We start from the raw sequence: 72,089 nt of genomic DNA, 5'->3' as shown, positions 1-72,089 counted from the left end.
ATTTTTGAAAAGTCCTTGATAAACCTTCTGTAAAATCCGGCATGCCCCAAGAAACTTCTAACAGATTTCACATTAATTGGTGGAGGGAGTTTTTCTATGATCTCAACCTTTGCCTTATCAACCTCTATCCCTTTTCTTGAAACTTTATGGCCAAGAACAATCCCTTCGGGTACCATGAAATGGCATTTCTCCCAGTTTAAAACCAAATTAGTTTCTTGGCACCGTTTCAAGACAAGAGTTAAATGGTTTAGGCAAGCATTGAAATTATCACCAAAAACAGAGAAGTCATCCATGAAGACTTCTAAAAATTTTTCGACCATATCAGAAAAAATGGAGAGCATACACCTTTGAAATGTGGCAGGGGCGTTGCAAAGCCCAAAAGGCATCCTCCTATAGGCAAAAACTCCAAATGGACATGTAAAGGCGGTTTTCTCTTGGTCCTTGGGATCCACCACGATTTGATTATACCCAGAATATCCGTCCAAAAAGCAGTAATAGGCATGGCCGGCTAACCTTTCCAGCATCTGATCAATGAATGGGAGAGGGAAATGATCCTTCCTGGTGGCATCATTCAATCTTCTATAGTCTATGCACATCCTCCACCCAGTCACTGTTCTAGTAGGGATCAACTCATTCTTCTCATTAGTGATGACCGTCATCCCTCCCTTCTTTGGTACAACTTGAACCGGGCTTACCCATGGGCTGTCAGATATTGGGAAGATTATCCCTGCATTCCACAACTTCATTACTTCCTTCTGGACAACTTCCTTCATTGTAGGATTTAGCCTTCTTTGCGGTTGAACCACTGGTTTGGAATTATCTTCCAAGAGGATCTTATGCATACATACTGCAGGGCTGATTCCCTTCAGGTCATCAATGGTCCATCCTAAAGCATCTTTATGAGCTTTGAGTACGTCAAGAAGTTCTCCTTCTTCCTTCTTTGTCAGGGATGAATTAATGATTACTGGGAAGCTCTCCGATGTGCCAAGGAATGCATATTTGAGATGGGTGGGTAAAGGTTTCAGTTCTTGTTTTCGCACATCTTCATTGCTATCTTGTCTTTCATCTTGCTCAGTGAAGGTCTCAGCCACTTGTTCCTCTGTTGCCCCTTGATTTCCTTCTTGCTCTTGAAAATTTTCTTCCATTGTTTCTTCCACCAAACTGTCTATCATATCCACTCTTACGTAATCCTCTTGCTCAGGAGCGTTTTGCATTGATTTGAACACATTTATGATCATTTGTTCATTATGGACCCTGAAGGTCATTTCTCCTTTTTCTACATCAATGATGGCCCTTGCTGTGTGTAGAAATGGCCTTCCCAGAATGATTGAGTCGTTTCCTTCTTCTTCAGTGTCCAAAATTACAAAGTCTGCTGGGAAAATAAACTCCCCAACCTTCACCAACAGATTCTCCACAATTCCATTGGGTGTCTTGATTGATCTGTCAGCCATGACTAGTGACATCCTAGTGGGTTTAAGTTCTTCTATGGCAAGTTTTCTCATCATTGAGAGAGGCATTAAATTGATGCTGGCACCCAGGTCGCAGAGAGCCTTGTTGAGAATTATCTTGCCAATAGTGCATGAGACTACAAAGCTTCCCGGATCCTTAAGTTTTGGTGGAATACCCCGTTGAATCACAGCACTGCATTCCTCGGTGAGTAATATGGTTTCCCTTTCAAGCCAACTTCTTTTCTTGTTGATAAGATCCTTCAGAAACTTGGAATATAGAGGCATTTGCTCAAGTGCTTCAGCCAAGGGAATATTGATTTCCAGCTTCTTAAAAATCTCAAGGAATTTGTGAAAATGCTGGTCTTTAACCTCTTTGTTAAACCTCTGGGGATATGGCAGTGGAGGTGTGATGCTTTTTCCTATTTGCTGCTGCCCCTGAGCTACTTCCTTTGAGCTATGTGGCTGGTTGTCTTTCTCTTTGAGTTTCTCAGTGCCTTTGTTTGGCATCACAACTTGCTTCTTAGCCTCATCTGCCTTTGTTTGATTCTCATCCTCCATTGGTTCTTTGGTGTTCTCTGCTTGCTTCCTTGTAGTGTCATTGTTGCTTGTCAATGTTCTCCCACTCCTTAATTGTATTGCCTTGCATTCTTCCTTGAGATTTGGAATTGTGTCACTGGGCAGTGAGTTTGAAGGTCTCTCAACAGATACTTGCTTGGAGAGTTGCCCCATCTGTCTCTCTAGGCTCTTCAGGGAAGCTTCCTGATTCTTGGCTACCATTTCCTGGTGTTTCAACATTTTGTCTATCATGGTCTCCAAGTGAGTGATTCTTTGGGCTTCAGGTGATATTTGAGGTGGGTTATGAGATGTGGGTGGTGGATGGTAGGCATTTTGGTTGGTGAGTTGGTTATTAGATTGGTATTAGTTGAGGTTGGGGTAGTTGTTTTGAGGTTTTCTGTAGGGGTTTTGGTTAGTCTGCTGCTGGTTGTGATTTTGGTTGCTTCTTGGGTTGTGTTGGTTTGAGTTCCTCTGCCATGGTTGTTGGTTTTGGGTATGGTTATCTCCCCATCTGAGATTTGGGTGGTTTTTCCAGGATGGATTGTATGTATCACCATACACTTCATTTGGTCCTTGGTTGTGCATATACTGTACTTGCTCTTGTTGTTGTTCTTCTTGAGTTTCTTCACTCTGTCCCCATGTGGTTGATGGTTGGCTGGTGTTAACTGCTGCAACTTGGAGACTATCAATCCTCTTGGCCATTTGCTCAAATTGTTGTTGAATTTGCTGCTGCATCATCTTGTTTTGAGCTAGGATTGAATCCACTCCTTCTAGCTCCATTACTCCTCTCCTTTGTGATGGTTGGCGGCCTCTTTGATGAGCAAAGAAATATTGGTTGTTGGACACCATTTCAATGAGTTCTTGAGCCTCTTCTGCAGTTTTCATGAGTTGCAAGGAACCTCCAGCTGAATGATCCAAAGCTTCCTGGGATTTCAGTGTTAAGCCTTCGTAGAAGTTTTGAAGCTTCTCCCACTCATTAAACATGGCAGGGGGACATTTCCTTATAAGAGCCTTGTACCTCTCCCATGCCTCATAGATGGGTTCGGCCTCCATTTGTGTAAATGTTTGAACCTTAGCCTTTAACCTTATAATCCTCTGAGGTGGATAAAATTTTGCAAGGAACTTAGTTACCAAATCATCCCAGTTGTTGATGCTGTCTCTTGGAAAAGATTCTAACCATTGAGTGGCCTTGTCCCTGAGAGAAAATGGGAATAGCATCAGCTTGTAGCTGTCAGGGGGCACTCCATTAGTTTTGACAGTGTTGCATATCCTCAAGAAAGTGGATAAATGTTGGTGTGGGTCCTCAAGTGGTCCTCCACCAAAAGAGCAATTGTTCTGAACCAAAGTGATGAGTTGTGGCTTGAGTTCAAAATTGTTAGCATTGACATTTGGAGCCAAGATGCTGCTCCCACAATGTCTAGGATTTGCAAAGGTATAGGAAGCCAAAACTCTCCTCTGGGGTGGGTTACCATTGTTGTTGTCTTCTCCACCTGGTGGATTGGTTAAATGTTCCTCCATCTCTTGGAATTCTTCGTCTGATTCCTCTTCTCCAACAATATTTTCCCCTCTTTCAACTCTTCTTAACCTCCTGAGAGTTCTTTCGTCTTGTTCATGAAAATTGGGTATGGTTCTTATTGTGCCTGACATACAAGCAGAGCATGAGAAATGCACAAAACCAGTGACACTTCAATTTACTGCCAGATTGAAGTGTTAGTTAGTTTAAGCAAAAAATCAAACAGTTAGTGGGTTAATCAAAATTAAAGAAAAAGTACTTGATCTAGATTACCACCTCACTTAATCATTGTCAATCTAATCAATCCCCGGCAACGGCGCCAAAAACTTGATGAGATATTTTGGAGGAAAAATAAATCTCTCCCAAAACACACAAATCTAACCGGCAAGTGTACCGGGTCGTATCAAGTAATAAAAACTCACGGGAGTGAGGTCGATCCCACAGGGATTGAAGGATTGAGCAATTTTAGCTTAGTGGTTGATTTAGTCAAGCGAATCAAGATTTGGTTGATGGTTTTGTGACTTGCAGAATTAAATTGCATTGAAGTAAAGAGAACAAGAAATAAATTGCTGAAACGTAAAGGACAAGAAATTAAATGGCAGAAACTTAAAGTGCAAGAAATGTAAATTACGGAATCTTAAAGTGCAAGAAATGTAAACAGCTGGAATTGTAAAGGGAATTGGGGAATGGATTTGCAGAATTTAAACAAGGAAAAGTTGAATTGCATTAAACAGAAGAGGGAAAGGGAATTGAGATTGAATCGGATATGAAGCAGAAAAGTAAATGAACATAGAAAGCAGTAAACAGAGAAGTGAAATGGAAAATTCAGATCTCAGGACCCAGAGACTAGAAAACCAAGTCTAGATCTCAATGCCTTCCTAGATCCAACAAGAACAATTGCCAGGGAATTGTAAATTGCAAAGAGAATAGATGAAGAGCAATTAACCGGAAATGAAATTTAATTAACAGTAAAGAAACAGAGAGATCCAAGATTGAGATTGAAACAGAATTTCTTCAATTCTCCAATCCAAGATCCAAGACAAATGTAAAATGAAATTGAAAGCAATGGAAACAAAGAATTTAAAGTTCACTCAATAACAAAAGCTCTCCGAAAACTATTGTGAAAATTCCAAAAGGAAAGCTCCCTGAAGAACTTGAATTCTATCCTATTTATACACTTTCTTCAAATGATCTTCAAGCCTTGAGTTGGGCCTTTGCTCTTGGTGGAATTGGGTTGAAAGAGGCCTTGGTTGATTGCTCTTGAAGTTTGGAGAAGAACCAAAGTGAACCAATTGAACCGGTTTTGAGGTTAGCAAAAGTTGGACCAAAAGTTTGAGCCAAAGTTAGGGGTCTAACTTTGGCTCCAACTTTTCATAGCAGCCAGCACAATTTGCTGGTATGAACGTTGGTGCCAACGTTAGGGGTCTAACTTTGACCCTAACGTTGGCCTTGCCTTGTGTGCTAGTGGCACCAACGTTAGCCACCAAGTTAGGGGGCTAACGTTGGCGCAAACTTTTGCTCCTTCCTCATTGAATTTTCATGTGCCAACGTTAGCCTCCAAGTTAGGGGCTAACGTTGGCGCAAACGTTGGATGGCCAGGGAGGAATTCATGTGCCAACGTTAGCCTCCAAGTTAGGGGGCTAACGTTGGCGCAAACTTTTGGTGCCCAGGGGATAAATTCATGTGCCAACGTTAGCCTCAAAGTTAGGAGGCTAACGTTGGCGCAAACTTTTGGAGCCCAGGGGAGAATTTTCAAGTTCCAACGTTAGCCTCCAAGTTAGGGGGCTAACGTTGGAGCTAACTTTTCAACCAAAAGTTTGTGCAAAAGTTTGATGCTAACTTTAGGTCCAGCTTCTTGCTTCCTGGTTCAATTTCACTTATTCCATTGTCCTCTCTTCACTCCTAGCCATTCCTTCTTGCTTCAACCTTTCTCCAAGCTTTCTTCACCTATCATTAATCAACCAAACTCATCAAAGCTATGCTCAAAACCATGAGATATTCATTCTTTCATAATATGCAACAAATATAGCATAAAACCTCATGAAATGGCATGAATTCATATATGGTTGGTTCAATCAAGAGAAACATGAAAATCTACTCAATTAGCTTGCTTGTAGCTCAAGAAAGTGCATAATTCTAATGAAAACAAAAGAAAAAGACTAGCTAAAATAGGCTAGGATGACTTGTCATCACAACACCAAACTTAAAGCTTGCTTGTCCCCAAGCATGAAAAGATTTATTGAGAAGAAAAATGAAATGGAAGAGGATGTTCATGCTAGCAGAGTATTATTGATATTTCATGGTGTTTTGTGTGGATATGCAAATACTCACTTCTTATTGACTCCTAGGCCTAGAAAGTCTCCTTCAAGCTTCAAGTGACATACTGCTATGACCTCTCATTATTCCTTTATCCTTGGCTATTACTTGTGCATAAGCTTTATTTGAGTGTCATGTGTAGCAAGTTCATTTTCTTTTCTTTATACTTGACACATTATTCACCATAGACACTTGGCTCACATTCCTTCTTAGAACATTGATGCCCAGCACCTCTTTGGGTTACTAAATGCCTTGTAGTTAAGTTGCTTTTGATAGTGGACTTTCAGCTGATGATCCTGGGTTAGTTAACCCAAGTCACCAAGTGTTGATGCACTCCAAAGAGCTTAATAATCCAAGCAGATCCTAATACAAAGACACCACAGGCATATATTCTAAGGTTCAAGCTATTGGTGTCCAGCTTTGTTTCTTTTTGTTTTTCTTTTGTTCTGCCACTTTTTGGCTATCTTTTTTTTCTTTCCTTCTTTTTGTTTTTCTTTCTAACCAAGGAATTTAATTCAATTGAGATTCATAGACAGTGGGCCACTCTTTACTTAGAAGAAGATATCCTGGCTCTTTATTCATTCAAAGTGAGCTATTATACAATCACACACATACCACCACTTACTTTTATTCCACTTCTATCTAACAGAAACCATTTTACTTCACATTCAAACTGTTCTTTTATTGAATTTAAAGATGCAGGAGACAACACATGCTTCTTGTCAAGTGAAAATAAACACACAAGCACACACATAAACTAGCCTACTTATTTAAGGGAAGTTTGAATCTGTTTGAACTAAATGAACACTTTATCAAGACATCAATCAAAAATATTTCTCAACAGTAAAGGTTGAGTATAGATACAACCTATTGGTGTGCATTTCTTTTGTTCTTCTTTCTGTTGTGCCCCTTTTTGAGTCTTTAAGCATGGGACCTTCAATTGGTGGTTAACTCCCACTCAATTCCTTGCTGCTTCTTCTGATTCAACAGGTTAACTCTGGGCAAACTTTTGTGTCCTTGCTAAAGGTCATGATATTGGGACTAAACAAAAATAGTTAAGTTGTTGAATAATCTGTTTGATTGCTTGGAACTAGCAATGTGCAGGAAGTTAGAATGAAGTTTTGGTGGAACACCAAACTTAGCATCTTGCATTCTCCCTTCGATTGTTTTTGGTGTGCAACACCAAACTTAGCTTCTTGCAATACATAGCAGTTATCCAACACTCTTATTGAAAAAGTTATGAAAAGAAAACTACCTCCGGTTGGGTTGCCTCCCAACAAGCGCTCTTTTATTGTCACTAGCTTGACATCTTTCAATTCTTTTTAAGAGGGCTGTAGGTGTTGAACCTCTTTTTCCTTATCCAATTGTCCTCCCAAATACAGCTTTGCTCTGTGACCATTTGTTGTGAATTGATTCTTTGTTGCCTCATCTAGCAGTTCAATACTCCCATAGGGGAAAACCTTTGTCACCAAGTATGGGCCAGTCCATTTAGACTTCAGTTTGCCAGGAAAAATTTTAAGCCTCGAATTATACAGGAGTACTTGCTGTCCTGGCTTGAATTCCTTCTTTGTAATCTTCTTGTCATGCCACTTCTTAGCTTTCTCCTTGTATATCTTCGCACTTTCATAAGCCTCTAGTCTAAATTCATCCAACTCATTTAGTTGTAACAACCTTTTTTCTCCTGCAGCTTGGGGATCAAGGTTGAGGAGTTTAGTGGCCCAAAAAGCTCTGTGTTCAAGCTCTACAGGGAGGTGGCAGGATTTGCCATACAATAGCTGAAAGGGTGACTTGCCAATAGGAGTTTTAAAAGCTGTCCTATACGCCCACAATGCATCCTCTAGCTTTCTAGCCCAATCTTTTCTTGTGATTCCCACTGTTTTCTCTAGGATCTTCTTTAATTCTCTATTTGCAAGTTCAGCTTGGCCGTTAGTCTGAGGATGGTAAGGTGTGGCTACTTTGTGAATTACTCCATATTTGTGAAGGAGTTTCTCCATTTGTTTGTTGCAAAAGTGACTACCACCATCACTAATAAGACCCTTGGGCACTCCATACCTAGTGAAGATGTGCTTTTTAAGGAATTGGAGGACGATTTGTGCATCACAGGTGGTTGTGGCTATGGCTTCCACCCACTTTGAGACATACTCCACTGCTACCAGGATGTATCTAAAAGAATAGGAAGGAGGAAAAGGCCCCATGAAATCAATCCCCCATAGATCGAACAATTCTAATTCTAAGATAAAGTTTTGAGGCATCTCATTCCTTCTTGTTAATCCTCCTGCTTTCTGGCATTCATTACATTGGTGTACATATTCTCTGGCATCCTTGAAAATAGTTGGCCAATAGAAGCCACTCTGCAGTATTTTTGCGGCTATTTTTTCTGGGCCAAAGTGTCCACCATAAGCTGAACCATGACAATGCCACAAGATGTCCCTCACTTCACTTTCAGGAATACACCTTCTGATCACTCCATCAGAGCATCTCTTGAATAAGAAGGGTTCATCCCATGAAAATTTCCTTGCTTCGTTGATCAACTTCTTCACTTGTTGCTTAGAGAATTCTTGCGGTATCTTCCTTCTCACTTTGTAATTTGCTATGTCAGCAAATCCAGGTGCTTGCTGGATCTGCAGAAGGTGCTCATCTGGGAAGCTTTCATTTATGGGCTGGGATGCTTTTTGACTTGTTTCATGTGGTAGCCTTGACAGATGATCAGCGACCTGATTTTTCGTGCCCTTCCTATCTCTTATCTCAATGTCAAATTCTTGTAGGAGCAGTATCCACCTGATGAGTCTTGGTTTAGCATCCTGCTTTGACATCAAATACTTAAGTGCAGCATGATCAGTGTAAACCACAACTTTGGATCCTATCAGATATGATCTAAACTTATCAAATGCATAGACTACAGCTAGCAACTCTTTTTCTGTTGTAGTGTAATTTCTTTGGGCCTCATTCAACACTTTACTTGCATAATATATGACATGATGCAAATTTCCCTTCTTTTGCCCAAGTACAGCACCAATTGCAATGTCACTTGCATCACACATGAGTTCAAAAGGTAATTCCCAATCTGGAGGTGTGATGATTGGTGCTGTTGTGAGTCTATTTTTTAAAGTTTCAAATGCATGCTGGCAGTTTTCATCAAAAACAAAAGGGTTATCAAGCATTAACAGATTACTTAAAGGTTTGGCTATTTTTGAAAAGTCCTTGATAAACCTTCTGTAAAATCCGGCATGCCCCAAGAAACTTCTAACAGATTTCACATTAATTGGTGGAGGGAGTTTTTCTATGATCTCAACCTTTGCCTTATCAACCTCTATCCCTTTTCTTGAAACTTTATGGCCAAGAACAATCCCTTCGGGTACCATGAAATGGCATTTCTCCCAGTTTAAAACCAAATTAGTTTCTTGACACCGTTTCAAGATAAGAGTTAAATGGTTTAGGCAAGCATTGAAATTATCACCAAAAACAGAGAAGTCATCCATGAAGACTTCTAAAAATTTTTCGACCATATCAGAAAAAATGGAGAGCATACACCTTTGAAATGTGGCAGGGGCGTTGCAAAGCCCAAAAGGCATCCTCCTATATGCAAAAACTCCAAATGGACATGTAAAGGCGGTTTTCTCTTGGTCCTTGGGATCCACCACGATTTGATTATACCCAGAATATCCGTCCAAAAAGCAGTAATAGGCATGGCCGGCTAACCTTTCCAACATCTGATCAATGAATGGGAGAGGGAAATGATCCTTCCTGGTGGCATCATTCAATCTTCTATAGTCTATGCACATCCTCCACCCAGTTACTGTTCTAGTAGGGATCAACTCATTCTTCTCATTAGTGATGACCGTCATCCCTCCCTTCTTTGGTACAACTTGAACCGGGCTTACCCATGGGCTGTCAGATATTGGGAAGATTATCCCTGCATTCCACAACTTCATTACTTCCTTCTGGACAACTTCCTTCATTGTAGGATTTAGCCTTCTTTGCGGTTGAACCACTGGTTTGGAATTATCTTCCAAGAGGATCTTATGCATACATACTGCAGGGCTGATTCCCTTCAGGTCATCAATGGTCCATCCTAAAGCATCTTTATGAGCTTTGAGTACGTCAAGAAGTTCTCCTTCTTCCTTCTTTGTCAGGGATGAATTAATGATTACTGGGAAGCTCTCCGATGTGCCAAGGAATGCATATTTGAGATGGGTGGGTAAAGGTTTCAGTTCTTGTTTTCGCACATCTTCATTGCTATCTTGTCTTTCATCTTGCTCAGTGAAGGTCTCAGCCACTTGTTCTTCTGTTGCCCCTTGATTTCCTTCTTGCTCTTGAAAATTTTCTTCCATTGTTTCTTCCACCAAACTGTCTATCATATCCACTCTTACGTAATCCTCTTGCTCAGGAGCGTTTTGCATTGATTTGAACACATTTATGATCATTTGTTCATTATGGACCCTGAAGGTCATTTCTCCTTTTTCTACATCAATGATGGCCCTTGCTGTGTGTAGAAATGGCCTTCCCAGAATGATTGAGTCGTTTCCTTCTTCTTCAGTGTCCAAAATTACAAAGTCTGCTGGGAAAATAAACTCCCCAACCTTCACCAACAGATTCTCCACAATTCCATTGGGTGTCTTGATTGATCTGTCAGCCATGACTAGTGACATCCTAGTGGGTTTAAGTTCTTCTATGGCAAGTTTTCTCATCATTGAGAGAGGCATTAAATTGATGCTGGCACCCAGGTCGTAGAGAGCCTTGTTGAGAATTATCTTGCCAATAGTGCATGAGACTACAAAGCTTCCCGGATCCTTAAGTTTTGGTGGAATACCCCGTTGAATCACAGCACTGCATTCCTCGGTGAGTAATATGGTTTCCCTTTCAAGCCAACTTCTTTTCTTGTTGATAAGATCCTTCAGAAACTTGGAATATAGAGGCATTTGCTCAAGTGCTTCAGCCAAGGGAATATTGATTTCCAGCTTCTTAAAAATCTCAAGGAATTTATGAAAATGCTGGTCTTTAACCTCTTTGTTAAACCTCTGGGGATATGGCAGTGGAGGTGTGATGCTTTTTCCTATTTGCTGCTGCCCCTGAGCTACTTCCTTTGAGCTATGTGGCTGGTTGTCTTTCTCTTTGAGTTTCTCAGTGCCTTTGTTTGGCATCACAACTTGCTTCTTAGCCTCATCTGCCTTTGTTTGATTCTCATCCTCCATTGGTTCTTTGGTGTTCTCTGCTTGCTTCCTTGTAGTGTCATTGTTGCTTGTCAATGTTCTCCCACTCCTTAATTGTATTGCCTTGCATTCTTCCTTGAGATTTGGAATTGTGTCACTGGGCAGTGAGTTTGAAGGTCTCTCAACAGATACTTGCTTGGAGAGTTGCCCCATCTGTCTCTCTAGGCTCTTCAGGGAAGCTTCCTGATTCTTGGCTACCATTTCCTGGTGTTTCAACATTTTGTCTATCATGGTCTCCAAGTGAGTGATTCTTTGGGCTTCAGGTGATATTTGAGGTGGGTTATGAGATGTGGGTGGTGGATGGTAGGCATTTTGGTTGGTGAGTTGGTTATTAGATTGGTATTAGTTGAGGTTGGGGTAGTTGTTTTGAGGTTTTCTGTAGAGGTTTTGGTTAGTCTGCTGCTGGTTGTGATTTTGGTTGCTTCTTGGGTTGTGTTGGTTTGAGTTCCTCTGCCATGGTTGTTGGTTTTGGGTATGGTTATCTCCCCATCTGAGATTTGGGTGGTTTTTCCAGGATGGATTGTATGTATCACCATACACTTCATTTGGTCCTTGGTTGTGCATATACTGTACTTGCTCTTGTTGTTGTTCTTCTTGAGTTTCTTCACTCTGTCCCCATGTGGTTGATGGTTGGCTGGTGTTAACTGCTGCAACTTGGAGACTATCAATCCTCTTGGCCATTTGCTCAAATTGTTGTTGAATTTGCTGCTGCATCATCTTGTTTTGAGCTAGGATTGAATCCACTCCTTCTAGCTCCATTACTCCTCTCCTTTGTGATGGTTGGCGGCCTCTTTGATGAGCAAAGAAATATTGGTTGTTGGACACCATTTCAATGAGTTCTTGAGCCTCTTCTGCAGTTTTCATGAGTTGCAAGGAACCTCCAGCTGAATGATCCAAAGCTTCCTGGGATTTCAGTGTTAAGCCTTCGTAGAAGTTTTGAAGCTTCTCCCACTCATTAAACATGGCAGGGGGACATTTCCTTATAAGAGCCTTGTACCTCTCCCATGCCTCATAGATGGGTTCGGCCTCCATTTGTGTAAATGTTTGAACCTCAGCCTTTAACCTTATAATCCTCTGAGGTGGATAAAATTTTGCAAGGAACTTAGTTACCAAATCATCCCAGTTGTTGATGCTGTCTCTTGGAAAAGATTCTAACCATTGAGTGGCCTTGTCCCTGAGAGAAAATGGGAATAGCATCAGCTTGTAGCTGTCAGGGGGCACTCCATTAGTTTTGACAGTGTTGCATATCCTCAAGAAAGTGGATAAATGTTGGTGTGGGTCCTCAAGTGGTCCTCCACCAAAAGAGCAATTGTTCTGAACCAAAGTGATGAGTTGTGGCTTGAGTTCAAAATTGTTAGCATTGACATTTGGAGCCAAGATGCTGCTCCCACAATGTCTAGGATTTGCAAAGGTATAGGAAGCCAAAACTCTCCTCTGGGGTGGGTTACCATTGTTGTTGTCTTCTCCACCTGGTGGATTGGTTAAATGTTCCTCCATCTCTTGGAATTCTTCGTCTGATTCCTCTTCTCCAACAATATTTTTCCCTCTTTCAACTCTTCTTAACCTCCTGAGAGTTCTTTCGTCTTGTTCATGAAAATTGGGTATGGTTCTTATTGTGCCTGACATACAAGCAGAGCATGAGAAATGCACAAAACCAGTGACACTTCAATTTACTGCCAGATTGAAGTGTTAGTTAGTTTAAGCAAAAAATCAAACAGTTAGTGGGTTAATCAAAATTAAAGAAAAAGTACTTGATCTAGATTACCACCTCACTTAATCATTGTCAATCTAATCAATCCCCGGCAACGGCGCCAAAAACTTGATGAGATATTTTGGAGGAAAAATAAATCTCTCCCAAAACACACAAATCTAACCGGCAAGTGTACCAGGTCGTATCAAGTAATAAAAACTCACGGGAGTGAGGTCGATCCCACAGGGATTGAAGGATTGAGCAATTTTAGCTTAGTGGTTGATTTAGTCAAGCGAATCAAGATTTGGTTGATGGTTTTGTGACTTGCAGAATTAAATTGCATTGAAGTAAAGAGAACAAGAAATAAATTGCTGAAACGTAAAGGACAAGAAATTAAATGGCAGAAACTTAAAGTGTAAGAAATGTAAATTACGAAATCTTAAAGTGCAAGAAATGTAAACAGCTGGAATTGTAAAGGGAATTAGGGAATGGATTTGCAGAATTTAAACAAGGAAAAGTTGAATTGCATTAAACAGAAGAGGGAAAGGGAATTGAGATTGAACCGGATATGAAGCAGAAAAGTAAATGAACATAGAAAGCAGTAAACAGAGAAGTGAAATGGGAAATTCAGATCTCAGGACCCAGAGACTAGAAAACCAAGTCTAGATCTCAATGCCTTCCTAGATCCAACAAGAACAATTGCCAGGGAATTGTAAATTGCAAAGAGAATAGATGAAGAGCAATTAACCGGAAATGAAATTTAATTAACAGTAAAGAAACAGAGAGATCCAAGATTGAGATTGAAACAGAATTTCTTCAATTCTCCAATCCAAGATCCAAGACAAATGTAAAATGAAATTGAAAGCAATGGAAACAAAGAAATTAAAGTTCACTCAATAACAAAAGCTCTCCGAAAACTATTATGAAAATTCCAAAAGGAAAGCTCCCTGAAGAACTTGAATTCTATCCTATTTATACACTTTCTTCAAATGATCTTCAAGCCTTGAGTTGGGCCTTTGCTCTTGGTGAAATTGGGTTGAAAGAGGCCTTGGTTGATTGCTCTTGAAGTTTGGAGAAGAACCAAAGTGAACCAATTGAACCGGTTTTGAGGTTAGCAAAAGTTGGACCAAAAGTTTGAGCCAAAGTTAGGGGTCTAACTTTGGCTCCAACTTTTCATAGCAGCCAGCACAATTTGCTGGTATGAACGTTGGTGCCAACGTTAGGGGTCTAACTTTGACCCTGACGTTGGCCTTGCCTTGTGTGCTAGTGGCGCCAACGTTAGCCACCAAGTTAGGGGGCTAACGTTGGCGCAAACTTTTGCTCCTTCCTCATTGAATTTTCATGTGCCAACGTTAGCCTCCAAGTTAGGGGGCTAACGTTGGCGCAAACTTTTGGTGCCCAGGGGATAAATTCATGTGCCAACGTTAGCCTCAAAGTTAGGGGGCTAACGTTGGCGCAAACTTTTGGAGCCCAGGGGAGAATTTTCAAGTTCCAACGTTAGCCTCCAAGTTAGGGGGCTAACGTTGGAGCTAACTTTTCAACCAAAAGTTTGTGCAAAAGTTTGATGCTAACTTTAGGTCCAGCTTCTTGCTTCCTGGTTCAATTTCACTTATTCCATTGTCCTCTCTTCACTCCTAGCCATTCCTTCTTGCTTCAACCTTTCTCCAAGCTTTCTTCACCTATCATTAATCAACTAAACTCATCAAAGCTATGCTCAAAACCATGAGATATTCATTCTTTCATAATATGCAACAAATATAGCATAAAACCTCATGAAATGACATGAATTCATATATGGTTGGTTCAATCAAGAGAAACATGAAAATCTACTCAATTAGCTTGCTTGTAGCTCAAGAAAGTGCATAATTCTAATGAAAACAAAAGAAAAAGACTAGCTAAAATAGGCTAGGATGACTTGTCATCACATCTCTTAAGCACTGATAGCCATCAAAGTTTAATTTTAATACACTGATAGTGTAAAATATTTTGTATAGTCGTTCAATTGCATTCTTACATTTACATGACTATTCATACTATTAATAAAAAATATAACTTAAAGCATCTTCAATTATTATCTTTATCCTCTTGTAGATCAATAACATCATATAAATTTGTAAAAAAATGGCTCTAACAAAAAAAGCCTGTTCTGCCAGGGAACCCGCCACGCCCAGCCAAAGTCTGTCAAAACCCACGGATTAGTCGGGTCAGGCAGAATTTTTAAGTTTGGTGGTGTTAGATTTCAACTCAGACCGTCTTTTTTTGGCGGATTACGCAGGCCAGCTCAACGAATTTCGGCCCATTTGCCACCGCTAACCACAAAATTTACAATTACATACTTATGTATTATCATATGAAATATATTTATTGTCTTAAAATATTTTAATTTGCAAACACAAACCTCAAATCTGATTCAATTTAGTAATAAACCTAAGGACTATAATAAATGTTATTTTTTTCAACCAAAATATTTGTTTTAATACAATGATTAATATTTTGTCTTCTTTTATGGAATATAGGACTTTTACTCTAAATTTAATTATGACTATTCATTTATCTTTTAAATATTTTTAATTATTTTATAGTTTATTATAGTAATTAATTAATATGAAAAAAGAATCATTCCTTTTTTTATAGTATATATAAAATTTCTCTATTTTCTATTAACTTATAGCATAATATTTAAATATTTTTTGAAAAAATTATTATAAAGAACTGTTAGGGAGATTTTAATTATTAAAAGAATCGTTAATAAAAAATATTAAAAAAATAAAATTTTCTAATATTTAGAGAAAATGACTAATTCTTTTTAAAGAGACAAATATATTTTTAGGTGATTTTTTTATTTATTTCTTTCTTATATAATCATACCATTTTTTTTGGTTTTCCACGACATCCCCCAATTCGACAGGCTAAGGACTAATAACCATACCTTTTTTTTACTTTACCCAAAATCATACATAACTGAAATGTATTAAAACATCATTAACAGGCAACATCATTAACAGGCCCACCCCTATTTGTTCAATGGCCCATTGATTTAAATCCAAATGGCCATTCACTAGTTAAAACGGAGCCCAAACATCAGAACCCATTACACCTTCTCAGCGTGCTCACCTCAGCTGTGCATGCATCAACTTCAAGATGTTAGACAACCTGCAGTAAGCTCTACAAGCTGCTCCCTCGCGCACAGCGTAGTTCCACGTGTCATCATTACATTCAAGAAGAGCAGACATCTTTATCTCTATATCTACTAGTTTTAAGACCCGTGCCAAGCACGGGAATATAAAAGCAACAGCTTCTAAGCATAAATAACGAAATCCCGTTGTGGCAATATTCAACAATAGCATATTCGCAAGCAGTAACTACAGTCTTAAGGAGACGGAATGCAAACAACACCTTAAAAAGATGACCAAAGAGCCAAATAACAAACGTACCATTCAAGGCAGAATGGAATGTAGTAAGTTGACAAAAACCTCTCTGTAGACAACATTCATAGTATGATTTGAGACTGTGCCATTAGAGCTAACAACTAATATCTTCAAACTAGAATAACTGTTGACCCGAGAGAGTACAACATAAAGCTGACCATCAGTGAAAATAGGTCTTGGAAGATACATGCCAACAGTTGACAGTGTTTGTCCCTGGGACTTGTTTATGGTCATTGCAAAGCAAAGCATAATCGGAAACTGTCTCTAGGTAAACCTAATCGGTAATGTTTCATTATTAGGGACCATATTCATCTTGGGAATAAAGACAACTTCACCAATATTACGACCTGCTAATATGACGCACTCAATGACATGATCACCAAGTCGCCTAACTTGCATTCGCGTACTGTTGCATAGTCCATTAGATTGGTCAATATTGCAAAGAAGCATGACAGGAACACCAATTTTAAGAACTAACCTGTGTTGAGGAATTACAGAACAATTCAACGCATTCAACGACTCTGTGCTCATTGTGTATAATTCAGATTCTAAGTGACCATCTTCATTAAGCAGTGTGTCAAAGCTCAGGTAAATCCTTTCATTGCCAGGGATCAAAGACATCACATGATTATTAACTTTAGTAACAACATCAAGTGTTGGTGCCAATATACTCCTGTCCTTAAAATAATCCACGCTAGAAGTACGTAGTAAAATATCGGGATACACAAACAACACCAAATCGTGGAAACCCGGAGACTCAATATCCAATAGCAAGTTGTTTGGTATTCTACTCACCGATTTGCCATCAGTACTGTCTCCGAATAACCTGTCACCTATTTGAAGCAGCCACTCAGCAAATTCCTCTAACTGTACATTGTGGATATCTTGCAGACCATGACCTAGCCTCATGTTTTCGGTCAATTATAACACCTAGCAAGATTGCCACAGGTACGAAGCATTAATACACGCATAAACAATATCCTCCCGGGAACCACGAGGAATCACAGAAAATATTTGACGAAAATCACCTCCCAGAACAACAACTTTTCTACCAAATAGAGCATCAGGATTATATCCATGATCAAAATGAAGAACATCTTTAAGGCACTTGTCGAGTGCTTCAAAGCAAAATTTGTTTAGCATAGGTACCTCATCCTATATAATTAATTTTGCAGATGAAATAAGATGTGCAAGAGATGTGCCTTGCCTTATATTACAAATGGAATCTTGGTTAACATTGAGTGGAACCTTAAACCGTGAATGAGCAGTTCGCCCATTAGGCAACAATAGCACTGCAATGCCACTAGATGCCAAATTTAGAACAATATGACCTTTTGACCTTATTGAAGCGGAAAGCGCATTCCATAGAAAAGTCTTCCCAATTCCACCATATCCATAAACAAAGAAAAAACCACCTATGCCACGACTGACTGCATTGAATATTGTGTCGTACATGACACGCTTCAAGTGGAAAACAAAATCGACAGAAATACTTGCCAACTTAGTCTTATTGAAATTGAGCTCATCAAAGAAGACTGTGTCTGGAGGTTCAATGGAATCCACCAAATTCGGAAACGACATGTCTGACGTGGCGAAAATTGGCGAGTCAAGAATTGTTATAAGATATGCGTTGCAAGTATAGTTCTTAACCAACCAGAATTCCGCTTATCAATTTAGAAGGTTGTCACAAGAATTAAAATTAAAATACTGGGAGTATGAATCCCAGGTCGTCTCCCAACGAGTTGCAGAAAGGTGTGCTATTTTATTAATCAGATGTTTTCAAAAAGGGTTTGAGTTGAATAAACAGGAAATTAAATTGGAGAAATTAAGTAATTTAAATAAAAGCCTTGACTGGGAGTAGATTAGTTGGAAGCCCTATTCTTGTTGAGGTACTCTCAAGATTAATTCATAATTGAAGGTTGTTTTGTTTATTTATCCCTTACTAGGTAAGGGAAAGTCAAACAAGTTGGAATGCTGTTTCTATTCACAAGTTCCAACCCGCTCAATTGAAAAGGATTAGTGTCAGTGACTAGAGAGCATTCCAACAATAAACCCAATTACAATTTTCTTTTAAGCATCCCAACTCAAGGGTTCCTTTCAATCAACTCCCCATCAAGTTAGGGAACTACTCGCTCATTGTGAATGTAGAACTCATAACATAGGAAAGGGAATTAAAGAAAGACATGATAAATAAAACTCAAAGGAATCAATTAAAAATAAAAGTAATTCTTGTATTAATAAATTCTAAAATAATCCAATAGTAAAATTGAGTAAATTAAAGGACATGGAAGAGTAAAGCCAAGTAAAGAAAACGAACTAGAATGACGAAGTCTTGGTGAGGTAATAACTCTTCTCAATATCCCAATGCAAAGAGCAATAGAAATAAAAATCCTAAGAACTATGAATGTGTAGAGAGAAAACCTAGAGGAGGAGTAAAACTAGATCTAAAAACTAAAATTGTGTAGAATGAATGTTGTCCTTGGTTTCTCCATATTCTCTGGCTCTAGTCTACTTTTCTGGGCCGAAAACTGGGTCAAAACAGGGCCCAAAATCGCCCCCAGCGAATTCTGCAGATTATGCAGATCGCGCACGTCATGCGATTGCGTCATTCATGCGGACGCGTCATTCGGCGTTTTGCTTTGCCACGCGGGTGCGTCGTCCACGCCTCCGCATCACTTGTGCTATTTCAATCCGCGCGGTAGCGTGAGCCATGCGGCCGCGTCACTGTGATTTCCTCTCTTTCGCGCGGTCGCGTGAGCCATGCGGCCGCGTCACTTCTCGCTGGTCATCTCCTCAACTTCTTGTGTTCCTTCCATTTTTGCAAGCTTCCTTTCCAATCTCCAACTCATTCATGCCCTATAAAGCCTGAAATATTTAACACACAGATCACAGCATCGAATGGAATAAAGGAGAATTAAAATACATAATTAAAAGTCTCTTTGGAAGCAAGTTTTTAATCATGTAATAATTTTAGGAAGGAAATATAAATGCATGCTAATCATATGAATAAGTGGGTAAGGATCATGATAAAATCACACAATTAAACACATTATAAACCATAGAATAGTGGTTTATCAACCTCCCCACACTTAAGCATTAGCATGTCCTCATGCTTAGTTGAAGGAGATAAAATAAATGAGTAGGAACATGTAAAACTCATGCAAAGCAATGCAACCTATATATGTAAGTGCAACTATATGATTCTTGTCCACTTGATCAATAGTAAATAAGCTCTTCAAAACAATTACAAATCAAATTCCACTAATTCAATTCTCATACAGTAAGAACAGATAAAAATGCAAGAAGGTAGCTCATGAAAGCAGGGAACATAGAATTTTAAGCATTGAACCCTCACTGATGATGTATGTACGCTCTAATGCAATCACTCTATCCTTCTCTAATCATGCTCTCTAATTTTTGTTCTTCTCCTAATCAATCAACAACATTTAATATACCAATGCAAACATCATGAGGTCTTTTCAAGGTTGTAATGGGGCCAAGGTAATGGTAAGGATACATATATGGCTAAGTGAGCTTATAAACTGAATCTTTATTTAACCCAAGCTTTAACATAACCTATATATATTCTATATAACTTTAGAATTCATACCTAGCTACCCAGAATTTCCCTTTCACGTTCCATACTCATGTATCAACTTTTTATCTTAATTTTATCATACATGCATTGATCTTTGAATTCTTAACTTAGTATTGGGGTAATTTTATCCCCTTATTTATTTATTGAATATTTTTTTTAAACATAAACATAAAAATAAACATAGCTTATCAATGCACATAGATTTTTAATTCTTATAGTTTCACATGAGTAGGTACCCAAATTCCCATTATATTATCATGACACATTCCCTTATTATCTTTTGTTCCCACAATTTCCCATACTTAATTAGCACATACAATTCTATCTTAAGCTAACCAAAGATCCAGTTTGGGATATATAATTATTTTTCTGCTTAAGGCTAGTAATGTGGTAAAATATAGAACAGATGGGATTTAAAGGCTCAAAGTGGCTAGCAAAGGTAATTGAAAGCGTAGGTTTAATTTGGATAAGTGAGTTTAAACAAATAATGGCCTCAATCATATGCAAGCATACAAATATAATAAACATTAGACATCTAGGATGAAACAAAATATAGATTACAATCATAGAGAAGTAAACACACAAGAATAAAATAATTATGGTTAAATAATGTAACCATGCATAAAGGCTCAATTCTCATAGGTTGTGTGTTCTTTAGCTAAAAAATCATGTTCCAAATACAACTTCAAGCAAATTTAACATAAAAGTTTTAATTAAAATTAGTGAAATTTTGTTCCAAAAATAGAGTCTTAGAAGAAACTTATTGTCTTTTCAATCAAGTAGAACATGCATGCAACTAATCTATTACTATGCAATTTATCCTATTCTACAAAAGAAAACTAACTAAATATCCAAATTTATTGGTGTTTAGGGAAGAGAAATTACCTCCGGAAGTGAGGTACTGACCGACCTCCCCACACTTAAGGCTTTGCACCGTCCTCGGTGCCATTTGTCAGAAACAAAGGTGGGCTGGTAGCAGTATCTTCACAGTCGGGGCCATCATGGCTTCCTGTGCTGGTAAAGGAGGTGGAGTCCAGGGTGTCTGAGTTCTTGAATTTTCCCATAATCAGCTCCTTGAGGTATGTGAATCGGTGCTTGTTACGGTGCTCTCTCATCTTAGCTTTGTGTTCCTGCCGATCCAACCTTTCGAGTATCTGATGGAGCAGTTGGTCTGTTGTAGGTGCTTGTGGTGTTGAAGAAGGAATATTTTCAACCGATTCAGTAGGATGGCTTGTGGCGGCTGGTGGAGGTCTGATGTATTTCCCGTTAGGGACATACTGATCATGCCGTGGGAGCATGGATTTGGTGTCCCCAGCTCTGTAAGAGACCCCGGCTGCTGAGACAAGATCTGAGACCAAGGCGGAAAAAGATAAGTTGCCCGCAATTTGTACGTGTCCCATGGCATTCCGGATGTGTCTCGGTAGATTCAGAGGTTGGTCTGTAAGGATGCACCATAGTAGGACGGCCATGTCCGCAGTGAAGGAGGACTCGTGAGTGCTCGAAAAGACGTAATGGGACATGATCTGTGCCCAAACGCGAGCCTCCAAGGTAAGTGCTGAAGCCGATATTCCCTTAGGGCGGGTACGATGGTATCCGTAGATCTAACGGCTGCCAGGTAGTGCGATAACACTGAGAACGGCGTCCCAGTCAAATTGGTACATCTGGCGCTTGAGTGCGGCTTCTTGAAAGGTGTCCAATCCTTCTGGAACAGGGGGAAGACCTAGAGCTCTTTGAATGGCCTCTTCTGTAATGGGGACTTGCTTCTGACGGACAAAGACAAACTGCAGGGTTGGTAGGTGGAAGTTGGAGTAGAACTCGACTACCCAAGAAAGATTGACCTGCCTCGGCTGTCTTTGTAGGAAACCCCATTGTCTTTGTGCAATTTGCGGCTCAACAAAGGTAGCAATATGGTTTGGGAGGAGAAGAAGGTATTCGTTGTTGTAACTCCTTTCTGCCAGGATGGGGAACATCTGCTCACAGTAGCGATTGAAAAATCGCGCAGTATCCTTTGCTGGGAAGGCTTTTTCTTTATCATCAACCTTTATAATCCTCTTAGTTCTTTTTGTTGAGGGTTTAACCGCAGTTGAAGAGGGATCTGCCACTAATGCTCTTTTTGTTCCTCTTCTTGCTGGTGGTTTGGGAGTAGCTTTCTCTTTTCCTTTCTTGGTGGCCATCCTGAAAGGGAGAAAAGAGGAAGTATGTCAAAATGTTAAGGGGTAAAGCAAGGAATATGATGGTATGAGTGGCAATCAATGCATATTAAAGATGAATGAAGTGAACACATGGTCATGACTACATGTGAAAAGTTCATTAAAGGGAAAAAGCAAGTGCATGTTTAGGAATTAGATGCAAGATATTTATTGGCATGCTGGCAAAGGCATGAGTAGCGTAGATCAAGCATCACTTGTAACAAACCATCACATTTGTATTGACAATTATTTACGACGAATAAAATATGAAAGGGTTTTTGTGAAAAATAAGCATTTAAGAGTGGAATAGAGTAACGTAGAAAAATGCATAATGCCATATTGGCTTTTTTACAAACACATAGCATGCATGGTAAAGAAGGTATAGAAAGTATTAAAGTGAACATGCAAGCAACCCTTTAAAAAGGTAGATAATTGCCAAACAAATTTACAACAATCCACAAGTATATAATGAGAAACAATGACTCAAATAAATTTCCAACACCAAGTAAAAAGGAAAAAGAAAGAAAAAGAAAAAATGGATAATGAAAGTAAAAAGAAAAGAAAAGAAGGTAACATATAAAAATAAGAAGAATAATAGAAAAGTAAGGAGGGGAAGAGGAAAAGAAAACCTTGTTAATGGGGTGAGAGAGAGAGAGAGAGTGTGTAGAAAGTGAGAAAGAAGGAAGAAGGGAGAAAGAAGAAATAAGGGGGGAAAAGAGAAAGTAGGATTTGGGAAAAAGAAAGATAAGATAATTGGCAAATCAGGAAAGCTGTACGGCGCAAGCGACGCGGCTGCGTGGGGCACGCGGTCGCGTGACCCGTTTCGTGCTACTGGCGCGAGGGCAGCCTCGCGCTCGCATAACTCTCTGTTCAAATTCTTATTTTGCCAAATTTTTGGGTGACGCGATCGCGTGGGGCATGCGATCGCGTGAGTGGCCATTAGAGGGATATGACGCGGTCGCGTCGGTCACGCGGCCGCATGGGAAGAATTGTGCGTTCAGCACCAATCCAGCACCACTCTAGCACAACTTTCGGTCGTGCACCCTTTTTACGTCGAATTCCAAGGCACGCAGTCGCGTGGGTCACGCGGTCGCGTGGGAGGCCAATGTTCCCATGTGACGTGGACGCGTCGGCGACGCGGTCGCGTGGGGCGATTTGTGCCACTGGCACGCCTCCAGCCACGCTCTTGCGTGACTCTCTGTTCGTTTTATTATTTCTTCCCATCTCCTGCGATGCGGACGCGTTAATGAGGCGGTCGTGTCGCGTGAAATTTTTTTTTTAAATAAAAGTATGTAAATGCAGATGCACGAAATATAATAATAAAGAGAAGAGTTATTGAATAGGAAAACTAAAAATAAAGAAAAGAACGATCATACCATGGTGGGTTGTCTCCCACCTAGCACTTTGCTTTAACGTCTGTAAATTGGACGCTCCACTAGCTCAGGCTTCGGCTATGTGGGGATCTTCCAAGAGGAAGATCTCGAGCTCCTTATTTTTCTTCAGCTTCTCGTCATGGTACAGCTTTAAACGATGTCCATTAACTTTGATAAGTTCAGAGCTTGAAGGATGGCTTAGGTGATAAACTCTGTATGGTTCGGCCTTCTCTACTCTGTATGGACCTTCCCATCTTGATCTCAACTTGCCTGGCATGAGCCTTAGTCGAGATTTGTAAAGGAGGACTAAGTCCCCAGGTTGGAACTCTTTTCTCTTGATGTGCTGATCATGTACAGCCTTCATCTTCTCCTTGTATAGTTTTGAGTTCTCATAAGCTTCTAGGCGAAGGTTTTCCAGTTCTTGCAGTTGCAACTTCCTTTCAGCTCCGGCTTTCTCAATTCCCATGTTGCACCCCTTTACTGCCCAAAAGGCTTTGTGCTCTACTTCAACAGGGAGATGATAAGCCTTTTCATAAACTAAGCGGAAAGGGCTCATCCCAATGGGTGTTTTGTATGCTGTTCTATATGCCCAGAGTGCATCTTGTAGCCTGGTGCTCCAATCTCTTCTATGAGGTTTGACTATCTTCTGCAAGATACGCTTTATCTCTTTGTTTGACACCTCGGCTTGCCCATTAGTTTGAGGATGGTAGGCTGTTACAAACTTATGAATTATCCCATGCTTCTTCATTAATCCTGTTAGTCTCCTGTTACAAAAATGGGTGCCTTGATCGCTCACGATTGCTCGTGGTGATCCAAAGCGACAAATAATGTGGTTTCTCACAAAGGAAACAACAGTGTTAGCATCATCAGTGCGGGTAGGAATTGCTTCCACCCATTTGGAAACGTAATCCACAGCTAACAATATATAAAAATAACCATTAGAATTTGGAAATGGACCCATGAAGTCAATGCCCCAAACATAAAAAATTTCATAGAAAAGCATAATTTGTTGAGGCATCTCATCCCTTTTGGATATATTACCAAATTTTTGGCATGGGAAACAAGATCTACAAAATTCAGCAGCGTCTCTAAAAAGTGTAGGCCACCAGAATCCACAGTCTAAGATTTTCTGAGCTGTTCTTTGAGGGCCAAAATGTCCTCCACTCTCAGATGAGTGACAGGCCTCTAAGATGGAATGGAATTCTGATTGAGGCACACACCGTCTAATTACCTGGTCAGCGCCACATCTCCATAAATATGGGTCATCCCATATAGAATATTTAGACTCGCTTTTCAGCTTGTCTCTTTGATGCTTCGAAAAGTTTGGAGGAAAGATGCGGCTAACTAGATAACAGGTGCATACCAAGGGACTACCTCAGATACTGCTTGCAGGTTATCAAATGGGAAATTATCAACTATAGGAGTGGGGTCATCTGTAATGTGCTCAAGGTGACTCAAATGGTCTGCCACTAGATTCTGGTTACCACTCCTATCCTTAATTTCTAAATCAAATTCTTGTAATAGCAGTATCCAACGTATAAGCCTCGGTTTGGACCCCTTTTTAGCTAATAGATACTTTAGAGCTGCGTGGTCCGAGTACATTACTACCTTCGTACCAAGTAAATAGACTCTGAATTTATCCAGAGCAAAAACAATAGCAAGAAGCTCTTTCTCAGTAGTAGTGTAATTGGACTGAGCGGCATCTAAAGTTTTAGACGCATAAGCAATAACAAAGGGGTCCTTACCTTCACGCTGAGCCAGTGCTGCTCCTACTGCATGGTTGGAGGCGTCGCATATTATTTCGAATGGCTGGCTCCAGTCTGGTCCTCTCACAATTGGAGCTTGAGTCAGGGCGGTCTTCAGCTTATCAAACGCTTGTTTGCAATCCTCACTGAACTCGAACTCAATATCTTTCTGCAGTAGCCTGGATAAGGGAAGTGCTACCTTACTGAAGTCCTTAATAAATCTCCTGTAAAAATCTGCATGGCCAAGGAACGAACGGACTTCCCTCACAGAAGAGGGGTAAGGTAAACTAGAAATAACATCCACCTTTGTTGGATCTACAGAAATGCCAGTATCAGACACAACATGTCCTAGTATAATACCTTGTTTTACCATAAAGTGACATTTTTCAAAATTTAATACAAGGTTTGTGCTGACACATCTATCTAATACTCTAGATAATCCATCTAAGCAAAGGCTAAAGGAATCGCCATATACACTAAAATCATCCGTAAAAACTTCCATACAGTCCTCAATAAGATCAGAGAAAAGACTCATCATGCACCTTTGGAAGGTAGCTGGTGCATTGCACAAGCCAAAGGGCATTCTCTTGTAAGCATAAGTCCCAAAAGAACATGTAAAAGTGGTCTTTTTCTGATCCTCAGGAGCTATATGAATCTGGAAATAACCTGTGTAACCATCTAGAAAACAATAATGTGATTTACCTGACAGGCGATCCAGTATTTGATCAATGAATGGAAGAGGATAGTGATCCTTACGAGTGGCCTGGTTGAGGCGTCTGTAGTCAATACAGACCCTCCAGGCGTTCTGAACTCTGGTTGCAATGAGATCTCCATGCTCATTCTTCACTGTAGTGACTCCAGATTTCTTAGGCACCACTTGTATTGGGCTTACCCATTCGCTGTCTGAAACGGGGTAGATGATATCTGCCTCTAGTAGTCTGGTCACTTCCTTCTTGACAACCTCGAAGATAGTGGGGTTCAGTCTTCTCTGGGGTTGACGGGCAGGTCTTGCTCCCTCTTTTAAAAATATCCTATGCTTATAGACTTGAGGGTTGATGCCTACTATGTCTGCCAAACTCCAACCAATTGCCTTCTTGTGCCTCCTCAGCACACTAAGTAACTGCTCTTCCTGTTGAGAAGTGAGTTCCCTTGCAATGAAAACTGAAAACTTCTGCTCGTCTTCAAGGTAAGCATATTTAAGGTGTGGAGGAAGGGGTTTTAATTCTAACTTCTGATCATGGTCAGGCTCTGGGTTGTCTGGAGCTGGTAACAATGGTAAAGCACTGTCATTGTCCTCTAAGAATGTCCCCACACTTAGACCTTGTCCGATGTACTTCTCTTCAAATTTCTCCTGGTGAACTTTAGCCACAGTTTCATCTATAATGTCACACTGGAGGATAGAATGATCCTCCGGAGGATGCTTCATAACTCCATTCAAATTGAAGATTACTACTCGGCCATCTATTTCAAAAGAGTATGTTCCTGAGAAAGCATCTAATTTGAACTTCGAGGTCTTCAGGAATGGTCTTCCGAGTAGGATTGATGATGGCTTCTCTCAGTCATTTTGGGGCATCTCCAGGATATAAAAATCAATGGGAAATGTGAGCCCCTTAATGCCCACTAATACATCTTCAGCAACTCCAGCCACTGTAATAATGCTTTTATCTGCTAACACAAAATGAGCTGCCGACCTTTTTAAGGGAGGAAGCCTCAAGATATCATATATAGACAAAGGTATTATACTCACACATGCTCCTAAATCACACATGCAGTCAGAAAATATTACACCACCAATAGTGCAATTAACCATACATGGACCTAGGTCACTACACTTTTCAGGTAAACCTCCCATTAAAGCAGATATGGAACTACCTAAAGGAATAGTTTCTAATTCATTTATTTTGTCTTTATGTATACATAAATCTTTTAAAAACTTTGCATATTTAGGTACCTGTTGAATAACATCAAAAAGAGGAACATTTACCTCAACCTTTTTGAATATTTCTACCATTTTGGGGTCAGGTTCCAGCTGCTTCCTGGGCTTCCTTGCAAGTTGTGGAAATGGAATGGGAGTGGTGTCTTCTGCAGTGTCTGCACCCTTTGGTGCTTCCTCCTGTGGTTGAACTTCTTCTTTTTCATCTATGTCCTATATGTCTTCTTCCTCTTCAACATCTTCTATTTCCACTACTTCTTCAGTTGAGGCGTGTGTTCTGGTGGGCTTGGCTCCTCCTGATTCCTCTCCTGCAGTGTGGTTCCAGACCTTAGGGTGATGGCATTAATGCCACCCTTTGGATTGGATAATGGTTGAGAGAGAATTCCACTGGAGCTCAAAGGCTGGTTATTGGAGTTATTCATTGATCCAATCTGTGAGACAAGAGCTTGCAAAGTAGAGTTTAGACCATTTAGCGTAGCATAAAGGTTATTTTCCATGGTCTGTTGTCTCCGATCAATAGATTGTAGTAAGTCATCATTAGCAGATGAAGAAGAATATGTAATTTGAGAGGTCTGCTGTTGGGTATTCTGTGGTCCTTGGGATTGTCTCAGGTGAGGTGCTCTGTAAGGCTGGTTCTGGTTCTGCTGCCTATTGTTGTTGTTATTCCACCTCTGATTTCCCTGATTGTCTCTGCCTCCTCTGTTGTTGTTGTTCCTCCAATTTTGGTTAGAATTATCCTACCATTCATGGCTGTAATTGCCACCTTGATTGTACCATTGGTTGGGGCGGTCATAGAAGTTATGAGTGGCTGCCACGGTGTTGTCTTCCTGCTGGAGCTGTGGACATTCGTCAGTATAATGGCTATAATCAGCACAGATTCCGCAAACTCTCTGTGGGACTAACTATTGGCTTTGCTGTGGTGGAGAAGGTTGAGCTTGCTGAACTTGTTGTTGATTCAATTGCATCTGCTTCAGCAAGTTGGTCATTTCACAGATACTCTGAGTTAGAGCAGCAGTCTCTCTGCTAGAGGATACTTCTGCAACAGCTTTTGAATGGCCTTGTTTCTGCCTGTGATTCCGAGTAGATTCAGCTAAGTCGCTGATTAATTGCCATGCCTCATCAGTGGTCTTGTACTTTTTCATAGACCCATTGCTAGCACTTTCCAATGTGGTCTTATCTTGGGGCCTCATGCCCTGTGTGACGTAACCGAGTAACACTATCTTGTCAATCATATGGTGGGGGCAAGCTTCCAGAAGATTATTGAAGTGCTCCCAGTATTCATAGAGAGTCTAAGATTCATCCTGAATAATCATGGAAATGTCTTTCCTCAGTTTATCAGTAACTTCAACTGGAAAGAACTTTTCCAAAAAATTCTCTTCTAAGTGTATTCCAGTTGGATACAGTTGCTACAGGTTGAGTGTAGTACCACTCTCTTGCCTTTCCCTCAAGAGAAAATGGGAAAGTTTTCAACAAAATTGAAGTTTCATCTGCACCATCACGCCTGACAGTAGAACAGGCTGCTTGAAAATCTCTCAGGTGCTTGATAGGCTCTTGAGCAGGTAAGCCATGAAACTTGGGCATCAAATTGAGCAGTGCGGTCTTTATTTCAAAGTCTATAGCCACCGCTGGGTGATGCGCTTGAAACGGTTGCATTGTAAAATCAGGGGCTCCAGCCTCCTGGATAGTAACTCTCCTAGGTTCTGCCATGTCACCTACACGTAAATCAACCGAATAAATAGAACGGGGGCTGGTTTCTTCCTCAAATGACGTTTCAGATCCGCCCTCAGAGAGGACTAACCGACGCCGAGCTTGCCTTATTCGTGAAATAGTTCTTTCAATCTCAGGATCGAATACTGGCAAGCTTGGATCAGGAAGTGAACGCGTCATCTAGCGAAAGAAACAAGCAGCTCATAGTAGCAAGATAAAATAAAATTCAAATAAATAAATTCTGATTAATAACTTTAGCACTTTATTGCAACTCCCCGGCAACGGCGCCAAAAATTGACGTGGCGGAAATTGGCGAGTCAAGAATTGTTATAAGATATGCGTTGCAAGTATAGTTCTTAACCAACCAGAATTCCGCTTATCAATTTAGAAGGTTGTCACAAGAATTAAAATTAAAATACTGGGAGTATGAATCCCAGGTCGTCTCCCAACGAGTTGTAGAAAGGTGTGCTATTTTATTAATCAGATATTTTCAAAAAGGGTTTGAGTTGAATAAACAGGAAATTAAATTGGAGAAATTAAGTAATTTAAATAAAAGCCTTGACTGGGAGTAGATTAGTTGGAAGCCCTATTCTTGTTGAGGTACTCTCAAGATTAATTCATAATTGAAGGTTGTTTTGTTTATTTATCCCTTACTAGGTAAGGGAAAGTCAAACAAGTTGGAATGCTGTTTCTATTCACAAGTTCCAACCCGCTCAATTGAAAAGGATTAGTGTCAGTGACTAGAGAGCATTCCAACAATAAACCCAATTACAATTTTCTTTTAAGCATCCCAACTCAAGGGTTCCTTTCAATCAACTCCCCATCAAGTTAGGGAACTACTCGCTCATTGTGAATGTAGAACTCATAACATAGGAAAGGGAATTAAAGAAAGACATGATAAATAAAACTCAAAGGAATCAATTAAAAATAAAAGTAATTCTTGTATTAATAAATTCTAAAATAATCCAATAGTAAAATTGAGTAAATTAAAGGACATGGAAGAGTAAAGCCAAGTAAAGAAAACGAACTAGAATGACGAAGTCTTGGTGAGGTAATAACTCTTCTCAATATCCCAATGCAAAGAGCAATAGAAATAAAAATCCTAAGAACTATGAATGTGTAGAGAGAAAACCTAGAGGAGGAGTAAAACTAGATCTAAAAACTAAAATTGTGTAGAATGAATGTTGTCCTTGGTTTCTCCATATTCTCTGGCTCTAGTCTACTTTTCTGGGCCGAAAACTGGGTCAAAACAGGGCCCAAAATCGCCCCCAGCGAATTCTGCAGATTATGCAGATCGCGCACGTCATGCGATTGCGTCATTCATGCGGACGCGTCATTCGGCGTTTTGCTTTGCCACGCGGGTGCGTCGTCCACGCCTCCGTGTCACTTATGCTATTCCAATCCGCGCGGTCGCGTGAGCCATGCGGCCGCGTCACTGTGATTTCCTCTCTTTCGCGCGGTCGCGTGAGCCATGCGGCCGCGTCACTTCTCGCTGGTCATCTCCTCAATTTCTTATGTTCCTTCCATTTTTGTAAGCTTCCTTTCTAATCTCCAACTCATTCATGCCCTATAAAGCCTGAAACATTTAACACACAGATCACGATATCGAATGGAATAAAGGAGAATTAAAATACATAATTAAAAGTCTCTTAGGAAGCAAGTTTTTAATCATGTAATAATTTTAGGAAGGAAATATAAATACATGCTAATCATATGAATAAGTGGGTAAGGATCATGATAAAACCACACAATTAAATACATTATAAACCATAAAATAGTGGTTTATCAATGTCAATAAATTCTTTGAGTGTCCTACCATTTGGCTACAAAAATTTTTCAATTTTGGCGAGAGTGGTGGACTTGATCTCATCAGCGGAACGCTCGAAACCTAAACCCATAATAGAAGAGGTTAACATCACAAACTACTTCGCCATAGTGCTAAAGAATAAATCCATAAAACATAGTAGTATAATGAAAAATAAAAAGGGTAGTTTTTAAATAGCTAGATGTGAATTTGGTGAAATAGCAAAATAATTGTGCAAAAAAAAAAATGCAAACTTCACCTAAATTATGTCTCCTATCAAACATCATGTCATCTGCACAATGTTGCCAACATTGTTCCCAGACCATGTCAGGGCGGACCATGTTATTTGACATCAAAAGCATTGCAAACAACCTCCTGATATAATTCGGTGAAGCCCACGAACTGGCTTCATTAATTGTATCAATAAATCCCTTGTCATCTTGTAACTGCCCGAGAGCATAACAGGCTTCTTTGAATGTGTCGTACACAACGCCACCAACAGAACGAATATCAACAAAACTCTGGCACCCTTTTTGATAGTTCAATAACAAACGAAGATAGTACTCCTCTCCATGCGAGTGAGGAATATGTGTGAGACGACCAATCACATGACCTTGCTTCTGCGGCTTCCATATGTGCCCTTGCTTATCCCAAACAAAATACGATGGCATTTCTGCATAGGTAAGGGTACGAGCAGCATCAAAATCCTTGTTAGCCTTCAACCATCCAATAAACACACTATCCTTTGAAATTGCAATCTCGATTACATTTTCAATAAGCTGATGATCTTCATACAAAACATTCTGTTCATTCGGCAAGTGGAATGGAAGGCGTATGACGTTACGCTCTTTGAACTGAATCTCAAACCTGAATAGCCTCCAGGATGCCTCGCAGGCAGATATATATCGATAATCATAGTAATTTTGGATTTCATCCACACTGACAAGAATCATCTGAATCATGTGATCGGAAAAACGAAGCTGTGACACAATCATTACCTTTGTGCATGTACTTAAACAAATACTTTATAGCTGACGTCTGGCAAGTGTACTCAACATTTATGTGACAACCATACTTAAGAAGCAATGTTGCATTATAGGGAACAATGAACTGATTGTCAACGTCAACATTTTTCTTGCTCGTTGTATGGCTATTATCCGAACGTTAATACTTTGGGAAACCTGCACTGTCTATGGTTGTTTTCTCACGGAAGACCATCAGATAGAACTTGGAACACTTTCCGTTAACCATACATGGGCTGCTCATATTTAAAACCCCACAGGGTCCATGAACCATGAACTTCTGGACTAATCTGTGTAGCTTAGGTTGCATGTGTTCGTCAGGTATCTCAGTTGAGATATGATGGTCAATATCATCGGAGGATCTAGGCTTCTCATTTGGCTGAGTAAACAACAAAATGTGACAGTGGGGAAGGCCACGCTTCTGGAATTCAATTGTGTAGACAACTAAATCAAAGGAAGGGAAAAAAAGAATACGCTATGTTAGGAGACAAATAACATATGATAAAAAAAAGACTAATCTGCTAGTGTGAACTTGAAAGAGACTAAATGAAGAATGCTCACTTGCTTTTGGCTTTCCAAATATAGACCCATTCTTTAAGTCTTTTAGTAATTCGTCGAACTTTATCTTAAACACTCTAGATATGATATCCGGCCTGTCACTTGGTTTTAATGAATATTTGGCAACACATTCTTTAACCTCATTCCACTATGGGTTACATATTATAGTAATAAAAAAAGCTAGGATAACCGGCATATAGCAAATGCATCTTTGCAATTGTTATATATGTATCGGGGACCACCGACAAAGGACGACGGCAAGATAACTTGTTTGCCAGTTCTGGCAGCTTGTGTTTCCCCATGAATTAGGCACTCATGAAGCCCCTGCAGTTGATGGGTGCGAAACTTGTTCTGGTGGTGCCTGTGATATTGAACTCTTTCAGCCTCTACCATAGTGTAACTATCCACCAAAAATTATTGAAACAAACGTCTTGATTTTAGTAGTACTTGTGACTCATGTGCCCTCATTTGAAGTCAGAAAAAAAATCCCTCATGCTAATGGTTTCTCGCTTATGTATATTTTGCTTAGATCTTTCTTCGGATATTAAAATGTCACTCCTAAAACCATCTTCTCTGTATGAAAATAGCAAGGGATACTGTAGAGCAAGATACTGAGGATGATTAACATCAATTCATTTCAACTGATTTGAGCGTGTCTGAATGATAACATCCCTCGCAAGGTTTTATGTATCAAAATCACCTACAATAAGAACTGCAACTTCGTATGCTGATGGTAGATTACATCTTCTTCCATCCGTATTCCTCTTCTTAATAAGACGAAGTTGTAGCGGAGTGGTTGAATCTTTAGCAAACCTTTGCCTAGCATACCGAAAAGACTTAGCAAGAGAGTTATGGGAATCAAGCATGTCACTGAGGTCGGCCACAATTGTCTGATCAATGGAATTATGATGATAAGAGTGGCTACACAAAAAAAAAAAGACAAAAGGATAAATCAAGGTAACAACCCAAGAAAGCATATGATACGTAGTTAAAATATAAAGGGTTGAGAAATTCGGGAGAATGACTAACAAAACCAACTCACCCAATTGCATCAATCCTGTTTTGAACTTCATTTTCTATATCATAAAAATAGAGTTGTGCAAACTTTGGCTTGCTAGAATGTTGTGGCATCAAACTCCCAATGGAATGATAATTTTGACCACTAATAACAAACATCGGAGGAGCGGTTCCCTTGTTAAGTGTGTACTGAATCTTTCCAGCCATGGATATGAACGAAAACATACCATTGAAGGCCCTGATATGTTTCTGATAATGCACAGCTCGTTCATCAACACCATCCAACAACAACACCAACAATGGAGGCGGAACCAGCAACAAAGGCAGCGTGACCTTCCCACTCATGCAACAAATGCCAAATAATACAGTGTTATTAGTTTCAGCTTTCGCAAGGAACTCGTGCTTCCACATGTTCACACCACAAAAAACACAACTTTGCATGGGTAGCCCAATTGACCAAACATCTAGTGGACAAAAAAAATCAAGAGAAATTAAGTGATCTAGTTGTGCATGAATCAGAGACTTGAACTTGGACACCGTTGGCCTCAGGCAAATAAGGATTTGTCGGCTGGGATAAAGGGGAATGGGCAACATGCCTGCGTATTTGATCAGCACCAGTTAGCAATTGTCGGAGAAGAATTCGAGACAAATAAAAGAAGTGGAGTTGGTGTACGGAACAATCCGCTGCAAGAGCACTACATAACCGTGGCTGCGGTTATTGGGGAAATAGCTTCCATGCTCATGATGAGCAACACCGAACCAACTAATGGGAAAATTTGTTGTAGTGCGACCTAATTGGTCGCATCAAAGGTTCAAGGAAAAGATATTACTCAGCCATTACTTACGTCCTATGTGTTATGGCATGCTTCAGATTGCCCCTGATCTTAGAAAGGTTGCATGGAGACGACCCTGCAAGGGAAACAGGGTGTTAGATGCGATGGGAGAAGTTAACTTGGTGTTGTCGGACAGGAAAAAAAATAACACCAAAACTAATTAAACAACTGGAATGATCACATCAACTAAGAGTGATAAGCGGTAATCCATGCATGTGTGGGGAATACCCTAACGTTCGATCGAAAGTCAATGAACCAAAGAAAGAATTTACAAACAGAACCATGTTCAAATAACGAAGTAAAGCCAACCTTGCACTGCAACAACCGTGGCGGGTAATTGGTCCGGCACACCCATAGTGCTGTGGGGCGGCACATATATCTGTATGTTAGGATCATCTACAACAACATAAATCAAGGTTAAACGTTAATAAGGCAAACATAAACAAATTAGGAGACCAACGACCTCACATGAATGCAAAACTGCCAACATAAGCTAACTTGTTTCATCATATGAAAAGCATGGATCATGCACAAAAAGAAAGATAGCAGAGCAAAATGAGGGTGAACACTGAGCGAATTCACCCAAAGATAACCAATAACAAACCATTCTTGGGGCCGGCTGGGCACAAAAACCCGTTCACTCGTCACCTCTTATTGCTCAGCAAATTCATCTGTCGTTGCCGTGCAAACTTAGCATGGTGGTCCATGGAACCAAGCCAGCGAAAGGAAAGAAGAAACCTTGGCAAAAAGGCTAGTTGTGGGGAAGATTTTTGAGACAGCTATGCAAAATCAGTTCAGTTAATGCCAAAATTCAATAGCACTTGGTCGGCCAGGAACAACAACACACAATGCTAAAAGTCAGCAAAGAATGGCAAGATAGGGGAACGACTAAAAGCGCTATCTCAGAGAAAAGGTCAAACTTGGACAACAAAACCCACCCGTCGTCAGCAGTTTGGTTTATCTTTGACTATGAAGTAATAGAAACCACTTCACAAAGGGAAATGATCAAATCGCCATTTTATGACCTCGAAGAAATTGAAAATACAATGAGGCCAAGACATAATCGACCGATGACCTTGAAATAACGAAAAAACAAAGGATGAAGTTGGCTCATAATGGCAAATTGTAATAGCAAAATGATTGTCACTCTGTCTAATTGTAATAACAAAATGAAGACTGGAAGATGAATACAGGAGTCCGTGTAACCAAAAGTTCAGTTTGACCGCTATACGTTGATATTTGAATGTAAAAAAGCTTGATGGTCTCACCCAAAGTACATATCCATCACAGCAGATTAAATTTATGCTATTGCATTCAGGTTAAAGCATTTACGCTCTATGCTTACAGAGCAAAGAGGAGTTGGCAAAGGTTATTGTTGAATGTGTGTATGAAGAACGTGATGCTTATTCAAATTTAATCGTGTGAATAATCTGACAGTATGGTCGAATGGGTGTGTGTTTAGCTGATATATATTCTTATGCATCTGCAGTGATAAGCCATGTTATAGGTGCATCTAATAATTTTAGTCGTTGGCAACTCCGGGTGCATGGTTTGCGGGTTGGGTATTCATTGTGATTCAATAGCGCCCATGTTCAAGCGGCTGAATAATGACAGGAAGTTTTGAAAGCTTAGGATTTCATAATTGTTTGTATTACGTGGTTATGAAGACATGTTCTTAAAGCACATCTTGCACCGTAGAGGCTTTTGCATATTGGAAGCAGTTACAGCAACTCCAGACGCTTTTAATCATTAGCTTTTGAAGCAAAATAGAAGAAAACTATACAGTAAATCATGCAAACCGTAATTACTTGTAGACCAGGTAGTGTAAGAGATCCTTTTTCGGACAGAGATTATATGTAACTAATGTGTAAGAAGCCTCGGAAAACACATTGCAAGTGACTGTTTGTTGATGGATCTACCATAATGCACAACACAGATATATAAATATCGGACCGCGTGAGATGTAAATGAAATGGCTATTCCTTGGCAGTGTGATTATGAAACTCCAGAACATTAAACAATGTCAATAGTAATTAACAAATAATTAACAAAGAGAGAATGTGAATGAGCACTCTGCTTCATACAAAGGTCCATTAGTCACCTAACCGAACGGCTTCCCAGCATAAATAATGTAGAAAAAAATTAGCAGAGCATCTAATAGCAGAAACACCAACTGACAAACAACCCGGGGCATAGGAAAGCAAGGTAATTAAACAAATCCCGTTGTGTAATTTGATATTTAACATCATACTTTTATTTGGTTGCATGGAATAATAGAACAAAAAAAGAAACATTGAGATCTTAACCACATCAGTTATATTTTGATTGCCATATGTAGAAGTGACATAACATAAAAAGGAGAAGATAATTCCACATTGACGCATAAACTGACCATGATATTGACATGCGGCATTTCAATCTCGGACACGCCAACAACCCCATCAAGATCCACCAGTATATTTTAACATTTGACCATTCAAAACCACTAACAATTACGAACATCATGAGTTACAACGTGAATCTGAAGTTTAGATGAACCTCCCTGATGTGTAAGTGGAAAAATAATTGACAGTTTCTAATGTAACACCAGGAAGACTAATGAATAAACTTGAAAGTATAAATATATAGAAGTCACTTGCTTCTATATAGAGAGAAAAAAAGATGGGGAGAAGAATTGACCAGTGCCAGATGATTAGAGACATTGAAAACAAAGTAGATAAGGCCCGTACCCCTAAAATATAGAGGAAGAATTAGGGTCACGCTGTATAAAACCCTAGCAGAATCACAAAGAAGTCACCAACATCGCTGGAATAAGGCGAACTGAGAAAGATTGTGTAGAGGAAAATATATGGTAGGAAACGACAAACAATACACTTAGAGACACAAAATCAACCTTCACAAGAGCAGGAGGAAGTAGCCAAGCATGCAGATAATTTCTGAAACCCAACACAGAGAAAACTGAACATAGAAGAGCGAGGAAAAACAGAATCACATGCAACAAAGCAGATGCCAATGGAGTCGTAAGGTGTTGATAACTCCATCGACGAACAAACCCAAACAAATGGATGATGTGTTCGATCACCCCAGAAAACACAAAGTTATCTGAACTTCTATATATCAGAACAATATAGTCGAATATAGTGATCACGTTAATCAGTGTGCCGCGATTAATTGATGACAGTTTTGCATCAACTGGTCTAGAAAAAAGTTCACAAAAACCATGAAGCACTATAGTAATCTGGTCAGGGTAACATAAGGCACAGAATAACTGGCACATATTTAAAGCAAAAGGTCCATATCAATGGCATAAAACGAAAAATGCACAGCTCTTTATTTAACGCCGATTAATTCGACTGGATTTATTTTTATTAGATCTCTATCTAAACTAAGGGATGACAGGCTCAGATATCCTCGACTCCAGGATCGTTGGCATTCTCTGTCATGTACTTCTCAAACGCAATGAGTAAATTATTGGATGCAGTGCAGGGAGCACGAGAGGAACCGCTATCATCGGTTCTAATACAGATCCGTTTCACAGGTGTATGGGTGACCATGGGTTCAGAGTCCACGGCGCAAACAGTTTTGGCTTTCGAGATCGGAGGGGTGATGGAACCAGCAACCTCGCCGATGTCGTCAGTGCCAACCGCTTCGTCATTGCAATCAACCGGGGTAATGGCCACCTCCTGCAACGCAGCCTGTAGCACATGAAAGTCAACTTGGAAACCGCTTATGTATACAAAAGTGTCCAACAATTGAATTAGAAAAGTAATCATAAATGGGATCATCTATTAATGAAAGTAACGTACCAAATTAATATTATTTTCTAAAGCAACGGACGCGATAATTTCAGGATCAGAACATATCCTGGACACGGTGATCACCCACGGCTAAAATTTATTCAGGCTATCAAGTCTAGCAGGTAGCTTGAAAAGAAGTGTCTTCCCAATTAGTGCATTAAGCTCCCCTGGGAAATGATCCCTTCCATAACCCTTTTTGTGCAACAAAGAAAAGGTTAGTCTTCAAGATAAGATTTCACAAAGTTTAAGTTAAAGGAAACAAACTACAAATCATGAACCATAGCAAGCAGATCGCAACGGATGTCAGCGGCAGAGACACCTAAGTACTTTGAAGCAGAATTCTTAAAGAGCACAAAGGTTGTTGTATCGGAGTCATTGATGAGAGAACTATTGTCAGTCTAGAATTTCTCAGGATATGGAATTTCTAGGTTCGTTGCAAGTATAGCCTAGACCAATAAATAATCCTCTCAAATCAAAGTTTAATTCGAAACAATATAAACCGAGATCAAGAGTAATTCAACCTCGGGTCGTTCTTTCCAAATCAAAGAACAAAAAATTAAAAGAACTTAAGAAATAAAAGAACGAAGAGATGGTCAAAATTGCAATCAATGCAAGTGAAAAGGAGATAAGATCAAAACTAGTGAAAATGCTAAAATGCATAAAAGAGTCTTGACTTGGGAGTGAGAATCCAAGGAATCCTATCATTGCCATAACCACAACTATGGTAATTATCATGAGTTAATCTCACTTAGTTAACCCCAAACATCGAGGAGTAAGTCAAGCAAGCATAATTGATCTTAATCCATAAGTCCTAGCTAACTTACCAAACTAGTAGATAAAAAGCTAGCTTTAATGGAAACAAGAGTCAACTAACTCCCCAAGAATTACCACTAAATGTCAGACATTATGACTCTAGTATCCTAAGAACTCAAACCCCAAGCCAAGGTGTGAAAATCTACTCAAAATTACCAAGTGGCATTTTCACAAACACTTGGTGGGCATAAAACCAAAACACGAGAATTTGCAAGGAAAATTAGAAAACTATAACCAACTATTCACAAAACCAACTATAAACAAGCAATCAAACATAAGTATAAGGGCTAAAGCAATAGCAATCAAGAAAGGGTATCAACATTTATTCAATACAAACTAATTAAATGCAACCTATCTAAATGCAACATATCTATATGAATGCAACTACTTGGTCAAAATAAATCAATTTCCAAGAAACACATATAAGTATAAGGGCTAAAGCAATAGTAATCAAATCAAACCCACAATTGAATTGAGTTATTGAATATTTTTACAAACTTGCAAGAAAAGATGATCATAGGTGGAGACATGTAATTGAGCAATCAAACCCTCATCGGATGTATATCCGCTCTAGTCACTCAAGTGTATCGGGTTGATTCACTCAATTCTCTCCTAATTATGCTTTCCAAGGTTTGTTTTTCATATAACAATAAACACTTATTCCATGCATGCATACAAATATCATGAGGTCTTTCCACAAGGTTGTAATGGGGCTAGGGTCAAGGTAGGATGCATATGGTTAAGTGGACTAGAATTTGAATCTTTGATTAACCTAAACTTCCCACCTAACCTATACAACCTATACGATTCTAAACAAACCTAACTACCCATAATCCTCACTTTTTCATACACTCATGCATTTTCTTTTCACTTCACCACACATATGCATTGATTTTTATTGAACTTTACTTTGGGGTATTTTGTCCCCTTTTTATTTCTTTCTTTTTCTTTTTTTTTTCTTTCTATTTATTTATTTATTTATTTCTTTTATATATATGTATTTTTTTTCTTTTTTTCTTTTTCTTTTGTTTTTCTCTTTTTCTTTTTATTGTAATAAAATACAAAGGTATCAATGCATATGGTTTAAACATTTAATTAACACATGAGTATGTACCCAATTCCCAATATTTCCAACAAAATATAAAAACATACTTTTACCTTAATCAATGTCCCAAGTTTTCCCACACTTGAATGATACACACACTCACTAGCCTAAGCTAATCAAAGATCCAAATAAAGGATATTTATTGTTTTTCGCTTTAAGGCTTGTAATGTGTTAAATTAAAGAACAAAGTGGATTAATCGTAGGCTCAAAATTTGTTAACAATGGAAGGTAAAAGGTAGGCTATTTGGGCGAGTGAGCTAATGAAACAATGGCCTTAATCATATAAATGCATGTATACAAGGAATAATGGATATAAAGAATTAAACAAATCAAAGATTACAATCATAGAAAGAGAATAATCACACAAGAAGGAAAATAAGTAGTTATAAGATGTAACCACGCAATTAGGCTCAAAACCTCACAAGGTTGTGTGTTCTTAGCTCAAAAATCATGTTCTACAATATATAATTCAAGCAAGTTCAATGAAAATTTTTCACTCAAATTAATTGGGATATCCATGCCCTATTAAGAATGTTTTTTTTTGGAAAATTTCATTATTTTAACTGAGTTTATATATATATATATATATGCGCTCCCTATCGATCCATGAAAAAGATTCAACAAAAGACAGAAACAAATCCATTATCTGTTTTACGTCAAGCAATACGTAGAGATCATTTGGTGTAACGAAGAAGGAACAGCACCCAAAGGCATGGTTACAGGGCCCGCCCAGTAAAGTAAGAGATTAAAAGAAGGAACTCGGAGCTTTTCAAAGAAATGAGGACAACCCTTACGCTGGGTCCTCTCCATCAAGAGGAAACTCACTTTCTTCAGTGAGTCCACAAGAAAGTGACTCAACCTGGGACATTAATCACTTAAACGATTGGCTGGTCCGACAGGGGGAAAGCCCCCTTCCCCAGGAGGTAGCAGTTGACCAACCCACTCCACCCACACGACAAGTGGTCAATTTCTACTTGTCTGCAATTTCCATCAAGGTGTAAGGATGAAACCAGTTCAGTAGGTTTTTAACCGATATTGGAGAAAGGTCATTTGATAGACCTTGCACTCGAAACCTCTTGGCAAACTCAGCTACCCCGGTACTAGAGATTACAGATCCTTATCGGACGTTGTTCCTCTATCCTAGTGCTTCTATTTTCCATAGCCTTCCATTCCAGTGCTGGTAGTTGAATAAGGCCAGGCCAATATGAGTTGAGCTGCTATTAGCTATCTTTGCCTTCCTTTGCGAGTATCCCAGTAGGAGTAGTAAGCTAGGGCCAAGTAAGTAAGATGGAACTCATACCTGTAGTTTGACTCGGACGATGCGGACGTTAATGCTCACATCAATCCTATCTTCCTATCGTCCTTTACTTTAGGTAAAGATGGATAAGGAATGAAAAGGTATGCAAGCTGAGGCTCTTTTAGGAAAAAGATTGCCTTCCTTCCCTAACTTTTATTGGGATAAGGCTTGTATCTTCTTTGATAGCTAGATGTGACTACCGGTGATTTCGAATTCTTATAACCCGAAGGCCAAGAGAATGGGGAAGACCTTTCCTAACCCAAGCGGAGGGACTTGCTTGTTCTTTCACGTATGCGCATAGAATCCCTTCCATTATGTTCTTACGGTAGTTGCCGTGTGATGGTTTGAAAGTAGTTTCAAATATTCTTCGCATCCCCAGAGAGATACATTGTAACTTGTTCGTCAAAAGGTGCTTTTTTGAAAGCCTTTGCTATGGTCTTTACAGGAGAATTTTTGATTCAATAAAGGGGAGACTATCCAGTTGCAAAACTAAAGGAACCAACTGGACCTCAATCCAGAACTCCTACTTGATATTAAGCTTTCGCCCCCTCGATTCAAAAAGGTACTAGGCGGGATGTAAGAGATTCAGAGATTGCATTTCTATTTATCCTTACCACATTCAATTAAAAGGAACTTCAAGGAGGACTACTTTCAAACTAGTTTTTCCTCGCCTTGATGGATTTGACTTTCCCAGCTTATTACTAGCACACTCAAAGAGGGGAATACATATGACTAAAAGCCTAAAAAAAATATCCACCACTTAGGAAAAGCACTAGTCGAGGCACTGGGATATAGGGGAAAGACTCCATTTTTGATAGGGTTTCCTAACGTTCAACCGAGAATCTAACCTATCAACAGAAATTGGAAAATGGTCCCCAACTTGGGAAGGCCCTTTTGTGATCCAAACTTGACTGCCCAACGGAGCCTATCATTTGATGGATATGGACCATATATATATATATGCAACTAAAAATCCTAAAAGACCTAAATGAAATGCAAAAGTGTTGGGATTAGAAATTGTCACCCAAAAATGCCGACTGGTCGGACGACCTCCCCACACTTAAAAGTTTGCACCGTCCTCGGTGCATTTAAAGATGAGCAAAGGGGGTATGGCGACTCTCCGAGTTACTATCTTCAGCTGGTAGGTCAACCGATTGCTGCGTGTTCTTTTTTCTGCTTCCGTTTTTGCTTATGACAAAACATCTTGAAAATTGAAAATAGGATAAGAAGACAAGTAAATGCAAAAGCAAGGAAGCATATATTGTTGGAATGAGGTAAATCACTAGAATTGAGTGAGTGGATTAGTGTGACATTAATGAAACAAGTGTGTGAGTCCTAAGATTGTGCGCGGTTTATAACACACACTCTAGCATAAAAAGATATGTCACCATTATACAAAAGTGGTATGCACTTCACTCATTCTAGTGTGCTTGAGATACTTCAAAAGACTTGTAGGTTAAGATAACCAAACAAGTAGTGAAGAAGCATAAAAGTACTCAAGCAATTAATCAGGCAATTGTGAAATTGGATAATGCATGGGCATTGGTTGATGTGTAAGTGACTTTAATAAAAAAAATTGAATATGAACTTATACATCAATCAATGACACATTTTGAAGTTGTTGCAACACCTAAGTGACATAGAAGTGGAACACATGGATGCTATAGAATTTAGGGAAAAAAAGATAGAAGTTAAACTCAATCACATAGCAAGCATGGTCCACAAAGCTTAGAAAGCTCAAAAATATGTCACTAGGTAAGCTTTCGATCCAATTTTCACAATTCTAAAATCTCAATGCATGAAATAGGTGATGTGAATAAAGGTCAATTAACAACAAGCACCACCTAAAAAAATGCATTGATAATGTACAATTGCCTAACAATAGATGATGAATGCATGGTGGCCAAAACATGCAATTCAAAAAATTTAGAAAGCTAGGAGGCAATGTAACATGTACTTGGTATTCAAAAGTGCTAAGCATGAAAAGTTCAAAACCAAGTAACAATGTATATCTTCAACAAAGAATCCAACAATGAATACAGTAATCGGCAGCAATAAACAGTAAGCAAGATTAATAATCCAACACTTGTCATGAAAACAAAAGTTAAACTAACTAAATAACTAATAAAATAACCAATGATTAATGGTGTATGGTAGTGTTGGATGATGGGTGAGAGGTGGAAAGAAAAGAAGAGAAGAGAAGAAATGAAAAGAAGAGAAGAAAAGAAATGAGTGAAATAGGGCAATCCACGCGTACGCGTGGTGGGTTATTTAGAGGGGTGACGCGTACGCGTGGGTTGATGCATACGCGTGGGTGGACTTTGTGCTAGAGGCACAATTCCAGCCCAAAACTCGCACAACTCTCGGGCTTTTGGATGGGAGGTGGAAATTTTGGATCCACGCGTACGCGTGGATGGTCGAAAAGCTTGGGCTCACGCATATGCGTGAGTGATGCGTACGCGTGGGTTGATGCTCTGTTTTTCAAAATTTTTCCAAGTTCTTGCATCAAACTAAGCATTCTAAACCTCCAAACAGCTACCAAAACACCATAAAACCTTATTCAGCATACCAAACTACCAATTAAACTCAACAAACTAAACAAAACTTGAAATCAAACTAATTTTTACTAATATGTACAAAAGAGAAAAATGAAAAGAAGTTACCATGGTGGGATGTCTCCCACCTAGCATTTTTATTTATTGTCCTTAGGTTGGACTTATGGGGAGCTCTCATCAAGGTGGCTTGTGCTTGAATCCATCCTTGAACATCCACCAATACTTGGACTTCCAATAAGCTCCATCATTCAAAATTAATAGCTCCAAACTTTGATGGAGTTCTTCACAAACCATGAGCTCCCAAAGTTGATCCTCCTCTTGTAATCCGGGATCCCATACTTTGTTTTCACACTCATCTTCAAATTGATCATCATTATTCCATTTGGGTGCCATAATCTTGGAATTCTCACTCAAGCGATCAAACATCATCCTAGACCCAAGCAATCTAGTTCTACACCAACCTTTGCTATTAAGCTTTGAACATGCAACCATCATGAACCTAGAGTGATGTTTCCAACCACTAACCCTCTCTCTTTTGCTCTTAATCCCACAAACATTCCTAAGTTGACCATCCGTCTCAAGCAAACCATATTCAAGTGGAATGAGAAAGCTAAGGGATATGAATTTTACCCACTTGAATGTTGATGATGGTGACTTAGGGAGAGAGGTCTCCAACAACTTTGGCAAGGTAATTGCAAGCTCCACTCCCTTGTGTTCTTCTTCGACAACTTCCACCTCATTGCAAGCTTCTTCAATTTCAACCTCTTCCTCTTGGTAGCTTTCTTCCAATTCAATCTCTTCTTCATTGCTTATCAAGGGCATGGGAGGTTGTGCCTCTTCTTCTTTAATCTCCATGTCAAGTCCAATGGGAGAGGATTCAATTGTAGATAAGAATTCTTCAATGATTGAATCCATCTCTCGATCAACTTCTTCAAAGTCTTCAACCATGATATGCCTTGGAGGTTGTACACCCTCCTCAACATCAATTTCAAGCTTCTTGGAAGAGGGTTCCATGATGCTACATTCCCATGGACTTTCAAAATCCCCTAAATCTCCAACCACTTCTTCGTCTTCTTCAATAATCATAGCTTCCTCCAATTGCTCCAATACAAAATCCCACTCCTTGTTCTCCACCGGAGCTTCCAATCTCTCTTTCATACTCCGTTCCTGATTAGATTCTTCGCATGTGGCCATGGAAGTACTTTGAGTGCATGAGTATCGGGAGGCCAAAGTGCTTACTACCTTGGTCAAGGTAGCCACAAATTCTAGTGCGCTCCTTTGCATATCTTCTTGCCCTTGAAGAAGAAGGCCAATGGTGTCATCCATTGGAGATTGGGGTAGATAGGAGGGTTCATTGTTTGGAAGAAGAGGTTCATAATAGGAAGGTGGTTCTTCTTGGTGGAAATATGGAGGTGGTTCTTGGGAGTAAACGGGTTGGAATTATGATGGCTCTAAGGATTTTCACTCATAATGGTCACAAGGATGTGGTAGGGTGATGTGTGAGCATCTTTCCTATCTTTTCCTAGTGAATTTGTATTTAATTTATTGAGTTTAATCAAGAATTAATTATCTTTTAGCCACTATGGATGCTACTTTGAGTCTTGTGCAATTCTGTTTATTTTAGGTAGCATTTGGTTGGATTTGGTGGAGCTTTCGCAGAAAAAGAGAAGAAGGCTATATAGGGCAGGAATAGCTTAGAGGATGGAGAGGAAGCTTGCACAAATGGAAGGAGCACAAGAATTAAAGGAGATGACCAACGAGGAGCGACGCGTACGCGTGATTTGAAGATTTGCACAGCGACGCGTGCGCGTACTTGACGCGTACGCGTGACACGCGAAGAAGACCATCGACTGACGCGTACGCGTGACATGCGCCACGTGCAGAAAATGCAGAAAACGCTAATTATTTAATTAATTTTGATTTAAACTTTATTCTTTATTTTAAAATAGGAAAATATATTATTTTAGTTTTAGAAAATAGATTTTAAATTTATTAGGATTAGATATAAAAGAGAATAGAAACTTCTCTTCTGGGGGGGATTCCATTCCAATTCACAATTATTCACAATTCACAGTTTAAGGGAATCCTAGTTTTTCTCTGAACCATATGAGCAACTAAACCTCCACTGTTAAGGTTAGGAGCTCTATCTATTGTATGGATTGATGCTATTATTTTTCTATTTTAATTCATGTACTGATTTATATTTCAAGGATTGTTTTTGTTCTTTATCTTATGAATTTGGGTGGAACGGAAGTATGACCCTCTTTCTAATTGAGTTCTTGTGTAACTTGGAAAAGCTCTTTACTTGAACAACAGCTTGAAAACAATTTCTCCTAAATTCTAATTATCTGGACTTAACGGGATACGTGACATATAATCCTCTTATATTTGGATAATTAGGATTTTTGTGGCATAGTAACTAGAATTAAACTTCACCTCCTAATTGGAATTAATTGACCAAGGAATTGGCAGTTGATGAAAGTTAGAGGAGACTAGAAAGGTCTAAGGAATTAGGGTCTAGTCACATATAGTTTGCCATGAATTAAATCTTGCATGATTAAAATAAATTAATAAGAAAAGTCAATCCGGAAAATAGATATATCTGAAGCCTTAACTGTTTCTCCATATATTATTCTCATCAATTTACTGCTTGCTGTTTTAATTTCTGAATTATTGTTTAATACTTTTGAATACCAAAACACTATTTTCTGTTTGTCTAACTAAGTAAATTAATCAACCATTGTTGCTTAGTCCATCAATCCTCGTGGGATCGACCCTCACTCACCTGAGATATTACTTGGTACGACTCGGTGCACTTGCCGGTTAGTTTGTGGTTGTAAATTCCGCACCATAGGGGCGGTTGGGTGTATGATGGATATGGATCATAGAATGGTGTTTGGTAGAAAGGGGCTCATGAGTATGGTTGAGGGCTATGTTGAGGATGAGGTTCATAGGCATATGGTGGTAGTTGTTGATAGTCACAAGGAGGTCCACCATAGCTATTGGATTGATATGCATCATAGAATGGCTCTTGTTCATAGTGCATTGGTGGAGGTTGTTGCCAAGAGGATTGATCATATGCATATGGCTCCTCCCACCTTTGATTGTTCCATCCTTGATGCACATTCTCATTGAAATTCCCATTTCCTACAACATAGTTAGAACCAAACTCATAGCCAAAGTGGTGAGAATTCATAGTAGCAAGAGAAATAACAACAAATACTAATAACAAATAAAGGAAACAAACTCCTAAAACTACCAAAAACTAACAAAGAAGCAAAAGGCAAACAGATTCACAATATTCACATATATACAATAACCAGTAACAAGGCACACATTTGCAAGTTCTCGGCAACGGCGCCATTTTGATGAACGTAAATTGTTGTGTCGGTATAGAATTTCACAAATAAAATCTTGTTGCAAGTATAGTTCTAAACCAACAAACAATCCTCAATCAAAAATTTTGTTTGTCACAAGTACAAACCCTAATAAAAATAAACCGAAGTATTTAAACCTCGGGTCGTCTCTCAAGGAATTGCAGGGAAGTGTTCTTGTTAATGGTTAGGAAGTATGTTTTGAGGTTTTGGAATAAGAGAAGAAAAATAAATGGCAAGAAAGTAAATGAAACTCAAATGATAAAAGGTCTTGGCAAGGGTTGATGGTTAAGGATCTCTATCCTTATCATTAACCACAATATGATAATTGCAAGGATCAATCCCATTAAGTCATCCTCTAACAAGTGAAGATGAAAGTCAAATGAGCTATATCAATCCTAATCCATAAGTCCTAACCATTTCACTAATTGACTTAGTGAGAGCTAGTGTTAATGGATTCCAATTATCAATCACTTGGACATTAGTAACTCAAGGGTTCCTAAGTTATCATCCCAAGCCAAGAACACAAAAATCTACTCTAGCATCATTTCAAGCATTTTGTCAAACACTTGGAAGGCATAAAAGGAAGGCAAAATAAGATTGCAAGAAATGTAAATCTACAACTACCAAGTGCAAGAAATTAACAACAACAAAGCAATTAAACAATAAAAGAAATCAAACATAAATTGCATTAAAGAAAAATAGAAGAAACAAGAGTGCATCAACAACAACGTAAACAAATACAAAGAGTAAAATACTAAACTAGAAAAGCAAAGGTAAATGAACAAGAAATTAGAAAGAAAAAGTAAATCAAAGCATGAATTAAACATAGATCTGAAGAAATCCTAATCTACACCTAACCTAATTCTAGAGAGAAGAGAGAGCTTCTCTCTCTAGAAACTAACAAAAACATGATCAAAACTCTACTCAATGCTTCCCCTATCACTACTTGGTTCATTTCCCTTCAATCCTTGGGTTCAATAGCATCAGAAATCAGTTGGATTGGGCCTGGAAAGCTCAGAAATCGCCCCCAGCGTTTTCACTTTAATGAGGTCACGTGCGAGAAACGACGCGTATGCGTGGGTCACGCGACGCGTCGCTTGGTATTTTACTTTCCATGCGTATGGGTCATGTCACGCGTACGCGTCACCTTGCAACTTCATATTCAAGCGTGCGCGTCTGTCACGCGTGCGCGTCTGTCACGCATGCGTGTCGATGTATGCACTCCAAATCCTTGATTTTTCATGAATTATCCACTTTGCATGCTTTTATCTTCACTCATTTGATCCATTCCTAGCCTTTTCAACCTGAATTCAATAACAAACACATCAAGGCATCTAATGAAATCAAAAGGTGAATTAAAATTGGCAATTAAGGGTCTAAAAAGCATGTTTTTACACTTAAGCACAAATTAGGAGAAAGTCATGAAACCATACTTTTTCATTGAATAAATATGAGAAAAGTTGATAAAATCCCCTAAATTAAGCACAAGATAAACCCTAAAAATGGGGTTTATCAGCAGGGGTCGCGCGAAGGCAGCAGAGAAATGGAGAAGAAAGAAGAGAGAGGGAGGGGGCGATGGTGGTCGCCGGCGGTGTAGCGGTCGGACGGAGGTGGCTGGTGGTTGTTTAGCCTGAGGCTTGGAGGGTTGGTGGTTCAGAGAAAGAAGAAGAAGAGAAAGGGAATTGGAGGGAACTGAAGCACGCTAGTCCTCTTTTCGAATTAACGTTCAAAAAGTGACCTGTGCGTATGCACAAGGTGGTATGCGGACGCACACAAAGGAAAATAAGGGGGCATGCGCGCGCACAGCAGCATGCAGGCGCTGTAAGCAGAAGGGCAACGTGACCTGTGCGCGCGCATGAGAGTGTGTACGTGCGCACAGAAGGGAAAAGGGGGTTGCGTTCCCACGCACAAGGGGTGCGTGCGCTGCAACCAAAAGGGGTGTCAAAAGCTGTGTGTGCGCTCAGAGCTATGCGCACGCACAGGTGGCTATCTTTTTTTTTTTGGTTAAACACGGTGAAGTGTGCATGCGCACACATGGTGTGCGGACGCACAGGAAAAAAAGGGGGCAATGTACACATGCACAAGCCGTGCGCGTGCTGTGAACATAGTGGGTGTTTAGGAGTGTGCGTGTGCACGTTGCTGTGCGGACGCACAGGGACAGAAAAATAGGGGAACTGTGCGCATGGACAAGACTGTGCGTACGCACAGGATTCTGTTCCTGCAACAAAAATTATGCCTCAAAGGCATCAATCATGACCTCCAAAATAGGTTTTCAAGTCCCAAAACACCATAAAACTCCAAAGAAAAACACGAGATAAAAAATAAATAGGATGGGCAAGATAAATTCAAGTTTATAAGATACTTATGGCAGAAGATTATAGAAGAATTAATTATGAGGCCAAATATTAACGGCATACGATGAAAGGCATAGCTTGATAACATATGGTCGCTTGTTTAACAGTTTAAGATCCCATTAAACTTTAATAGCTAAACTTTTGTTAGTGGTGTATATTAGCAGATAAAAAAGTATTTTGAATAACATTAACAACAAAGTAGAAGGCAAGTCTAACGATGACTATTCTTTGGAGGTGTGACAACTAAAAAACAGCTAACCAAGTACATGCGCAGAGACGATTCCAAACTCGCTCCAAAACCTGTTAACACCCCGTACATCCACATGAAGCCCGAAATGTAGCCTTGCCCGTGTATACGCTGGAGTTGGACATGAAGAGAGGGAACTCAATAGTCATGGATCTGAACTCATCCAGGTCAAAGAAAGTGTGCACAAACTAAAGATGGGATCGCCCTGGCAAGCAGATTTAAAAAAATTTGACATGCATTAACTCGGACCGCGCACTTTATGGAAGAATGAGAAGTGAGCATAGCATGATAACCCTGTGAGACCATAATTTTTGTGAAACCATTTTCATAGAATAACCAAGAATTATATAACCAGAGAAGAGATAGATAACACATAACTGAACACATATTAAAAAAGGGAGTAAGTTGTCGATGGTGAATGAGTAGCCACCATAACGACGGGTCAAAGAATCGGCCTCAGAACGATCAACGAAGCGCCTGATGAGCCGGACTAAGTATTGGGATCGTTGGCCAAATCAAGGGTTTGAGGGTGGAAACAGTATGAAAACACCAAGTTAAGGAAATAACAGCATAGTGGGCCGTCGCTCACGTAAACCACATAGTAAAAAATATCACACTGGGCCGATGTGCGCTAAAACAGGCCGGTTATCGTTGAATTAAAACCGGAGCATCTTAGTACCCAAAATTTTGAAATCCTCAAAACAAAACGCGAGCATAAAGCAACATAAAACTGCTGTGTGTAAAAAGAAACGGAATAGAGCATGCTAAATGTGAACTGCGAAAGAGAATGCCACGCCAACCTAGACATATTCGTTACCATGAAAGCAACATCGAGGGCTTACTAATATGGATCACATAATAACCATGAAATACACAACGTAAATTAAAAAACATTAATAAATAAAACATGGAGCTAGCGAGCCCAATCATGGGGAACGCATCACATAGAGGCGACACCATACAATCAAAGGCGGAGATACATTAACTAATGACAAATGCCTGACGAGCGGTTTTTCTGTCGGTAAAGAATTTTCACAAATAAATCCTCGTTGCAAGTATAGTTTCTAAACCAACAAAGAATCCTTTCGTATAAAAATTTGGTTGTCACAAGTAACAAACCCTAATAAAATTGATAACCAAAGTATTTAAACCTCGGGTCGTCTCTCAAGGAATTGCAGGGAGGTATGATTTATTATTGGTTATGGAAGATTATCTTTTTTTGGGGTTTTTGAATAATGAACAGAAAAAGTAAATTGCAGGAATTAAAGTAATAATTAATAAAGATCTTAGCAAGGTATGAGAACTGGAAATCCTATCCTAGTTACCCTTATCAATTGTGATGAGAATTGTTCATCACTTCCACTTAGTTAGCCCTTACTAAATAAAGGAAAGTCAAGTGGACAAATCAATGAGATTCCTCAAGTCCTAGTCAACTCCTATGGAAAGACTAGCTTTAGAGGGATCCAAATCAATCAGCGAATTCCAATTTTTAATCAACAAGGAGTTTGATAACTCAAGGGTCACCAATTACTCAATTCAAGCTAACAATGTAAAAAGCTAAATTAAAATCATAAATCTGAAATACCTCAAATTGCATTAAATAGAAATTCAAATCTAACATTAAGAGTTCATAAACCAAATTGGCAACATAAAGTAATCAACAAAGGGAAAGAAATAAGCCAAAATGCTAGGACAGATAAAAGTAGAAGAGAAAACTAAATTAAAGGAACATTGAACCTGGAATTGGAGAAGACATAAACCATAAACCTAAAACTAAGAAAAATCCTAAATCCTAAAACCTAGAGAGAGGAGAGAGCCTCTCTCTCTAGAAACTACATCTAAAACCTAAAATTGTGAATTATGAATATTGTTTTTTATGAATGAATAGATTCTCCCACTTTATAGCCTCTAAGCTGTGTTTTCTGGGCCGAAAACTAGGTCAAAAATAGTCGAAAAATCACCTCCAATGATTTCTGATATGTCCAGCACGCGGCACTGTCACGCGTATGCGTCGTCCACGCGTACGCGTGGATTGAATTTTCTCCAGGTCACGTGTACGCGTGATTGACGCATGCGGGTCGCCTATCTTCGGGGAAGCTATGGAAAATTATATATCGTTGTGAAGCCCTAGATGTTAGCTTTCCAACGCAACTAGAACCATCTCATTTGGACCTTTGTAGCTCAAGTTATGACCATTTGAGTGTGAAGAGGTCAGGGTTGACAGCTTTTGCAGTTCCTTCAATTTCTTGTATTCCTTCCACTTTTGCATGCTTTCTTTCCATCCTCCAAGCCATTCCTACCCTGTAATCCCTTAAATCAGTTAACGCACATATCACGACATTGAATGGTAATAAGAGAGAATTAATATTAGCAAATATAAGGCCAAAGAAGCATGTTTTCAATCATAGCACAAAATTAGGAAGGAAAACATAAAACATGCGAATTGTATGAATAAGTGTGAGAATAATGGATAAAATCTACTAGATTAAGCACAGGATAAACCCTAAAAATGGGGTTTATCAACCTCCCCACACTTAAACATTAGCATGTCCTCATGCTAAGCTCAAGAGAACTAAAAGAGTGAAGAGGAATGGTAGAGAGTATGAAATACAACCTATCTATGTGAATACAACTACATGCAAAATGTTTCTACCTACTTGGTCAAAGTAAATAAATCTTCCAAGAACAGACATGAACTGGATTTCACTAATTCAATCATAAAATAAAGTACAAGTAAACTTGTAAGAAGAAAGCTCATGAAAGCCGGGAACAAGGAATCGAGCATCGAACCCTCACTGGAAGTGTATACAATCCAATTACTCAGGTGTTTAAGGTTCGATTCTCTCAATTCTCTACTAATCTTGCTTTCTAAGACTTGCTCTTCTTCTACCAATCAACAAAGAATTTAATGCACAGATACACATATCAAGAGGTCTTTTAAGGGTTGTAATGGGGTTAGGGTCAAGGTAGGATTGTATTTGGTCAAGTGGACTAAAATCTGAATCCTTAATTAACCTAAACTTTCCACCTAACTTAAGACAATCCATGTAATTACAATGCAAAATCTAAGTACCCATTAACTATTTTTACCACATATTCATGCATCCCAACTTTAATACAACTCATATGCATTGCTACCAACATTTACTTTGGGGCATTTTGTCCTCTTTTTGTTATTTACTCTTTTTTTTCTTTTTTTTTTCTCTTTTTTTTTCATAATTTTTTTTCTTTTTCTTTTCTCAAGGCATATGATTAAGGTATTGAATGCATGAACATATTCTCAACATTCTTTCACATTTTCAGAAAATTCTAACATACTCAATTCTCAAACCAAATGTTTTCAAACCCAATTTCCCCACACTTAAATCATAAGCGCTCTCACTAGTCTAAGCTAACCAAGGATTCAAATTAAGGACATTATTATTTTCCGCTTAGAGTTAATGATGTGCTAAAGTAAAGAATAAAATGGGTAAAATAGGCTCAAATTGGTTTGCAAAGGATAATGAAAGGTTAAGGCCATATGGGTATGTAAGCTTAGTGAAACAAGGCCTCAATCACATAAGTGCATGCATACATTAAAAAATAGAAATATAGAATCAAGCAAGACAAAGATCACAATTTTAGAGAGAACAACACACACCAAAAAAATAAAATATTGGTTGATAAGATGCAACCAATCAAGTAGGCTCAAAATCTCTCTGGTTTTGTGTGTTCGAGCTCTAAAACCATGTTCCAAATTAAAATTTTTTCAAATAAGTTTTTCAAAAAGTTTAATTCAAATTAGTGAAATGCTATAAAAAGTTTCTTGAAAAAGAAAATATTACTTCAACCAAGTGGTAAAATATGCACAAAATCAAACAAACATGCAAATGCAACAACTAATTTAACAAAAAAAAGTTAAACATTGGTGTTGAGTCAGGAAGTACTAACCCGCAGAAGTCGGTATCGACCTCCCCACACTTAAAGATTGCACCATCCTCGGTGCATGCAGAGATGTACAAGTGGACGGGTGGCTCCAACTGATGCTTTTTCTCCAAAGATTGTGTGGCAAACTTGTTTATTACTCCAGTTAGAAACTTTTCCTTTTTCCTTGTGGTGGCCAGCCTGAAAAGGGAGAAAATAAAGGTAACATACAATTCAAAGGGATAGAGCAAGGAAGAGGGCAGTACAAGTGATAATCATGCTAAGATAAAGAAGAATGTCATTAACACATGGTCGCAATTTCATGTAATTAGGACATCAACGGAAATATAGCAAGAAATATGAAGGCAATTAGATGCAAGATGTTTATTAGCATGCCGGTAAGGCATGAGTAGCATAGATCAAGCATTAATTGCTAAAATGTATTATCACTCGTAACAAACCAACAATCACGTTTGTATTGACAATTATAATTAATTAATAAAATATAAGAAGGGTTTTGTAAAAAGCAGGCATTAGAGTAGAAGAGTAGAATAATTAAAAATGCACAATGCTATACGGGCTTATTCACAAACACTTGGTATGCATGTTTAATATGATAGAGAAAGTATTAAATTTGAACATGCAAATAACCCAAAAAATAATAATTAGTGATAATTGTCAAATAACTCCCTAATAATCCACAAGCAAATATGGACGAAATCAATCACAAAATTAGATTTCTAACGCCAAGTAAAATAATACAAAAATAGATAAATAATAAAAAGAAGAAGAAAAAAAAATAGAAAGAAAGAACCTTGAGAAGAAGGTGATAACACTACAAGAAAATAGAATATTTTTAACAAAAAATTTGTATCAAATTTAAAATTGTTACAAAAAAATAGTATTTTGTAATAATAATTAGTGATTGTTACAAAAGGATAATGTTTTGTAACAACTTGTTTTATTTTGTTACAAATTATGTTAGTTTTTGTAACGAGATGGTGTTTTGTAATAAGTTGCAAAAATTCAAAATATTTTGTAACAAAATATTTTTTTGTTTCAAAAACTCCAACTGTTTTGTAACAAAATAATTTTCTGTTTCAAAAACTCCAGTTATTTTGTAACAAAAAAATAATTTATCACAAAATTCAATATTATTTGTAACAAGTTAATTATTTTTCCCAAAATATAAGTATATTTTATAACAATTTTTTTTCAAAGTGTTAAACACTTTAAGAGTAAAAAAAAATTGTGTATATATTTTTTTTAAAATAATTTTATTTTATTTCAAAAATTAAAATTTTTTATATAGTGTGTAAGACATAAAAATTTTAGAAGATCTTATTAAGAGCTAATTTAGATTTATTTATCATTAAGTATTTTAATCTCTGAAATTATTCTATTAAAGATAATTAAATAAATTCTGATTAATTGAATTTAAAATAATTTAAGATTTTATCTGATTTTATAATTATTAAATTATTTTTTATATTTAAATTATAAAATTTAGCAAATGTAAAATAATAAGAATTTTATATGATTTGGTTTAAATATTTTAGATTTTAGAATTTAATACTTTAATTTTTATAAACAAAGAAAATTAATTATATTATCTCTAATACTTTAATTAAAATATGTTATTAAAATTAATTTGTAGATTTATGATTAAATAATATTTTTTTAAGATAAAGAAAATTAATTGTATTACCATGTATTTTTAATTAGAGTAATTTATTGAGAATCAATAAGTATTTTTATATCACAAATAATATTTTAAAGTTTAGAGATTAAGTTAGTTTTTCAAATATTAATACTTTATACTCTAATTTTATTAAAAATATTGTACTCAAATTAAATCCAAAATTTCTAATTCTATACACAAACCCTAACCCTTTTACTCCACCATCTTACTGCCATTCACCACCGCCATCCCTTCCCAAAAACCCAATACTCAGCTGCTTTTGAAAACAAACGAAAAGAAAGAAAGAAAGAAAGAAAGAAAGAAAGAAAGAAAGAAAGAGATGGAGCGAAGAGGAAAAAGGGGGAAAAGAAAGGGAGACGTCGTCGCTGCTGCCACCGTCGAGGGAGAGAGAGCACGTCGCGAGCCAAAGACGCCGCCAGGGAGAAGAGGAGCCGTTGTGCTCTGCCGATGACCAGCCGCCATCGGACTTCGAAGAGAGAAAGACAGTGCGCGAAGATGAGAGAGAGGGGAAGCCAATCCTGTCACCGCCGCCGCACCCAGTCGCCGTCAACGTTACGAGAGCTTGTTGCCGTCACTGGCAAGAGTCGTCGCCGCTGCTGTTGCTGTTGCTGAAGCCACTGTCTTCGTTAGTTACTCAGTCTTGTCTCTGTTTTTGGTCCTCCTTGTGTGCTGAAGTCGCTGCTGCCGTGATGGGTGGTTGTGGGGTTGCTTGTTCTTAAACAAAGCTATTACTGCTGCTGCTCCTTGTCGTTTGTTCCTTTCAAGTTTTAGTAAGTTGTCCTTGTTCCAAAACCCTTATTGTTACCGTTCTGTTTTTATGGTTGATTGAGAATGCTGAGATGTTAATATGTTAGGGTTATGTCAATACCACTACAAATTGTTCACTGGCATTGCCGTTGCTGATCTGATTTAAGGCTATTGCTGCTGCTGCGGGTTAGAACGAAGTTGAAGTCATGCTTAATTTTGTGGTTTTCGACTAACTGAGGTAGGGGATTTGTTTTAAAAATAAATGTTTTAAGTTATGAATGCCAATAAAATTAAATGAGTAACTATAAATGGTTTATGATTGCTTTGTATGAATAATTGTTAGTATTGAGTTGAATCATAGCTGTAATTGGTGATTGGTTTAATGATTTAATGTAATGATTATTGATGATGTTGTGTATTTTGAAGTTATACTTGCTGCTAGTACTTGTTGATGTTGATTTTGTGTATGGAATGTTGCTATGGCTGCTGGAAATTGATTTTATGAATCAGAACTTGAGATATGTTGTTATAGATGAGATGCTGAAGAATGGATGCTGTGATACTATGGTTACGTTGCACCTATGATATGAAATTGTGATATATTGAATTAAGAGTTCTTGGACAACTTTGGTTAGTCAAAAGAAAGTTAGAAATATGGTTTTAGATGAATCCTAGGCTTGAATATAGGAATTGGTATGTGAGGTTGTTGGAAATACTTTGTGCAGAATTTCTGCAGAAAACTGCATAATTGGCAGCAGAACGAATGACTTTTTGGGAGTAGTCCAGACCTAATTTTTAGATGAAACTATTTTTCTGTAAAACTTTAGTGTGTCTTGAATATTCCATAAAAATTTCAGGGAATTTGGCCAAGTGGTTTGGAAGATATGATTTTTGAAAGTTTAGTGGTTGCTGCAGATTTTTCTGGTTTTCTGGTTCTGCAGCACCAACTTCCAAATGCTATAACTTTTAATTTAAACAGAATTTTGAGTTGATTTCAAAAGGATTTTAAAGATCTATCAGTCTATTTTAAGTGAGTACAAGTTTCATGTTCATATCTGTTTTGTAGACTTAGATAAGTCACTTGGAAGATCGGTTGTTTGCTGAAAACTCTGAACTGGTTTATGAAAATAGGGCTCCACTTCCAATTGATAATTAATTAATCAAATGAAGTGATATGAACCTGAATCCTGATAATGTAAACTTCATTTTTAATTGATCCAATGTTGAGTACTGTTGTTGTGTGCTTGTTAATACCACCAATACTTACTGATTTTAATTGTTCATTGCTTAGTCATGGTGATTCTTTTAATTATTGAATGTCAATGATATTTTTTCTTATAAATGATAATGAGTAATGGTTTGGGGTTTGGCTTGAAGCCTGAAACTTAATTGAACTAATTGTATTTGTCCACCTATCTGCAGTGGCTGAAGATGATACTTTCTTGGTCAAGCAAATTGGCCAGAGTTTCCAGTATTCTAAAATAGAGGTATATTCCTCTTCTTATATTCATGAATAGTTAGTTTTGTTCCTTGTTAACATACATGCATCATCTATGTATGGAAGACTAAACATAGATCGAATCCATTTTCTTATCAAGGTAAGAAGGGAGGAACAAATCCAAGCTGCTCATGACGAAGCCATGTTTGGTGCTTCAGCACTTCCACAGTTCCACCTCCTACCTGTACTGACAGTGAGCCTGAAAGGGAGAATGAGAAAGAAGTTGATAAAAAAGCTGTTGTTACAAGCCTCTTAAGTGAAACGGTAAGTGGTTTCACTGCAGACTTATGTGGATAAGCATGATGAGTCATTTAAGTAATCCTTGTATTTGTGTGTGCATTTGTTGTTGAATAATTTCTCACATTAAGTTATTATTGCTGCTCTATACTTGCTATTGGTTGCTGCTGATTTTTCCCCCTCATTGCTTGCTTGTTGAATGATTGTTAAATTCAAAGAGAAAGGAAATGCTGCTGAGTTATTGTTGTTTGTGTTGGAGTAGATGATGGTTGCTGAACTGAGATTAGTTTTATTGATAAATCTGTTGCTGAAATCGTTTAGTTTGGCTTGATTGATTTTCTATTGAATTAATGGATAAACTGTTGTGCCCCTGCTGCTTGCAAGTGTAATAGTTATTGACTTCAATGAATAGAATGCTGCCTGAATCCATTATCTTTGTTCATTTTACTGTTTTGGGTGCTGTATGATGGGCTATTGATTGCTGTTCTGCTGAGTGCTGCTCTACTTCTTGGTGGTTGGATTGGTTTTAATTGTTTCCTCATATTTTTTTTGCTGGAATTGGCTTATTTACTTCCTTCCTATGAATTCATTATAATTTTTTGTGTTTTTAACTGTCAAAGAATTCATATGGAATTTGAATTGATTGATTGAAATTGTGAAATAGGCAAATTTACTGCTGAAATGCTGCCGAAATTTACCTTAAGCTGTTTTCAATATTCATCTTTGATTCTATTAATTGATTGAGTTGGTATTTAATTGCTTTTGGTTTTCAACTGTTGCTAAGCTTAATTAATTGATTATCCGGTTAAGTGCTTCACTGTTTTGGTTGTTGGAAGCTGGAAGCTTGGGTTTTGTTATTCACTATTTGGTTGTTGTCCTATTTGGTTGCTCAATTAAACTGCATTGTGTTGTTTGAGCAAACAAGTTCTATTTTACGAATTTCTGTGTCAAAATAGACCCTTGTTTGCTACATGATTTCTGATTGCCTCAAGATATTTCTTTTGACTATGCACCTAACTTTTTGTTTCGGATTTTCTTATTTATAGGAGTGCTGAAATGGTGACCACATGCTACTTTGAGGTCTCAAGAATATTTTGATTCATAGAGACACTAATCTATGTTAGAACTTTTAACTTTTGGTTGAACTTGTACAAGACATATAACTTGTAGAACTAATCAATGTACTCACTAATGTTATTTTCTTTTAAAACAATTTTAGCTAAATGAGGCATGTTTGAATTATGTATGTTTTACATATTATATAAATGTAGATTTGCTTAATAAAATAGTTAATATATTAGTTAATTAAAAAAATGTTACAAAATAATTATTTTACTTTTGTAACTAAAGAAAAAAAATGTTACAAAATCAAGTTATATTTTGTAACAAAATTTTTTGATAGGAAAAAATAGATTGTCACGAAAAATACCTTGAAGATCAAAATTTGTTACCACTTTTGTAACGGCTTCTGGTTTTTTGTATCAGAAAAAATTGTTACAAAACATCATATTGAATTGTAACAGTTCCATTTTTCATTACAAAAACTTTTTGTAACAGGACTTACTGCAACGGCCCCTTTTTTTGTTACAAAAAACTTTTGTTTCAAAATTTTGACGTTTTGTAATAATTTTTTTTGTTACAAATACGCCTTTTTCTTGTAGTGTAAAGGGGGTAATGAAGAACGTGGGGTGAAGAAAATATGATGGAAGGAAAAAGAAGAAGAGAAGAGTAAAGAAAGAGAAAGAATGGAAAAAGCTGGGAGAATAAAGAAGAAAGAAAAGAAAGAAGAAAGAAGAAGAAAGAAATTAGGATTTAGAAAGATAAGATATGAAAAACAAGGCTGCGCAGGGTTCAGATGCGGATTCGCGAATGACGCGTACGCGTACTCCACGCGTACGCGTGGGTCGTGCACTGAGGGGGGCGACGCGTAGGTGTCGGTCACGCGTACGCGTGACCATATTTGTGCTATTCGCGCGAGGGAATCATGGCGCTTGCACAACCCTCTGTTCATTTTGGGATATGTGCCAAAATGTCATATGACGCGTGCGCGTCAGGCACGCGCACGAGTGGAAGTGCAAAAGTGGAAAATGACGCGCACGCGTTAACGATGCGTACGCGTGGGTGGGTTTGTGCTTCTAGCATAATTCCAGCACCAAGCCAGCATAACTTTCGGCCAATACACCTTTTACGTCGAATTCGCAAGGTCACGCATGCGCGTAATTGACGCGTACGCGTGAAGTGCCAAATTCTCAGATGACGCGTACACGTGAGGGACGCATACACGTGGTGATGCTTGTGTGACTGGCACACTTTCTACACTGTTCCCACACAACTTTCTGTTCATTTTTTTTGCAGATGAAAATGCAGACTATATGCAATACTAATGAGAAAAGTCACTAAAATAAAACTAAGGAGAGAAAAGAAAGAACGATCATACCATGGTGGGTTGTTTTCCACCTAGCACTTTTAGTTAAAGTCCTTAAGTTGGACATTTGGTGAGCTCCTTGTCATGGTGGCTTGTGCTTGAACTCGTCTTGAAACTTCCACCAATGCTTGGACTTCCAATAAGCTCTATCAATACCAAGTAAATTTCTCAAGTTTTGATGGAGTTCTTCACAAGCTTTGAGCTCCCAAATTTGATCCTCATATATTCCTGAATCCCAAATCTTGTTTCTACACCCATCTTCAAGTGGATCACGATGATTCCATCCGGGTGGTTCAGCCTTAGAATTCTCATTTAGGCACCCAAACATCCTCCTAGACCTAATTAATTGAGAATTATGCCAACCCTTGCAATCAAGCCTTGAGCTTCCAACCATAACGAATCTAGGATTGTGTCGCCAACCACTAACCATCTCCCTCTTACTCTTAAGGCCACAAAGAGCTCTAAGCTGACCATCTGTCTCAAGTAGCCATATTCAAGTGGGAAGGTAAAGGTTAAGGATAAGTGTTTTACCCACTTGAATGTTGTATTGGATGGTAATGGCTTTGGGGGAGAGGTCTCCAACAGCTTTGGCAAGATGATTTTAAGCTCCATTTGCTTGTGCTCTCCCTTGGCAACTTCCACCTCTTTGCGAGCTTCTTTAGTTTCAACCTCTTCCTCTTGGGAGCTTTCTTCCAATTCAAACTCTTCTTCATGGCTTACCAGGGGCATGGGGGGTTGTGCTTCTTCTTCTTTAATCTCCATCTCTTGATCAACCTCTGCAAAGTCTTCAACATTGATATGTCTTGGAGGTTGTACACCCTCCTCAACATCAACATCAAACACCTTGGAAGGAGGCTCCATGACTGGACTTTCCCATGGAGGTTCTGCATCTCCGAAGTCTGCAACCACTTCTTCCTCTTCAATAATTGCTGCTTTGTCTAGTTGTTTTAGTATAAAATCGTACTCCTCCTTGATGATTTTCTTTCCATGATAACTCCCTTCAACTACTCTTTCATCTTCAAGGGTCTCTCCTATCTCCACATTTTGGGCCTCCTCTTGCTCTAAGACAAAATCAGACTCCTCTTGATGTCTTCCTTCACTAATTCTTCAACCACTCCTTCGACTTCAAGGGTCTCTACTACCTCCACCTGTAGGGCCTCCTCTAGCTTCTTATGAAGTATGAATTCGCGAAGATGATCCCTTCTCTCTTGTTCTATGTCAATAGCATGACTGGGATCATCTTGCTCTTGGATTGATGGATGTGGGTGCTCTTCCATAGAGGGTGGTGATGGGATGGAAAGATCATTATGTGGTTAAAAAAGAAGCGCACTAGAGTTTGAGGGTTGAATATTGGAGGTAGAGGGTTGGTTCATATGGGATATAAGATTTTGGAGTGTAGAGGTGAGACCAATGATGTTAGAGATGAGTGTGTTGTTATCCAATGGAGGTTGGGGTGGATAGGAGGGTTCAATTGTTGGGAGAAAGGGCTCATAATACAGAGGTGGTTCTTCTTGATAAGGATATGGAGATGGTGAATATTGAGGTGGTGGTTCTGGGTGTGGTTCATATGGTGGTTGGTGTGGTGGATAAGGATTAGGGTCATATGGAGGTGAATGGTGGAAAGGGGCTTGTGAGTATGGTAGTTCAGAGTTATGTTGAAGAGGGGGTTCATAAGCATATGGTGGGGCTTGTTAGTAACTACAAGGGGGTCTACCATATTCATCATCTTTGTACGCTCCCTGGAATGGCTCTTGACCATAGTAATTTGGTGGAGGTGGTTTGTCACGAAAGGGTCCACCATAACTATTGTCTTGGTATGCATCACAGAATGGTTGTTGGTTATAGCGCATTGGAGGGGGTTGTTGCCAAGAGGGTTGATCAAATCCTTGTGGCTCCTCCCATCTTTGATTCTTCCAACCTTGATGCCTGTTCTCATTATAGCTTCTATTCCTTATAACAACATTGGAACCAAACTTAAAGCCAGAGGGGTGAGAATTCATAGTAGCAAAAGAAATAAAAACTAATAGAAATTAATGAAAATAAACTCCTAAAACTAGAAACACTAACAAAGAAACGAAAAAGCAAATATTTACAATAACCAATAATAAGGCACACGTTTGCAATTCCCCGGCAACGGCGCCATTTTGACGAACAGTTTTTCTTTCGGTAAAGAATTTTCACAAATAAATCCTCATTGCAAGTATAGTTTCTAAACCAACAAAGAATCCTTTCGTACAAAAATTTGGTTGTCACAAGTAACAAACCCCTAATAAAATTGATAACCGAAGTATTTAAACCTCGTGTCGTCTCTCAAGGAATTCCAGGGAGGTATGATTTATTATTGGTTATGGAAGATTATCTTTTTTTTTTTGGGTTTTTGAATAATGAACAGGAAAAGTAAATTGCAGGAATTAAAGTAATAATTAATAAAGATCTTAGCAAGGTATGAGAACTAGAAATCCTATCCTAGTTACCCTTATCAATTGTGATGAGAATTGTTCATCACTCCCACTTAGTTAACCCTTACTAAATAAAAGAAAGTCAAGTGGACTAATAAATGAGATTCCTCAAGTCCTAGTCAACTCCTATGAAAAGACTAGCTTTAGAGGGATCCAAATCAATCAGCGAATTCCAAATTTCAATCAACAAGGAGTTTGATAACTCAAGGGTCACCAATTACTCAATTCAAGCTAACAATGTAGAAAGCTAAATTAAAATCACAAATCTAAAATACCTCAAATTGCATTAAATAGAAATTCAAATCTAACATTAAGAGTTCATAAACCAAATTGGCAACATAAAGTAATCAACAAAGGGAAAGAAATAAACCAAAATGCTAGGACAGATAAAAGTAGAAGAGAAAACTAAATTAAAGGAACATTGAACCTGGAATTGGAGAAGACATAAATCATAAACCTAAAACTAAGAGAAATCCTAAATCCTAAAACCTAGAGAGGAGAGAGCCTCTCTCTCTCTAGAAACTACATCTAAAACCTAAAATTGTGAATTATGAATGTTGTTTTTTATGAATGAATGGATTTTCCCACTTTATAGCCTCTAATCTGTGATTTATGGGCCGAAAACTGGGTCAAAAACAGCCCAGAAATTACCCCCAATGATTTCTGATACGTCCAGCACGCGGCACTGTCACACGTACGCGTCGTCCACGCGTACGCGTGGATTGAATTTTCTCCAGGTCACGCGTACACGTGATCCATGCGTGCGCGTCACCTATCTTCGGGGCAGCTATGGCAAATTATATATCGTTGCGAAGTCCCAGATGTTAGCTTTCCAACGCAACTAGAACCGCCTCATTTGGACCTCTGTAGCTGAAGTTATGATCGTTTGAGTGTGAAGAGGTCAGGGCTGACAGCTTTGCAGTTCCTTCAATTTCTTGTATTCCTTCCACTTTTGCATGCTTCCTTTCCATCCTCCAAGCCATTCCTACCCTGTAATCCCTGAAATCATTTAACGCACATATCACGGCATTGAATGGTAATAAGAGAGGATTAATATTAGCAAATATAAGGCCAAAGAAGCATGTTTTCAATCATAGCACAAAATCAGGAAGGAAAATGTAAAACATGCGAATTGTATGATGAGAATAATGGATAAAATCCACTAGATTAAGCACAGGATAAACCCTAAAAATGGGGTTTATCAATGCCTAACGCCTAATTTATTCACCTAATGGGAAGAGAAGATCATATAAAACAATGCACATAACACCACAACACGTTTTTTCACACACATACAGAAAACTCCATGCTACCCTTGAGGGACACAACTCCGGCCCATCTTATGCGGCCAACAAATCTGACGACTCCATCAGTCAGACCAACAGAGCGGAATTGCGCCTCCGATACGATGGCATCAAGTGACGGATCAAAAACATTGAAGCCACGGATGAAATGACTGATACCGAGGAGGTTGAGACCAAACATAACACATGGCGTATCGGTCAGGTTAGGATCACCAACAAAGAGATGTCGACCCCACTCCATTCCATCAGAAGGTCCAAAGTTGATGGTCATTAGATGGACCCTGAACCTAGCAGAGGACCGCTCATAGCTAACAAAATCCACACAATCATGGTACCCAATCAAAGCAGGATGCTCCACACATACACCTGTACCTATTTCAATCTCATTCCATGTAGAATCTAGCGTGGAGTACCTAACCACAGAAACCGGTTTCTTACGAAACCTCCCTTCACTATTGACCCAACAAACATAATGATTGGCAACCGCATAGCTACTGCCCAGTCTATCAACCATTGGCGGGGTCCGCACAGAGTGACTCCACTGACCCACATTCGAATTAAAGATCTACATGTCATATCCAGCAGCTGCCGAGTGACGCTTGGCGAGGCTGAGAATCTTATAATCATCACTATCAACCACACCGACAAAGGCATAAGCAGACCAGTCATCACAGTGGTTGAAGTGGTAACAGTCAGACCCTGGATCAGGAATAATAGACCTCCAGGAGCCCAACGGATCCCATATAACCAACGAACTAGAACGGCCATCGGTAGAATACCTAGCACAAAGCTTGTCCATGGTCGACCCCACCAAAGAAAACCACGTCCAGACGAGAGGAGCGGTCACCGGAACCTCCACACGAGTTTCGAAGACGTACAAAGACAGCCGCCCACAATCAACCTCTTTCAGGGGATTGTCCAAATGAAGGACCGCCGCCTTCCCTCCCTTCGACTTCAAATAAGTGACCATGTTATCTGCTAGGTTCAACATATTGTACCAATCATGCGACATGCATATGCCCTTTCTTATTATTTTTCCATCGGATAGAAGAAATATCTGTGTGGTAGATGATCGTGAGCTTCTAACTAGGTGCTGATCTTCAATGCTAGCCGTTGAGGAGGAAAAGCGAAAAAGATAAGGAATAATGTACGAGAAAGAGAGAAGACAAATGCTAGGTAAATGGGGAAATGAAATCTTTACGTGGTGTGATGTGGCTAGACGGTGAGTCTGATCCTTTTTAAATGTATTAATTCATGATAACCCGAGGTGATGACACATGGATTTCGTATGCATTGCTGAAACCGGGATTTAAGATATTAACTAAGGATACACTATAATTGGTTTTATTTATTATTTAACATATTTAAAAAGAGTTTAATTTTGGTTCATTAAAATATTTTGCATAGTGTCCTATTACATACGTTCTTTTGAATGATCATTTATGCAATTAATATAAAAGTAGTTATTTTTATTAATTTAATGTTATATAACTAGATACATGTATCAAATAATTTTATACTGACAGTATATTAAAATTAAATCTATTTAAAAAATAAAAAAATGAGTTAATCAGTGTATTAGTATATTAAAAATATTTATTATATAAAAAATATAAAAATTGATATTATAATTAACTTTAATAAGTACTTTTAATTTTAAGATTTTTGTAACTAATTTTATATATTAGTTATTGTAAAAGTTGTTCATCTTAAATGAATAAATTTTCAGTTTTTATTTTCAGTTTTTTAATATATAAGAACATAGGCCATGTTTAAAATATATAAAATCAAAGTAAATATGATTATTATTTCAACAATATAATAAATTTTGTATTTCAATTAATTAAAACGAATGTCAACATTTGATTTGGCTTTTATTTTACTTAAATACCGTCCTGGCTTTTGACAGCGAGCTAAGCCCTAGTTGTGGGAATAAAGTGGAGTCGGTTACTCACTTCCTTTTAACCTCTATAGCAAAGCTAGGGAGTTTTGAAGCCACCTCATGCCTTCTCAATCCGCCGTCGGATACAGGATTCAAAGTTTAGGTTCAAGCAAGTGTCGATGATGGAGAATAAAGCAGCACTGCTGCCGCACGTGTATGGTGGGTTTTGAGACAGAAATTAAAATTGTTTGATTTTAAAAATAGAATAAGAGAATATATTAAGATATAAAAATTAGTATCTTTATATTTTTGTTTGGTTGGGTTAAATATAAGATAAAATAAATAATAAAATATTTAATTTATTTTATTTTTTTTCACATAAAATTTAAAATAAAAAATAAAATAATAAAAATATAATTATAAAAATTTGATAGTAATAATAAAAAAATAAATTATATTTTTGTATTTTTATATCATTTTTGTCAGAAAAAATATAAAATATACTAATTCAATATTTATAGAATATAATGTTTGTGTCTATATCTTACTTACTAAATACAATATTATATTTTTATATCTTGTCTTTATAAATAAACGCAATTCAAGAGATCTTTAATCCTGGTAATATGTGGTTGTCAGTGACAATGATTCTTAATATTTGAAGGTTAATTTAAGACACTGAGATATCTAATAAAAGATCTTAATATTTACTAACTCAAATCTAGTGTTCTGTGTGGTTGAAATTGCCACTAGGTTAGGCAAAAATGAATTACGATGCTAGTGTCTTCGTGTAGCAATAGCGTGTTGGCTTTGGGTGTGTCAAGGTCACGTCAGGCCAGGTTTTATTCTTAATAGGCCTTGTCTGTCATGTAGCTAATTGACCTGAGCTTGACCTGCAATTTGCTATAGGCTCTTTATAAAGTATTAGGTCTGGCCTGTTGTTCAGCCTAGCTTGACCTGAAGCCTGTTAAAAGGCCTGATATTTTTTTTACTAAAATAAAAATATTATTTAAAAAAATTCTTTTTTAATAAAAATATTTATATATAATATGTCATATTTAATATTTATAAGAATTTTTAATCTTTTAAAGTATTTTAAATATACAAAAATATTTATAATAAAATATAATGAATTTAAAATATCTCATAATTTTGTTAATAATTAAAAATTATTTATATATTTAATTATGTTTTAATAGGCCCAGGCAGGCCTGACAGGCCAGTAAGACTAATTAGTGAGCCTGGGCCTGACCTATTAATATATTAAGGTTTTTAAAAGAGTCTAAGCCTGAGCCTCTTCTATAACAGGCCAGGACAGACCAAACATAGACTAGGCTGCAGGCTCCTGGCAGGCCGCCTGACATTTTTCCACCCCTAGGTGTGTGTAGGGGTGGAAATAGGCCGAGTCGAGCTGAGTTTTGGCTTTGATGAATTTGACCCATGTTATAAATAGATGGTCCAAGTCTAGGCTTGTTATTTTTCATAGGCTTTTTTTTCAAACTCAAGTTCAGTCTGTTTAAAAACCTACGAGCCTATTTGAAAAGCCTGTTTTGTGAATTAGAACTCAAATAACAATAAACTCAAAAACATCTAAATTAACATCAAATAGATTCTAAAATTTATAATTTATAAAAATAATTATATATATATATATATATATATATATATATATATATATATATATTAGTCACATATCATAATTATAATTACAATCTATAAATTTTTTCTTGAACAAAAAAATTACGATCTTAATTAGTATTAATTATTAATTCTTTTTAATTTTGTTTTGTATTTAATATAAGTTAATAGTTAAAAGTTCAAACTAAAAATAACTTATTTTTATAAAAAAGTATTTTGACGAGCCAGTCTAATGAGTTTCATAAGCTATGACCTAACCTTTTTAATTAATAAATTTTACAAAAAAATCCAAGCTTAGCTTGTTTAATAAAATGAGTCGAGTCAAACTGAACCTAAAATGAGTCGAGTTACAGGCCCCCGTCAAATAGTCTGACCCACTTTCACCCCTAGGTGTGTGATTCAAAACCACTAGGGAGTGTGGATTAATGGTTGTTTTAGGCTTTTACTGAGTAAACACCCAACCCGGTCCCTGTCCATTTCAAATTAGGACAAGACGATCCCTCACCAAAAAAGTAACCCATGCCGGTCCCTATCTATGCATAAAATAACTCATCGCGTCCCCTCCCGTGTATCCCCGTCCATAGTTGACGGAAAATTCTGATGTGGCACTTACCGGCGCTGATCTGGTAGTTAGTCCAGAGTTAAGTACCAACCTGGATTAGGGTAAATGGACTGGGGTCGATTTGTCCCCCTGTCACATTCAAAAATGACGCCGTTGCTAGGTTAAGAAGGATTAAACGTCATTCTCACCCTGATAACCCCCAAGCCGTAACTCATATTTACGAATAACCAAAACCCATCAACCTTCTTCGCACGATAGGACAGAGCGTGGTGGAAGTAGCAAGTATTGGTGCTGACAAGGGTGCTGACAAGGCCGCCAGGAACGACTCGGAGGACTCCTCTAACTCCGTACTTGACGGAGTCACTGACGACGTGCAGTGGAGGCAGCTTGTGTCGGCATTCAGGTTAGTAACAAATTTGGATATCTAAAACATTATTCTAATCCAATCTCTGTTCCTAAATTGCATGTTGGTGTTGCAGTGTTCAGTAGGTTGAAATGGGTTGCCTGGTTGTTTATTTTTAAAAATGTTGTGGACGTGAATGGATTTTGAAATTTTTTAGTTAATTTGTTAAATAGTTAATGTTAATTGTCAGTAGTTTAGATGATTGGCACAGTGAGATAAACTGTCATGAATTGGATTTTGATTAGTAAAAATAATTTTGGGTATAGTATATTTTTTATCCTTAAAGTTTGACAAAAGTTTTAAAAATATCCCTAAGTTTTATTTTGTTTCAATTTTGTCCCAAAAGTTTTCAATTTGCATCAAATATACCCCTGACGGCTAATTTTTCAAAAAATTTAAAATCGATTCAACAACAATTTCATAAGAACAACCCCTCAACACAAGCAAATTAAGCATAATTTTCATGCATTATTGTTATATTGGTCTTAAATTTTTTAAAAATTTAGCCTCCGAGGATATATTTGATGCAAATCGAAAACTTTTGGGACAAAATTGAAACAAAATAAAACTTAGGGGTATTTTTAAAACTTTTACCAAACTTCGGAGATAAAAAATATATTTTACCCAATAATTTTCAGATGGATGAGTTTGAAGTAGTTCATGTTTTCCATCATGGAGGAAATTTTAAGAAAAATGCAGAGGGCAAATTAGAATATACTGATGGAAAAGTCAAGAAGTGGCCACCTTTAGACATTGATTTGGTGAACTTCTTTGATTTTGAAATGTTACTGAAGGAGTTGGGTTACACAGAGTACAAGACGATGTTTGGTTTAATAGCATGGCACCTGACTTGGAATCTAGCTTACATGTTATGAGGGGTGATACTGAGATAAATGACATGAGGAATAACAAGATTAAAAACAAGGAGACAAACGAGATTTATATCTACTTTGATCACCCAGTTAGTGTGCCAGAAGTTGTGGATGAGGAGATGCAAGCTGAGGAGGTTATTATGAGTGACTCATCTTTCTCAGGTGATGGGTATGAAACAACTGAGGACGAGCCATATAAGCCACCTCCTCCGGAATATGAAGAGACTCATAGTGGTGACGATAGTAAAGTACAGAAAAGGAAGGAGAGATTGAAAAAAAAAAAAGAAAAAAAATGGTGTCACCAAGGAAGAGAGCTAGTCAGGGTCCAGCTGGAGAGGTGAAGAGTGGTCCAGCTGGTAAGGTGAAGGATGGACCAGATGGTGAGGTGAAGTCTGACCCAAATAGGGAATTAAGCAAGGGTGGCCCAAAAAATAGGGATAAGCCTAGACCAAGTAAAGGTGGTCCATGTTATTCTCCAAAGACAGTCAAGAAACGGGCTTCCAAGAAGTATTCAGGTAGGAAGAGAAAACATATTCTAAGGGATGGAAAAACTGAGGCAGAAGGTGTAGTAGTTGATGGGCCTGAAGCAGGTGGTGGTGTGGAGGCTAGAGATGGACTAGCTGGGAATACAATGGCATCAAATTCTGATATTGTTGGGGAAGAGCTAGACTCAGATTATGACAAGCCTTATGAATATGAGAGTGAAGCATTTAATAGCCCAGTGTTTGATGATGATGATGAAAACAGGACTACATTTGATGCTTTCAATGAGGAGACAGAACATGGGAAAGTTGAATTTAGGGTGGGACAAACATTCATCACAATGAAAAGTTTTAAGAATACACTAAAGGACTATTTTGTGTATGAAGGGAAGGATGTGATGTATCTAAAGAATGAAAAGAAGAGGGTGAGGGCTGCATGTGCAGGAGAGAACTGTCCTTGATTGATTCTGACCTCTTGGAACAGTGCTGGAGGGTGTTATCAGGTGAAGATACTGGTTAATGAGCACAACTGTGCTAGAGATTTTGGCAGTAATCTAGCTAACAGAGAACGGGTGACATCAAAGTTGGTGAAGAGGCTACTGACTCAGCCTGAGTTAAAGCCTAAACAGGCCAGTGAGTATATGATTGAGGAGTACAATGTACATCTTAGTGAGAAAATGATAAGCAGGGGACTGAAGGTTGCCAGAGAGATAGTTATAGGCAATGAACAAGCTCAATATGGAAAGCTCTGCGACTATCTGATGGAACTACACAGGAGTAATCCAGGGAGCACAGCTATGATTGATGTCATACCTCAACCAGAGTCGCTGCCACTAATCGACAAATTGTATATAAGTTTGGATGCATGTAAAAAGGGTTTTAAAGATGGGTTCAGGCCTCTAATCGGGTTGGACGGGTCCTTCCTCAAAGGTTACTATGGTGGACAGCTATTATCTGCAGTGGGGCAAGATGCCAACAACCACTTTTTTGTCATTGCGTATGCTGTGGTTCCGAACGAATGTAAAGACACTTGGGGCTGATTTTCGTCAATACTGAAACAGGATCTAAGAGATTGCACTGAGTTGGGACTGACTTTTATCTCCGATCAACAAAAGGTCAACTCTAAACCCTGCTAATTAGTTACTTGTGTTGAATACTTATGTATGGTGTACTCTGTTTTGTATCATAGACTTGTACTACTCTGCTATGGATTTGATCATAATTATATATAATTTTGCACTCTGCTTTGGTTGGTTACTATGTTCCATTGAGATAAAACTTTTTTTATTTTTCAGTTTATTAGTTGATGAATTAATTTTTATGTTAGCTAAGACTCTATGTCATTCATCATCAATTGATAATTAAATATGTTGTATTACAGCTCCCTGATTAGATATTGTATTTAATTTGAGTTACTTTAATTTGATTCTTAGCATTTGAAGTGTGGATAATTGCTAATTAAAATTTTCTAATCATATCATGTCCTTGGACTGATACAGGAGTTGGCATTGGCCTTGAAGAAGATATTTCTGAGAGCTCACCATAGGAATTGTGTACTACATATCTGGAAGAACTTCATCAAGTACTTCAAAGATGAAGAGATGAAGCAAATGGTTTGGGAATGTGCAAGGTGCACCACACACCACCGAATGAGCTGATGTGATGGAGAAGTTAAAGCGAGTAAGTACACCAGCATGGGAGTATATGCAAAAATTTGAGCCGACTGTATGGTGTAAGGTGTACTTTAGTCATGGGCCGAAACTGGACAACATAACTAATAATATGTGCGAAGTATGGAATGCAAAGATTGTGGAGCATAGGGAAAAGTCTATTCTAACCATGTGTGAAGGGCTGCAGTGCTACATAATGAGAAAGATGGCAACGCACAAGAAGAAGTTGGAGGCTCACATTGGACCACTTGCACCAGTCCAACATAAGAAGTTGGATCAATTTATTAAGCCTAAGAGTTATAAATGGAGAGCTATATGGGCTGGTGATTCGAAAAGAGTCCTCTTTGAAGTTCATTCCCAAAACTATAAAGTGAGTGTGAATCTTCACAAGAGGACATATACATGAAATGTAATGGCAGTTGACAGGTAAGTCTGGTTATATAGTTATTGGATAAATATTTAGTTGCTATAATTTTTGGTTTATCACTCTCTGTCCATTTTCTTTTTCTGATTCTGCATCAATTCGTTATTGTCCATAGGAATGCCTTGTAGACATGCCGTTGCAGCACTAGCTAAAATGGGTCTTAAGGAGGCTGAGGATTTTGTGCATAAGTGGCTAACTATGGAAGCCATCAGAGCAACTTATTCACATTGCATTAAACCAGTCAACATTGAAGAGTACTGGATACCTACCAATGCACCAAGGCCACTGCCTCCCACTATTAAGAGAGCTGCTCATAGACCTAAGATAAAGAGAAGAGCCGATCCAGTTGAGAGAGAGATGAGCACCACCAAGGCGAAGAAGACATTCATTGTTACTT

At 38.3% G+C, this 72,089-nt stretch overlaps 5 protein-coding genes across 5 annotated transcripts in view; 1 reads left to right on the top strand and 4 right to left on the bottom strand.

The window, feature by feature from the left end:
* Positions 1–16,424: 16,424 nt before the first annotated feature.
* Positions 16,425–17,069, bottom strand: LOC140177562 (uncharacterized). Its single transcript, XM_072210684.1, has one exon. It carries the CDS (start codon positions 17,067–17,069, stop codon positions 16,425–16,427), a length of 645 nt encoding a protein of 214 aa, XP_072066785.1.
* Positions 17,070–17,090: 21 nt separating this feature from the next.
* LOC140177561 (uncharacterized) lies at positions 17,091–17,741 on the bottom strand. Its single transcript, XM_072210683.1, has 2 exons — positions 17,409–17,741; positions 17,091–17,315 (listed from the first exon to the last, which is right to left on the bottom strand). The coding sequence occupies exons 1-2, from the start codon at positions 17,739–17,741 to the stop codon at positions 17,091–17,093; spliced, it is 558 nt and encodes a 185-aa protein (XP_072066784.1).
* Positions 17,742–30,574: 12,833 nt separating this feature from the next.
* On the bottom strand, positions 30,575–31,504 carry LOC140177560 (uncharacterized). The gene is made up of 2 exons (XM_072210682.1): positions 30,764–31,504; positions 30,575–30,643 (listed from the first exon to the last, which is right to left on the bottom strand). The coding sequence occupies exons 1-2, from the start codon at positions 31,502–31,504 to the stop codon at positions 30,575–30,577; spliced, it is 810 nt and encodes a 269-aa protein (XP_072066783.1).
* Positions 31,505–31,673: 169 nt separating this feature from the next.
* LOC140177559 (uncharacterized) lies at positions 31,674–33,517 on the bottom strand. The gene is made up of 4 exons (XM_072210681.1): positions 33,132–33,517; positions 32,794–33,010; positions 32,093–32,237; positions 31,674–31,975 (listed from the first exon to the last, which is right to left on the bottom strand). Exons 1-4 carry the CDS (start codon positions 33,515–33,517, stop codon positions 31,674–31,676), a joined length of 1,050 nt encoding a protein of 349 aa, XP_072066782.1.
* A 37,743-nt stretch (positions 33,518–71,260) lies between these two features.
* Positions 71,261–72,089, top strand: part of LOC114924975 (uncharacterized) — an 885-nt gene continuing 56 nt past the window's right edge. Inside the window, exons 1-3 of the mRNA XM_029291219.1 lie at positions 71,261–71,638; positions 71,688–71,694; positions 71,808–72,089. The exon at positions 71,808–72,089 is cut by the window's right edge and continues 56 nt beyond it. Of these exons, the coding sequence (XP_029147052.1) occupies positions 71,261–71,638; positions 71,688–71,694; positions 71,808–72,089 (667 nt within the window). The remainder of the gene's footprint in view (positions 71,639–71,687; positions 71,695–71,807) is intronic.

The sequence above is a fragment of the Arachis hypogaea genome, chromosome 13 (genome assembly GCF_003086295.3).
Source record: "Arachis hypogaea cultivar Tifrunner chromosome 13, arahy.Tifrunner.gnm2.J5K5, whole genome shotgun sequence".
NCBI lineage: Eukaryota > Viridiplantae > Streptophyta > Magnoliopsida > Fabales > Fabaceae > Arachis > Arachis hypogaea.
This window is presented reverse-complemented; position numbering and strand designations above follow the sequence as displayed.

Coding starts and splice junctions, on each gene's coding strand:
- LOC140177560 (XM_072210682.1), bottom strand. CDS start 31,504: ATGATTGTGTCACAGCTTCGTTTTTCCGATCACATGATTCAGATGATT. Junction 30,644..30,763: donor GGAGACATAATTTAGGTGAA/GTTTGCATTTTT, acceptor TTTATTCTTTAG/CACTATGGCGAAGTAGTTTG.
- LOC140177561 (XM_072210683.1), bottom strand. CDS start 17,741: ATGTCGTTTCCGAATTTGGTGGATTCCATTGAACCTCCAGACACAGTC. Junction 17,316..17,408: donor CTGCTCATTCACGGTTTAAG/GTTCCACTCAAT, acceptor TTAATTATATAG/GATGAGGTACCTATGCTAAA.
- LOC140177559 (XM_072210681.1), bottom strand. CDS start 33,517: ATGTGGAAGCACGAGTTCCTTGCGAAAGCTGAAACTAATAACACTGTA. Junction 33,011..33,131: donor AACAGGATTGATGCAATTGG/GTGAGTTGGTTT, acceptor TTTTTTGTGTAG/CCACTCTTATCATCATAATT. Junction 31,976..32,092: donor ATTTGGAAAGCCAAAAGCAA/GTGAGCATTCTT, acceptor CCTTTGATTTAG/TTGTCTACACAATTGAATTC.
- LOC140177562 (XM_072210684.1), bottom strand. CDS start 17,069: ATGAGGCTAGGTCATGGTCTGCAAGATATCCACAATGTACAGTTAGAG.